Below are 69,010 nucleotides of genomic sequence, written 5' to 3' on the forward strand. Positions count from 1 at the left end.
CGAGCAAGGCATCCCTGCCCGCGCTCGAGGAGAGCATGGGAGATTGTGCGAGTGAGGCATCCCTGCCCGGGCTCCGGGAAAGCATGGGAGATTCTGCGAGCGAGGCAGCCTGGCCAAGGCTCCAGGAGAGCATGGAAGATTGTGTGAGCGAGGCATCCCTGCCTGGGCTCCAGGAGAGCATGCGAGAACCTGCGAGCGAGGCATCCCTACCCGGGCTCCGGGAAAGCATGGGAGATTCTGTGAGCGAGGCATCCCTGCCTGGGCTCCAGGAGAGCATGCGAGAACCTGCGAGTGAGGCATCCCTACCCGGGCTCCAGGAGAGCATGGAAGATTTTGCGAGCGAGGCATCCCTGCCCGAGCTCAAGGAGAGCATGGGAGATTGTGCGAGTGAGGCATCCCTGTTTGAGCTCCAGGAGAGAATGGCATATTCTGCGAGTGAGGCATCCTTGCCAGGGCTCCGAGAGAGCATGGGAGATTCTGCAAGCAAGGTGTCCCTGTTTGAGCTCCAGTAGTGCATGGGAGATTCTGTGAGCGAGGCGTTCCTTCCCGGGCTCCGGGAAAGCATTTGAGATTGTACGAGCAATGCAGCCTGGCCAGGGCTCCAGGAGTACATGGATGATTCTGCTAGCGAGGTATTCCGGCCAGACAGGGGATCTGCAACCTCCGGAAGTCCCGATGAGGTTTTGAAAATTGGCCCGATGCCAGGACGCAGTTCCAGGAGGTCGGGTAAAATCCGCCGGTGCCCCCGCAAAAAGTGGCATGCAGCAGCAATGCCGTGACGTCTGGGGGAATTCGTCGGGCGGATTCACAAATGGCAAAGAGGTGAGAGAGAGAGCCAGGAAGAGATCCGTGCGGGTGAGGTGTCCCAGCCAGAGCTCCAGGAGAGCATGGGAGATTCTGCGAGCGAGACATCCCTGTTTGAGCTCCAGGAGAGCATGGGAGATTCAGAGAGCGAGGCATCCCTTCTTGGACTCCAGGAGAGCATGGGAGATTGTGCGAGGGAGTCATCCCTGCCAGAGCTCCAGGAGAGCATGGGAGATTGTGCGAGCAAGGCAGCCTGACCAGTGTTCCATGAGAGCATGGGAGTTTATACTAGCAAAGCAGCCTGGCCAGGGCTCCAGGAGAGCATGGGAGATTGTGCGAGCGAGGCAGCCTGACCAGTGCTCCATGAGAGCATGGGAGTTTATGCGAGCAAAGCAGCCTGGCCAAGGCTCCAGGAGAGTATGGGAGATTGTTCGAGCGAAGCGTCCCTGCAAGGGCTCCGGAAAAGCATGGGAGATTGTGCGAGCGAGGCATCCCTCCCTGGCCTCCAGGAGAGCATGGGAGATTCTGCGAGCGAGGCATCCCTGTTTAAGCTCCATTTGAGCATTGAAGTTTCTGCGAGGGAGGCATCCCTGCCCGTGCTCCAGGAGAGCATGGGAGGTTGTGCGAGCAGCGCAGCCTGGCCAATGCTCCAGAAGAGCATGGGAGATTGTGCGAGCGAGGCATCCCTGCCTGAGCTCCAGGAGAGCATGGGAGAATCTGAGAGCGAGGCATCCCTGCCCGGGCTCCAGGAGAGCATGGGAGATTCTGTGAGCGAGGCATCCCTGTTTGAGCTCCAGGAGAGCATGGGAGATTCTGCGAGTGAGGCAGCCTGACCAGTCCTCCAGGAGAGCATGGGAGTTTAAGCGAGCAAAGCAGCCTGGCCAGGGCTCTGGGAAAGCATGGGAGATTAGGCGAGTGAGGCATCCCTGCCCGGGCGCCAGGAGAGCATGGGAGATTCTGCGAGCGAGGCATCCCTGTTTGAGCTCCAGGTTAGCATGGTAGATTCTGCGAGCAACGCAGTCTGGCCAATGCTCCAGGAGAGCATGGGAGATTGTGCGAGCGAGGCGTCCCTTTCCGGGCTCCGGGAAAGCATGGGAGATTGAGCTAGCGAGGCATCCCTGCCCGGGCTCCAGGAGAGCATGGTAGATTCTGCGAGCAATGCAGCCTGGCCAAGGCTCCAGGAGAGCATGGGAGATAGTGCGAGTGAGGCATCCCTGCCAAGGCTCCAGGAGATCATGGGAGATTGTGCGAGCGAGGCATCCCTGCCCGGGCTCCGGGAAAGTATGGGAGATTGTGCAAACGAGGCACCTTGCCAAGGCTCCAGGAGAGCATGGGAGAACCTGCGAGCAAGGCATCCCTGCCCCGGCTCCAGGAGAGCATGGAAGATTATTCGAGCGAGGCATTCCTGCCCGAGCTCCAGGAGAGCATGGTAGATTCTGCGAGCAATGCAGCCTGGCCCGGGCTCCAGGAGAGCATGGGAGATTCTGCGAGCGAGGCATCCCTGTCCGGGCTCCGGGAAATCATGGGAGATTGTGTGAGCGAGGCCTCCCTGCACGAGCTCCAGGAGAGCATGGGAGTTTATGCGAGCAAAGCAGCCTGGCGAAGGCTCCAGGAGAGCATGGGAGATTGTGCGAGCGAGGCATCCCTGCCAGGGCTCGAGGAGAGCATGGGAGATTCTGCGAGTGAGGCATCCCTGCCTGGGCTCCAGGAGACCATGGTAGATTCTGCGAGCAATGCAGCCTGGCCAAGGCTCCAGGAGAGCATGGAAGGTTGTGTGAGCGAGGCATCCCTGCCCGGGCACCAGGAGAGCATGAGAGAACCTGCAAGCGAGGCATCCCTGCCCGGGCTCCAGGAGAGCATGGAAGATTCTTCGAGCGAGGCATCCCTGCCCGAGCTCCAGGAGAGCATGGCAGATTCTGCGAGCAATGCAGCCTGGCCCAGGCTCCAGGAGAGCATGGGAGAACCTGCGAGCGAGGCATCCCTGCCAAGGCTCCAGGAGATCATGGGAGATTGTGCGAGCGAGGCATCCCTGCCCGGGCTCCGGGAAAGTATGGGAGATTGTGCAAACGAGGCACCTTGCCAAGGCTCCAGGAGAGCATGGGAGAACCTGCGAGCAAGGCATCCCTGCCCCGGCTCCAGGAGAGCATGGAAGATTATTCGAGCGAGGCATTCCTGCCCGAGCTCCAGGAGAGCATGGTAGATTCTGCGAGCAATGCAGCCTGGCCCGGGCTCCAGGAGAGCATGGGAGATTCTGCGAGCGAGGCATCCCTGTCCGGGCTCCGGGAAATCATGGGAGATTGTGTGAGCAAGGCCTCCCTGCACGAGCTCCAGGAGAGCATGGGAGTTTATGCGAGCAAAGCAGCCTGGCGAAGGCTCCAGGAGAGCATGGGAGATTGTGCGAGCGAGGCATCCCTGCCAGGGCTCGAGGAGAGCATGGGAGATTCTGCGAGTGAGGCATCCCTGCCTGGGCTCCAGGAGACCATGGTAGATTCTGCGAGCAATGCAGCCTGGCCAAGGCTCCAGGAGAGCATGGAAGGTTGTGTGAGCGAGGCATCCCTGCCCGGGCACCAGGAGAGCATGGGAGAACCTGCAAGCGAAGCATCCCTGCCCGGGCTCCAGGAGAGCATGGAAGATTCTTCGAGCGAGGCATCCCTGCCCGAGCTCCAGGAGAGCATGGCAGATTCTGCGAGCAATGCAGCCTGGCCCAGGCTCCAGGAGAGCATGGGAGAACCTGCGAGCGAGGCATCCCTGCCAAGTCTCCAGGAGATCATGGGAGATTGCGCGAGTGAGGCGTCCCTGTTTAAGCGCCAGGAGAGCATGGTGATTCTGCGAGTGAGACGTCCCTGTTTGAGCTCCAGGAGAGCATGGGAGATTCTGAGAGAGAGGCGTTCCTGCCCGGTCTCCAGGAGAGCATGGGAGAATCTGCGAGCGAGGCATCCCTGCCCAGGCTCCAGGAGAGCTTGGGAGATTCTGCGAGTGAGGCTTCCCTGCCCGGGCTTCAGGAGAGCATGGGAGATTGTGCGAGCGATGCGTCCCTGCCCGGGCTCCGTGAAAGCATGGGAGATTCTGCGAGCGAGGCATCCCTGCCCGGGCTCCAGGAGAGCATGGAAGATTCTGCAAGCAATGCAGCCTGGCCAAGGCTCCAGGAGAGCATGGAAGATTGTGTGAGCGAGGCATCCCTGCCCGGGCTCCAGGAGAGCATGGAAGATTCTTCGAGCGAGGCATCCCTGCCCGAGCTCCAGGAGAGCATGGGAGAACCTGTAAGCGAGGCATCCCTGCCCGGGCTCCAGGAGAGCATGGAAGATTCTTCGAGCGAGGCATCCCTGCCCGAGCTCCAGGAGAGCATGGTAGATTCTGCGAGCAATGCAGCCTGGCCCAAGCTCCAGGAGAGCATGGGAGATTGTGCGAGCGAGGCATCCCTGCCAAGTCTCCAGGAAATCATGGGAGATTGTGCAAGTGAGGCATCCCTGTTTAAGCTCCAGGAGAGCTTGGTGATTCTGCGAGCAATGCAGCCTGGCAAAGGCTCCAGGAGAGCATGGAAGATTGTGTGAGCGAGGCATCCCTACCCGGGCTCCAGGAGAGCATGGGAGAACCTGCAAGCGAGGCATCCCTGCCCGGGCTCCAGGAGAGCATGGAAGATTCTTCGAGCGAGGCATCCCTGCCCGAGCTCCAGGAGAGCATGGTAGATTCTATGAGCAATGCAGCCTGGCCCAGGCTCCAGGAGAGCATGGGAGATTGTGTGAGCAAGGCAACCCTGCCAAGTCTCCAGGAGATCATGGGAGATTGTGCGAGTGAGGCGTCCCTGTTTAAGCTCCAGGAGAGCATGGTGATTCTGCGTGCGAGATGTCCCTGTTTGAGCTCCAGGAGAGCATGGGAGATTCTGAGAGCGAGGCATCCCTGCCCAGGCTCCAGGAGAGCATGGGAGATTCTGCAAGTGAGGCATCCCTGCCCGGGCTCAAGGAGAGCATGGGAGATAGTGTGAGCGATGCGTCCCTGCCTGGGCTCCGTGAAAGCATGGGAGATTCTGCGAGCGAGGCATCCCTGCCCGCGCTCGAGGAGAGCATGGGAGATTGTGCGAGTGAGGCATCCCTGCCCGGGCTCCGGGAAAGCATGGGAGATTCTGCGAGCGAGGCAGCCTGGCCAAGGCTCCAGGAGAGCATGGAAGATTGTGTGAGCGAGGCATCCCTGCCTGGGCTCCAGGAGAGCATGCGAGAACCTGCGAGCGAGGCATCCCTACCCGGGCTCCGGGAAAGCATGGGAGATTCTGCGAGCGAGGCATCCCTGCCTGGGCTCCAGGAGAGCATGCGAGAACCTGCGAGTGAGGCATCCCTACCCGGGCTCCAGGAGAGCATGGAAGATTTTGCGAGCGAGGCATCCCTGCCCGAGCTCAAGGAGAGCATGGGAGATTGTGCGAGTGAGGCGTCCCTGTTTGAGCTCCAGGAGAGAATGGCATATTCTGCGAGTGAGGCATCCTTGCCAGGGCTCCGAGAGAGCATGGGAGATTCTGCAAGCGAGGTGTCCCTGTTTGAGCTCCAGTAGAGCATGGGAGATTCTGTGAGCGAGGCGTTCCTTCCCGGGCTCCGGGAAAGCATTTGAGATTGTACGAGCAATGCAGCCTGGCCAGGGCTCCAGGAGTACATGGATGATTCTGCTAGCGAGGTATTCCGGCCAGACAGGGGATCTGCAACCTCCGGAAGTCCCGATGAGGTTTTGAAAATTGGCCCGATGCCGGGACGCAGTTCCAGGAGGTCGGGTAAAATCCGCCGGTGCCCCCGCAAAAAGTGGCATGCAGCAGCAATGCCGTGACGTCTGGGGGAATTCGTCGGGCGGATTCACAAATGGCAAAGAGGTGAGAGAGAGAGCCAGGAAGAGATCCGTGCGGGTGAGGTGTCCCAGCCAGGGCTCCAGGAGAGCATGGGAGATTCTGCGAGCGAGACATCCCTGTTTGAGCTCCAGGAGAGCATGGGAGATTCAGAGAGCGAGGCATCCCTTCTTGGACTCCAGGAGAGCATGGGAGATTGTGCGAGCAAGGCAGCCTGACCAGTGTTCCATGAGAGCATGGGAGTTTATACTAGCAAAGCAGCCTGGCCAGGGCTCCAGGAGAGCATGGGAGATTGTGCGAGCGAGGCATCCCTACCCGGGCACCGGGAAAGCATGGGAGATTCTGCGAGCGAGGCATCCCTGTTTAAGCTCCTGGAGAGCATGGTAGATTCAGCGAGCAATGCAGCCTGGCCAAGGCTCCAGGAGAGCAAGGAAGATTGTGTGAGCGAGGCATCCCTGCCTGGCCTCCAGGAGAGCATGGGAGAACCTGCGAGCGAGGTATCCCTGCCCGGGCTCCAGGAGAGCATGGGAGAACCTGCGAGCGAGGCATCCCTGCCCCAGCTCCAGGAGAGCAAGGAAGATTCTTCGAGCGAGGCATTCCTGCCCGAGCTCCAGGAGAGCATGGTAGATTCTGCGAGCAATGCAGGCTGGCCTGGGCTCCAGGAGAGCATTGGAGATTCTGCGAGCGATGCATCCCTGTCCGGGCTCTGTGAAATCATGGGAGATTGTGCGAGCGAGGCCTCCCTGCATGAGCTCCAGGAGAGCATGGGAGTTTATGCGAGCAAAGCAGCCTGGCCAAGGCTCCAGGAGAGCAAGGGAGATTGTGCGAGCGAGGCATCCCTGCCCGGGCTTCAGGAGAGCATGGTAGATTCTGCGAGCGAGGCATCCCTGCCCGGGCTCCGGGAAAGTATGGGAGATTGTGCAAATGAGGCATCCCTGCCCGGGCTCCGGGAAAGCATGGGAGATTCTGCGAGCGAGGCATACCTGTTTAAGCTCCAGGAGAGCATGGTAGATTCTGCGAGCAATGCAGCCTGGCCAAGGCTCCAGGAGAGCATGGAAGATTGTGTGAGTGAGGCATCCCTGCCTGGGCTCCAGGAGAGCATGGGAGAACCTGCGAGTGAGGTATCCCTGCCCGGGCTCCAGGAGAGCATGGGAGAACCTGCGAGCAAGGCATCCCTGCCCCGGCTCCAGGAGAGCATGGAAGATTATTCGAGCGAGGCATTCCTGCCCGAGCTCCAGGAGAGCATGGTAGATTCTGCGAGCAATGCAGCCTGGCCCGCGCTCCAGGAGAGCATGGGAGATTGTGCTAGCGAGGCATCCCTGCCCGGGCTCCGGGAAAGCATGGGAGATTCTGCGAGCGAGGCATCCCTGTTTAAGCTCCAGGAGAGCATGGTAGATTCTGCGAGCAATGCAGCCTGGCCAAGGATCCAGGAGAGCATGGAAGATTGTGTGAGCGAGGCATCCCTGCCTGGGCTCCAGGAGAGCATGGGAGAACCTGTGAGCGAGGTATCCCTGCCCGGGCTCCAGGAGAGCATGGGAGAACCTGCGAGCAAGGCATCCCTGCCCCGGCTCCAGGAGAGCATGGAAGATTATTCGAGCGAGGCATTCCTGCCTGAGCTCCAGGAGAGCATGGTAGATTCTGCGAGCAATGCAGCCTGGCCCGGGCTCCAGGAGAGCATGGGAGATTCTGCGAGCGAGGCATCCCTGTCCGGGCTCCAGGAAATCATGGGAGATTGTGTGAGCGAGGCCTCCCTGCACGAGCTCCAGGAGAGCATGGGAGTTTATGCGAGCAAAGCAGCCTGGCGAAGGCTCCAGGAGAGCATGGGAGATTGTGCGAGCGAGGCATACCTGCCAGGGCTCGAGGAGAGCATGGGAGATTCTGCGAGTGAGGCATCCCTGCCCGGGCTCCAGGAGACCATGGTAGATTCTGCAAGCAATGCAGCCTGGCCAAGGCTCCAGGAGAGCATGGAAGGTTGTGTGAGCGAGGCATCCCTGCCCGGGCACCAGGAGAGCATGGGAGAACCTGCAAGCGAGGCATCCCTGCCCGGGCTCCAGGAGAGCATGGAAGATTCTTCGAGCGAGGCATCCCTGCCCGAGCTCCAGGAGAGCATGGTAGATTCTGTGAGCAATGCAGCCTGGCCAAGGCTCCAGAAGTGCATGGGAGATTCTGCGAGCGAGGCCTCCCTGCACGAGCTCCAGGAGAGCATGGGAGTTTATGCAAGCAAAGCAGCCTGGCCAAGGCTCCAGGAGAGCATGGGAGATTGTGGAAGCGAGGCATCCCTGCCCGGGCTCCGGGAAAGTATGGGAGTTTGTGTAAACGAGGCATCCCTGCCAGGGCTCCAGGAGAGCATGGGAGATTCTGCTAGTGAGGCATCCCTGCCCGGGCACCAGGAGACCATGGGAGATTGTGCGAGCGATGCGTCCCTGCCCAGGTTCCGGGAAAGCATGGGAGATTCTGCGAGTGAGGCATTCCTGCCCAGGCTCCAGTTGACCATGGGAGATTGTGCGAGCGATGCGTCCCTGCCCGGGCTCCAGGAGAGCATGGCAGATTCTGCGAGCAATGCAGCCTGGCCCAGGCTCCAGGAGAGCATGGGAGAACCTGCGAGCGAGGCATCCCTGCCAAGTCTCCAGGAGATCATGGGAGATTGCGCGAGTGAGGTGTCCCTGTTTAAGCTCCAGGAGAGCATGGTGATTCTGCGAGTGAGACGTCCCTGTTTGAGCTCCAGGAGAGCATGGGAGATTCTGAGAGAGAGGCGTTCCTGCCCGGTCTCCAGGAGAGCATGGGAGAATCTGCGAGCGAGGCATCCCTGCCCAGGCTCCAGGAGAGCATGGGAGATTCTGCGAGTGAGGCATCCCTGCCCGGGCTTCAGGAGAGCATGGGAGATTGTGCGAGCGATGCGTCCCTGCCCGGGCTCCGTGAAAACATGGGAGATTCTGCGAGCGAGGCATCCCTGCCCGGGCTCCAGGAGAGCATGGAAGATTCTGCAAGCAATGCAGCCTGGCCAAGGCTCCAGGAGAGCATGGAAGATTGTGTGAGCGAGGCATCCCTGCCCGGGCTCCAGGAGAGCATGGAAGATTCTTCGAGCGAGGCATCCCTGCCCGAGCTCCAGGAGAGCATGGGAGAACCTGCAAGCGAGGCATCCCTGCCCGGGCTCCAGGAGAGCATGGAAGATTCTTCGAGCGAGGCATCCCTGCCCGAGCTCCAGGAGAGCATGGTAGATTCTGCGAGCAATGCAGCCTGGCCCAGGCTCCAGGAGAGCATGGAAGGTTGTGTGAGCGAGGCATCCCTGCCCGGGCACCAGGAGAGCATGGGAGAACCTTCGAGCGAGGCCTCCCTGCACGAGCTCCAGGAGAGCATGGGAGTTTATGCGAGCAAAGCAGCCTGGCCAAGGCTCCAGAAGTGCATGGGAGATTCTGCGAGCGAGGCCTCCCTGCACGAGCTCCAGGAGAGCATGGGAGTTTATGCGAGCAAAGCAGCCTGGCCAAGGCTCCAGGAGAGCATGGGAGATTGTGTAAGCGAGGCATCCCTGCCCGGGCTCCGGGAAAGTATGGGAGATTGTGCAAATGAGGCATCCCTGCCAGGGCTCCAGGAGAGCATTGGAGATTCTGCTAGTGAGGCATCCCTGCCCGGGCTCGAGGAGACCATGGGAGATTGTGCGAGTGATGCGTCCCTGCCCAGGCTCCGTGAAAGCATGGGAGATTCTGCAAGCGAGGCATCCCTGCCCGCGCTCCTGGAGAGCATGGGAGATTGTGCGAGCGAGGCATCCCTGCCAGGGCTCCGGGAAAGCATGGGAGATTCTGCGAGCGAGGCATCCCTGCCCGGGCTCCAGGAGAGCATGGTAGATTCTGCAAGCAATGCGGCCTCGCCAAGGCTCCAGGAGAGCATGGAAGATTGTGTGAGCGAGCCATCCCTGCCCGGGCTCCAGGAGAGCATGGGAGAACCTGCAAGCGAGGCATCCCTGCCCGGGCTCCAGGAGAGCATGGAAGATTCTTCGAGCGAGGCATTCCTGCCTGAGCTCCAGGAGAGCATTTTATATTCTGCGAGCAATGCAGCCTGGCCCAGGCTCCAGGAGAGCATGGGAGATTGTGCGAGCGAGGCATCCCTGCCAAGTCTCCAGGAGATCATGTGAGATTGTGCGAGTGAGGCATCCCTGTTTAAGCTCCAGGAGTGATTCTGCGTGCGAGATGTCCCTGTTTGAGCTCCAGGAGAGCATGGATGATTCTGAGAGCGAGGCGTTCCTGCCCGCGCTCTAGGAGAGCATGGGAGATTGTGCGAGTGAGGCATCCCTGCCCGGGCTCCAGGAAAGCATGGGAGATTCTGCGAGCGAGGCATCCCTGTTTAAGCTCCAGGAGAGCATGGTAGATTCTGCAAGCAATGCAGCCTGGCCAAGGATCCAGGAGAGCATGGAAGATTGTGTGAGCGAGGCATCCCTGCCCGGGCTCCAGGAGAGCATGGGAGAACCTGCGAGTGAGGTATCCCTGTCGGGGCTCCAGGAGAGCATGGGAGAACCTGCGAGCGAGGCATCACTGCCCGAGCTCCAGGAGAGCATGGTAGATTCTGCGAGCAATGCAGCCAGGCCCGGGCTCAAGGAGAGCATGGGAGATTCTGCGAGCAAGGCCTCCCTGCACGAGCTCCAGGAGAGCATGGGAGATTATGCGAGCAAAGCAGCCTGGCCAAGGCTCCAGGAGAGCATGGGAGATTGTGTGAGCGAGGCCTCCCTGCCCGGGCTCCGGGAAAGTATGGGAGATTGTGCAAACGAGGCACCCTTGCCAAGGCTCCAGGAGAGCATGGGAGAACCTGCGAGCAAGGCATCCCTGCCCCGGCTCCAGGAGAGCATGGAAGATTATTCGAGCGAGGCATTCCTGCCCGAGCTCCAGGAGAGCATGGTAGATTCTGCGAGCAATGCAGCCTGGCCCGGGCTCCAGGAGAGCATGTTAGATTCTGCAAGTGAGGCATCCCTGTCCGGGCTCCGGGAAATCTTGGGAGATTGTGTGAGCGAGGCCTCCCTGCACGAGCTCCAGGAGAGCATGGGAGTTCATGCGAGCAAAGCAGCCTGGCGAAGGCTCCAGGAGAGCATGGGAGATTGTGCGAGTGAGGCATCCCTGCCAGGGCTCGAGGAGAGCATGGGAGATTCTGCGAGTGAGGCATCCCTGCCCGGGCTCCAGGAGACCATGGGTAGATTCTGCGAGCAATGCAGCCTGGCCATGGCTCCAGGAGAGCATGGAAGGTTGTGTGAGCGAGGCATCCCTGCCCGGGCACCAGGAGAGCATGGGAGAACCTGCAAGCGAGGCATCCCTGCCCGGGCTCCAGGAGAGCATGGAAGATTCTTCGAGCGAGGCATCCCTGCCCGAGCTCCAGGAGAGCATGGCAGATTCTGCGAGCAATGCAGCCTGGCCCAGGCTCCAGGAGAGCATGGGAGAACCTGCGAGCGAGGCATCCCTGCCAAGTCTCCAGGAGATCATGGGAGATTGCGCGAGTGAGGCGTCCCTGTTTAAGCGCCAGGAGAGCATGGTGATTCTGCGAGTGAGACATCCCTGTTTGAGCTCCAGGAGAGCATGGGAGATTCTGAGAGAGAGGCATTCCTGCCCGGTCTCCAGGAGAGCATGGGAGAATCTGCGAGCGAGGCATCCCTGCCCAGGCTCCAGGAGAGCATGGGAGATTCTGCGAGTGACGCATCCCTGCCCGGGCTCCGGGAAAGCATGGGAGATTCTTCGAGCGAGGCATCCCTGTTTAAGCTGCAGGAGAGCATGGTAGATTCTGCAAGCAATGCAGCCTGACCAAGGATCCAGGAGAGAATGGAAGATTGCGTGAGCGAGGCATACCTGCCCGGACTCCAGGAGAGCATGGGAGAACCTGCGAGCGAGGCATCACTGCCCGAGCTCCAGGAGAGCATGGTAGATTCTGCGAGCAATGCAGCCAGGCCCGGGCTCAAGGAGAGCATGGGAGATTCTGTGAGCAAGGCCTCCCTGCACGAGCTCCAGGAGAGCATGGGAGATTATGCGAGCAAAGCAGCCTGGCCAAGGCTCCAGGAGAGCATGGGAGATTGTGCGAGCGAGGCATCCCTGCCCGGGCTCCGGGAAAGTATGGGAGATTGTGCAAACGAGGCATCCCTGCCCCGGCTCCAGGAGAGCATGGAAGATTATTCGAGCGAGGCATTCCTGCCCGAGCTCCAGTAGAGCATGGTAGATTCTGCGAGCAATGCAGCCTGGCCCGGGCTCCAGGAGAGCATGGGAGATTCTGCGAGCGAGGCATCCCTGTCCGGGCTCCGGGAAATCATGGGAGATTGTGTGAGCGAGGCCTCCCTGCACAAGCTCCAGGAGAGCATGGGAGTTTATGCGAGCAAAGCAGCCTGGCGAAGGCTCCAGGAGAGCATGGGAGATTGTGCGAGCGAGGCATCCCTGCCAGGGCTCGAGGAGAGCATGGGAGATTCCGCGAGTGAGGCATCCCTGCCTGGGCTCCAGGAGACCATGGTAGATTCTGCGAGCAATGCAGCCTGGCCAAGGCTCCAGGAGAGCATGGAAGGTTGTGTGAGCGAGGCATCCCTGCCCGGGCACCAGGAGAGCATGGGAGAACCTGCAAGCGAGGCATCCCTGCCCGGGCTCCAGGAGAGCATGGAAGATTCTTCGAGCGAGGCATCCCTGCCCGAGCTCCAGGAGAGCATGGCAGATTCTGCGAGCAATGCAGCCTGGCCCAGGCTCCAGGAGAGCATGGGAGAACCTGCGAGCGAGGCATCCCTGCCAAGTCTCCAGGAGATCATGGGAGATTGCGCGAGTGAGGCGTCCCTGTTTAAGCGCCAGGAGAGCATGGTGATTCTGCGAGTGAGACGTCCCTGTTTGAGCTCCAGGAGAGCATGGGAGATTCTGAGAGAGAGGCGTTCCTGCCCGGTCTCCAGGAGAGCATGGGAGAATCTGCGAGCGAGGCATCCCTGCCCAGGCTCCAGGAGAGCATGGGAGATTCTGCGAGTGAGGCATCCCTGCCCGGGCTTCAGGAGAGCATGGGAGATTGTGTGAGCGATGCGTCCCTGCCCGGGCTCCGTGAAAGCATGGGAGATTCTGTGAGCGAGGCATCCCTGCCCGGGCTCCAGGAGAGCATGGAAGATTCTGCAAGCAATGCAGCCTGGCCAAGGCTCCAGGAGAGCATGGAAGATTGTGTGAGCGAGGCATCCCTGCCCAGGCTCCAGGAGAGCATGGAAGATTCTTCGAGCAAGGCATCCCTGCCCGAGCTCCAGGAGAGCATGGGAGAACCTGCAAGCGAGGCATCCCTGCCCGGGCTCCAGGAGAGCATGGAAGATTCTTTGAGCGAGGCATCCCTGCCCGAGCTCCAGGAGAGCATGGTAGATTCTGCGAGCAATGCAGCCTGGCCCAAGCTCCAGGAGAGCATGGGAGATTGTGCGAGCGAGGCATCCCTGCCAAGTCTCCAGGAAATCATGGGAGATTGTGCGAGTGAGGCATCCCTGTTTAAGCTCCAGGAGAGCTTGGTGATTCTGCGAGCAATGCAGCCTGGCCAAGGCTCCAGGAGAGCATGGAAGATTGTGTGAGCGAGGCATCCCTACCCGGGCTCCAGGAGAGCATGGGAGAACCTGCAAGCGAGGCATCCCTGCCCGGGCTCCAGGAGAGCATGGAAGATTCTTCGAGCGAGGCATCCCTGCCCGAGCTCCAGGAGAGCATGGTAGATTCTATGAGCAATGCAGCCTGGCCCAGGCTCCAGGAGAGCATGGGAGATTGTGTGAGCAAGGCTACCCTGCCAAGTCTCCAGGAGATCATGGGAGATTGTGCGAGTGAGGCGTCCCTGTTTAAGCTCCAGGAGAGCATGGTGATTCTGCGTGCGAGATGTCCCTGTATGAGCTCCAGGAGAGCATGGGAGATTCTGAGAGCGAGGCATCCCTGCCCAGGCTCCAGGAGAGCATGGGAGATTCTGCAAGTGAGGCATCCCTGCCCGGGCTCCAGGAGAGCATGGGAGATTGTGCGAGTGAGGCATCCCTGCCCGGGCTCCGGGAAAGCATGGGAGATTCTGCGAGCGAGGCAGCCTGGCCAAGGCTCCAGTAGAGCATGGAAGATTGTGTGAGCGAGGCATCCCTGCCTGGGCTTCAGGAGAGCATGCGAGAACCTGCGAGCGAGGCATCCCTACCCGGGCTCCGGGAAAGCATGGGAGATTCTGCGAGCGAGACATCCCTGCCTGGGCTCCAGGAGAGCATGCGAGAACCTGCGAGTGAGGCATCCCTACCCGGGCTCCAGGAGAGCATGGAAGATTTTGCGAGCGAGGCATCCCTGCCCGAGCTCAAGGAGAGCATGGGAGATTGTGCGAGTGAGGCGTCCCTGTTTGAGCTCCAGGAGAGAATGGCATATTCTGCGAGTGAGGCATCCTTGCCAGGGCTCCGAGAGAGCATGGGAGATTCTGCAAGCGAGGTGTCCCTGTTTGAGCTCCAGTAGAGCATGGGAGATTCTGTGAGCGAGGCGTTCCTTCCCGGGCTCCGGGAAAGCATTTGAGATTGTACGAGCAATGCAGCCTGGCCAGGGCTCCAGGAGTACATGGATGATTCTGCTAGCGAGGTATTCCGGCCAGACAGGGGATCTGCAACCTCCGGAAGTCCCGATGAGGTTTTGAAAATTGGCCCGATGCCGGGGACGCAGTTCCAGGAGGTCGGGTAAAATCCGCCGGTGCCCCCGCAAAAAGTGGCATGCAGCAGCAATGCCGTGACGTCTGGGGGAATTCGTCGGGCGGATTCACAAATGGCAAAGAGGTGAGAGAGAGAGCCAGGAAGAGATCCGTGCGGGTGAGGTGTCCCAGCCAGGGCTCCAGGAGAGCATGGGAGATTCTGCGAGCGAGACATCCCTGTTTGAGCTCCAGGAGAGCATGGGAGATTCAGAGAGCGAGGTATCCCTTCTTGGACTCCAGGAGAGCATGGGAGATTGTGCGAGGGAGTCATCCCTGCCAGAGCTCCAGGAGAGCATGGGAGATTGTGCGAGCAAGGCAGCCTGACCAGTGTTCCATGAGAGCATGGGAGTTTATACTAGCAAAGCAGCCTGGCCAGGGCTCCAGGAGAGCATGGGAGATTGTGCGAGCGAGGCAGCCTGACCAGTGCTCCATGAGAGCATGGGAGTTTATGCGAGCAAAGCAGCCTGGCCAAGGCTCCAGGAGAGTATGGGAGATTGTTCGAGCGAAGCGTCCCTGCAAGGGCTCCGGAAAAGCATGGGAGATTGTGCGAGCGAGGCATCCCTCCCTGGCCTCCAGGAGAGCATGGGAGATTCTGCGAGCGAGGCATCCCTGTTTAAGCTCCATTAGAGCATTGAAGATTCTGCGAGGGAGGCATCCCTGCCCGTGCTCCAGGAGAGCATGGGAGGTTGTGCGAGCAGCGCAGCCTGGCCAATGCTCCAGAAGAGCATGGGAGATTGTGCGAGCGAGGCATCCCTGCCTGAGCTCCAGGAGAGCATGGGAGAATCTGAGAGCGAGGCATCCCTGCCCGGGCTCCAGGAGAGCATGGGAGATTCTGTGAGCGAGCCATCCCTGTTTGAGATCCAGGAGAGCATGGGAGATTCTGCGAGTGAGGCAGCCTGACCAGTCCTCCAGGAGAGCATGGGAGTTTAAGCGAGCAAAGCAGCCTGGCCAGGGCTCTGGGAAAGCATGGGAGATTAGGCGAGTGAGGCATCCCTGCCCGGGCGCCAGGAGAGCATGGGAGATTCTGCGAGCGAGGCATCCCTGTTTGAGCTCCAGGTTAGCATGGTAGATTCTGCGAGCAACGCAGTCTGGCCAATGCTCCAGGAGAGCATGGGAGATTGTGCGAGCGAGGCGTCCCTTTCCGGGCTCCGGGAAAGCATGGGAGATTGAGCTAGCGAGGCATCCCTGCCCGGGCTCCAGGAGAGCATGGTAGATTCTGCGAGCAATGCAGCCTGGCCAAGGCTCCAGGAGAGCATGGGAGATAGTGCGAGCGAGGCATCCCTGCCAAGGCTCCAGGAGATCATGGGAGATTGTGCGAGCGAGTTGTCCCTGTTTAAGCCCCAGGAGAGCATGGGAGATTCTGAGAGCGAGGCATCCCTGCCCGGGCTCCAGGAGAGCATGGGAGAATCTGCAAGCGAGGCGTCCCTGCCCTGGCTCCGGGAAATCATGGGAGATTGTGCGAGCGTGGGAGTTTATGCGAGCAACGCAGCCTTTACAAGGCTCCAGGAGAGCATGTGAGATTCTGCGAGCGAGGCCTCCCTGCCCAAGCTCCAGGAGAGCATGGGAGATTCAGAGAGTGAGTCATCCCTGCCCGGGCTCCAGGAGAGCATGGGAGATTGTGCGAGCGAGGCAGCCTGACGAGTGTTCCTTGAGAGCATGGGAGTTTAAGCGAGCAAAGCAGCCTGGCCAAGGCTCCAGGAGAGCATGGGAGATTATGCGTGCGAGGCATCCCTTCCCAAGCTCCAGGAGAGCATGGGAGAATCTGAGAGCGAGGCATCCCTGCCCGGGCTCCGGGAAAGCATGGGAGATTCTGCGAGCGAGGCATCCCTGTTTGAGCTCCAGGAGAGCATGGGAGATTCTGCGAGTGAGGCAGCCTGACCAGTGCTCCAGGAGAGCATGGGAGATTCTGTGTGCGAAGCAGCCTGACCAGTCCTCCAGGAGAGCATGGGAGTTTAAGCGAGCAAAGCAGCCTGGCCAGGGCTCCGGGAAAGCATGGGAGATTATGCGAGTGAGGCATCCCTGCCCGGGCTCCAGGAGAGCATGGGAGATTGTGCGAGCGAGGCATCCCTGTTTGAGCTCCAGTAAAGCATGGGAGATTCTGCAAGTGAGGCATCCCTGCCATGGTTCCAAGAGAGCATGGGAGATTCTGTGAGCGAGGCATCCCTGTTTGAGCTCCAGGTGAGCATGGTAGGTTCTGCAAGCAACGCAGTCTGGCCAATGCTCCAGGAGAGCATGGGAGATTCTGCGACTGAGTACCTCCCTGCCCGAGCTCCAGGAGAGCATGGGAGTTTATTTGAGCAAAGCAGCCTGGCCAAGGCTCCAGGAGAGCATGGGAGATTGTGCGAGCGAGGCGTCCCTTCCCGGGCTCCAGGAAAGCATGGGAGATTGTGCTAGCGAGGCATCCCTGCCTGGGCTCCAAGAGAGCATGGGAGATTCTGCGAGCAACGCAGTCTGGCCAATGCTCCAGGAGTGCATGGGAGATTCTGCGAGTGAGGCATCCCTGTTTAAGCTCCAGGAGAGCATGGGAGACTCAGAGAGCGAGGCATCCCTTCTTGGACTCCAGGAGAGCATGGGAGATTGTGCGAGGGAGTCATCCCTGCCCAGGCTCCAGGAGAGCATGGGAGATTGTGCGAGCGAGGCAGCCTGACGAGTGTTCCTTGAGAGCATGGGAGTTTATGTGAGCAATGCAGCCTGGCCAAGGCTCCAGGAGAGCATGGGAGATTGTGCGAGCGAGGCGTCCCTTCCCGGGCCCAGGAAAGCATGGGAGATTGTGCTAGCGAGGCGTCCCTGCCCGGGCTCCAGGAGAGCATGGGAGATTGTGCGAGCGTGGGAGTTTATGCGAGCAATGCAGCCTTTACAGGGCTCCGGGAAAGCATGGGAGATTGTGCTAGCGAGGCATCCTTGCCCGGGCTCCAGGAGAGCATGGGAGATTGCGAGAGTGAGGCATCCCTGTTTGAGCTCCAGGAGATCATGGGAGATTGTGCGAGCGAGGTGTCCCTGTTTAAGCTCCAGGAGAGCATAGTGATTCTGCGAGCGAGGCATCCCTGTTTGAGCTCCAGGAGAGCATGGGAGATTCTGCGAGCGAGGCGTCCCTGCCCGGGCTCCTGGAAAGCATGGGAGATTCTGCGAGTGAGGCATCCCTGTTTAAGCTCCAGGAGAGCATGGTGATTCTGCGAGTGAGGCATCCCTGCCCAGGCTCCAGGAGAGCATGGTAGATTCTGCGAGCAAAGCAGACTGGCCAAGGCTCCAGGAGAGCATGGGAGATTGTGCGAGCGAGGCTTCCCACCTGGGCTCCAGGAGAGCATGGGAGATTATGCGAGCGAGGCATCGCTGTTTAAGCTCCAGGAGAGCATGCTAGATTCTGCGAGCAATGCAGCCTGGCCAAGGCTCCAGGAGAGCATGGGAGATTGTGCGAGCGAGGCATACCTGCCAAGGCTTCAGGAGAGCATGGGAGATTGTGTGAGCGATGCGTCCCTGCCCGGGCTCGGGGAAAGCATGGGAGATTCTGTGAGCGAGGCATCCCTGCCCACGCTCCAGGAGAGCATGGGAGATTGTGCGCGCGATGCGTCCCTGCCCGGGCTCCTGGAGAGCATGGTAGATTCTGTGAGCAATACAGCCTGGCCCAGGCTTCAGGAGAGCATGGGAGATTGTGCGAGCGAGGCATCCCTGCCAAGTCTCCAGGAGATCATGGGAGATTGCGCGAGTGAGGCATCCCTGTTTAAGCTCCAGGAGAGCATGGTGATTCTGCGAGCGAGACTTCCCTGTTTGAGCTCCAGGAGAGCATGGGAGAATCTGCGAGCGAGGCATCCCTGCCCGGGCTCTGTGAAAGCATGGGAGATTCTGCGAGCGAGGCATCCCTGCCCGTGCTCCAGGAGAGCATGGGAGATTGTGCGAGCGAGGCATCCCTGCCCGGGCTCAGGAAAGCATGGGAGATTCTGCGAGCGAGGCATCCCTGTTTAAGCTCCAGGAGAGCATGGTAGATTCTGCGAGCAATGCAGCCTGGCCAAGGCTCCAGGAGAGCATGGGAGATTCTGCGAGCGAGGCATCCCTACCCGGGCTCAGGGAAAGCATGGGAGATTCTGCAAGCGAGGCATCCCTGCCTGGGCTCCAGGAGAGCATGCGAGAACCTGCGAGCGAGGCATCCCTGCCCGGGCTCCAGGAGAGCATGGAAGATTCTGCGAGCGAGGCATCCCTGCCCGAGCTCACGGAGAGCATGGGAGATTGTGCGAGCGAGGTGTCCCTGTTTGAGCTCCAGGAGAGAATGGCATATTCTGCGAGTGAGGCATCCTTGCCAGGGCTCCGAGAGAGCATGGGAGATTCTGCAAGCGAGGTGTCCCTGTTTGAGCTCCAGTAGAGCATGGGAGATTCTGTGAGCAAAGCAGCCTGGCCAAAGCTCCAGGAGAGCATGGGAGATTGTGCAAGTGAGGTGTCCCTTCCCAGGCTCCGGGAAAGCATGGGAGATTGTGCTAGCGATGTATCCCTGCCCGGGCTCCAGGAGAGCATGGGAGATTGTGCGAGTGAGGCATCCCTGTTTGAGCACCAGGAGAGCATGGTAGATTCTGCGAGCAATGCAGCCTGTCCAAGGCTGCAGGAGATCATGGGAGATTGTGCATGTCATGCATCCCTGTTTAAGCTCCTGGAGAGCATGGTGATTCTGCGAGCGAGGCGTCCCTGTTTGAGCTCCAGGAGAGCAAGGGAGATTCTGAGAGCGAGGGGTCCCTGCCCGGGCTCCAAGAGAGCATGGGAGAATCTGCGAGTGAGGCATCCCTGTTTGAGCTCCAGTAGAGCATGGGAGATTGTGCAAGTGAGGCATCCCTGCCATGGCTCCAAGAGAGCATGGGAGATTCTGCGAGCGAGGTGTCCCTGTTTGAGCTCCAGGTTAGCATGGTAGATTCTGCGAGCAATGCAGTCTGGCCAATGCTCCAGGAGAGCATGGGAGATTCTGCGAGCGAGTACCTCCCTGCCCGAGCTCCAGGAGAGCATGGGAGTTTTTGTGAGCAAAGCAGTCTGGCCAAGGCTCCAGGAGAGCATGGGAGATTGTGCGATCGAGGCGTCCCTTTCCGGGCTCCGGGAAAGCATGGGAGATTGAGCTAGCGAGGCATCCCTGCCTGGGCTCCAGGAGAGCATGGGAGATTGCGAGAGTGAGGCATCCCTGTTTGAGCTCCAGGAGATCATGGGAGATTGTGCGAGCGAGTTGTCCCTGTTTAAGCTCCAGGAGAGCATGGGAGATTCTGAGAGCGAGGCATCCCTGCCAGGGCTCCAAGAGAGCATGGGAGATTCTGCGAGCGATGCGTCCCTGTTTGAGCTCCAGGAGAGCATGGTAGATTCTGCGAGCGAGGCGTCCCTGTTTGATCTCCAGGAGAGCAAGGGAGATTTTGAGAGCGAGGGGTCCCTGCCCGGGCTCCAAGAGAGCATGGGAGAATCTGCGAGTGAGGCATCCCTGTTTGAGCTCCAGTAGAGCATGGGAGATTGTGCAAGTGAGGCATCCCTGCCAGGGCTCCAGGTTAGCATGGTAGATTCTACGAGCAACGCAGTCTGGCCAATGCTCCAGGAGAGCATGGGAGATTCTGCGAGCGAGTACCTCCCTGCCCGAGCTCCAGGAGAGCATGGGAGTTTATGTGAGCAAAGCAGCCTGGCCAAGGCTCCAGGAGAGCATGGGAGATTGTGCGATCGAGGCGTCCCTTTCCGGGCTCCAGGAGAGCATGGGAGATTGTGAGAGTGAGGCATCCCTGTTTGAGCTCCAGGAGAGCATGGTAGATTCTGCGAGCAATGCAGCCTGGCCAAGGCTCCAGGAGAGCATGGGAGATTGTGCGAGCGAGTTGTCCCTGTTTAAGCCCCAGGAGAGCATGGGAGATTCTGAGAGTGAGGCGTCCCTGCCCGGGCTCCAGGAGAGCATGGGAGATTCTGCGAGCGAGGCGTCCCTGCCCGGGCTCCGGGAAATCATGGGAGATTGTGCGAGCGTGGGAGTTTATGCGAGCAAAGCAGCCTTTTCAAGGCTCCAGGAGAGCATGTGAGATTCTGAGAGCGAGGCCTCCCTGCCCGAGCTCCAGGAGAGCATGGGAGTTTATGCGAGCAAAGCATCCTGGCCAAGGCTCCAGGAGAGCATGGGAGATTCTGCGAGTGAGGCATCCCTGTTTAAGCTCCAGGAGAGCATGGGAGATTCAGAGAGCGAGGCATCCCTTCTTGGACTCCAGGAGAGCATGGGAGATTGTGCGAGGGAGTCATCCCTGCCCGGGCTCCAGGAGAGCATGGGAGATTCTCTGAGCGAGGCGTCCCTGCCCAGGCTCCAGGAAATAATGGGAGATTGTGCGAGCGTGGCATCCCTGCCCGAGCTCCAGGAGAGCATGGGAGTTTATGCAAGCAAAGCAGCCTGGCCAAGGCTCCAGGAGAGCATGGGAGATTTTGCGAGCGAGGCATCCCTGCACGGGCTCCGGGAAAGCATGGTAAATTGTGCGAACGAGGCATCCCTGCCAGGGCTCCATAAGAGCATGGGAGATTCTGCGAGTGAGGCATCCCTGCCCGGGCTCCGGGAAAGCATGGGAGATTCTGCGAGCGAGGCATCCCTGCCTGCACTCCAGGAGAGTATGGGAGATTGTGCGAGCGAGGCATCCCTGTTTAAGCTCCATTAGAGCATGGAAGATTCTGCGAGGGAGGCATCCCTGCCCAGGCTCCAGGAGAGCATGGGAGGTTGTGCGAGCAGCGCAGCCTGGCCAATGCTCCAGGAGAGCATGGAAGATTGTGTGAGCGAGGCATCCCTGCCTGGGCACCAGGAGAGCATGGGAGAACCTGCGAGCAATGCAGCCTGGCCAAGGCTCCAGGAGAGCATGGGAGATTCTGCGAGTGAGGCATCCCTGCCCGCGCTCCGGGAGAGCATGGGAGATTGTGCGAACGAGGCATCCCTACCCGGGCTCCGGGAAAGCATGGGAGATTCTGCGAGCGAGGCATCCCTGCCCGAGCTCAAGGAGAGCAAGGGAGATTGTGCGAGCGAGGCGTCCCTGTTTGAGCTCCAGGAGAGAATGGCATATTCTGCGAGTGAGGCATCCTTGCCAGGGCTCCGAGGGAGCATGGGAGATTCTGCAAGCGAGGTGTCCCTGTTTGAGCTCCAGTAGAGCATGGGAGATTCTGTGAGCGAGCCGTTCCTTCCCGGGCTCCGGGAAAGCATTTGAGATTGTACGAGCAATGCAGCCTGGCCAGGGCTCCTGGAGTGCATGGATGATTCTGCTAGCGAGGTATTCCGGCCAGACAGGGGATCTGCAACCTCCGGAAGTCCCGATGAGGTTTTGAAAATTGGCCCGATGCTGGGACGCAGTTCCAGGAGGTCGGGTAAAATCCGCCGGTGCCCACGCAAAAAGTGGCGCGCAGCAGCAATGCCGTGACATCTGGGGGAATTCCTCGGGCAGATTCACAAATGGCAAAGAGGTGAGAGAGAGAGCCAGGAAGAGATCCGTGCAGGCGAGGTGTCCCAGCCAGGGCTCCAGGAGAGCATGGGAGATTCTGCGAGTGAGGCATCCCTGTTTGAGCTCCAGGAGAGCATGGGAGATTCAGAGAGTGAGGCATCCCTTCTTGGACTCCAGGAGAGCATGGGAGATTGTGCGAGGGAGTCATCCCTGCCCGGGCTCCAGGAGAGCATGGGAGATTGTGCGAGCGAGGCAGCCTGACCAGTGTTCCATGAGAGCATGGGAGTTTATACTAGCAAAGCAGCCTGGCCAAGGCTCAAGGAGAGCATGGGAGATTGTGCGAGCGAAGCGTCCCTGCAAGGGCTCCGGAAAAGCATGGGAGATTGTGCGAGCGAGGCATCCCTGCCTGGCCTCCAGAAGAGCATGGGAGATTCTGCGAGCGAGGCATCCCTGTTTAAGCTCCATTAGAGCATTGAAGATTCTGCGAGGGAGGCATCCCTGCCCGGGCTCCAGGAGAGCATGGTAGGTTGTGCGAGCAGCGCAGCCTGGCCAATGCTCCAGAAGAGCATGGGAGATTCTGCGAGCAATGCAGCCTGGCCCAGGCTCCAGGAGAGCATGGGAGATTGTGAGAGCGAGGCATCCCTGCCAAGTCTCCAGGAGATCATGGGAGATTGAGCGAGTGAGACGTCCCTGTTTAAGCTCCAGGAGAGCATGGTGATTCTGCGTGCGAGATGTCCCTGTTTGAGCTCCAGGAGAGCATGGGAGATTCTGAGAGCGAGGCGTTCCTGCCCGGGCTCCAGGAGAGCATAGGAGAACCTGCAAGCGAGGCATCCCTGCCCGGGCTCCAGGAGAGAATGGAAGATTCTTCAAGCGAGGCATCCCTGCCCGAGCTCCAGGAGAGCATGATAGATTCTGCGAGCAATGCAGCCTGGCCCAGGCTCCTGGAGAGCATGGGAGATTGTGCGAGCGAGGCATCCCTGCCAAGTCTCCAGGAGATCATGGGAGATTGTGCGAGTGAGGCGTCCCTGTTTAAGCTCCAGGAGAGCATGGTGATTCTGCATGCGAGATGTCCCTGTTTGAGCTCCAGGAGAGCATGGGAGATTCTGAGAGCGAGGCGTTCCTGCCCGGGCTCCAGGAGAGCATGGGAGAATCTGCAAGTGAGGCATCCCTGCCCGGGCTCCAGGAGAGCATGGGAGATAGTGCGAGCGATGCATCCCTGCCTGGACTCCGTGAAAGCATGGGAGATTGTGCGAGCGAGGCATCCCTGCCCGGGCTCCGGGAAAGCATGGGAGATTCTGCGAGCAATGCAGCCTGGCCAAGGCTCCAGGAGAGCATGGTAGATTCTGCGAGCAATGCAGCCTGGCCAAGGCTCCAGGAGAGCATGGTAGATTCTGCGAGCAATGCAGCCTGGCCAAGGCTCCAGGAGAGCATGGAAGATTGTGTGAGCGAGGCATCCCTGCCGGGGCTCCAGGAGAGTATGGGAGAACCTGCGAGTGAGGCATCCCTGCCTGGGCTCCAGGAGAGCATGGGAGATTGTGCGAGCGATGCGTCACTGCCCGGGCTCCGTGAAAGCATGGGAGATTCTGCGAGCGAGGCATCCCTGCCCGCGCTCCAGGAGAGCATGGGAGATTGTGCGAGCGAGGCATCCCTGCCCGGGCTCCAGGAGAGCATGGTAGATTCTGCGAGCAATGCAGCCTGACCCAGGCTCCAGGAGAGCATGGGAGATTGTGCGAGCGAGGCATCCCTGCCAAGTCTCCAGGAGATCATGGGAGATTGTGCGAGTGAGGCGTCCCTGTTTAAGCTCCAGGAGAGCACGGTGATTCTGCATGCGATATGTCCCTGTTTGAGCTCCAGGAGAGCATGGGAGATTCTGAGTGCGAGGCATCCCTGCCCGAGCTCCAGGAGAGCATGGTAGATTCTGCGAGCAATGCAGCCTGGCCCGGGCTCCAGGAGAGCATGGGAGATTCTGCGAGCGAGGCATCCCTGTTTAAGCTCCAGGAGAGCATGGTAGATTCTGCGAGCAATGCAGCCTGGCCAAGGCTCCAGGAGAGCATGGGAGATTCTGCGAGCGAGGCATCCCTGCCCGCGCTCCAGGAGAGCATGGGAGATTGTGCGAGCGAGGCATCCCTGCCCGGGCTCCGGGAAAGCATGGGAGATTCTGCGAGCGAGGCATCCCTGTTTAAGCTCCTGGAGAGCATGGTAGATTCTGCGAGCAATGCAGCCTGGCCAAGGCTCCAGGAGATCATGGAAGATTGTGTGAGCGAGGCATCCCTGCCTGGGCTCCAGGAGAGCATGGGAGAACCTGCGAGCGAGGTATCCCTGCCCGGGCTCCAGGAGAGCATGGGAGAACCTGCGAGCGAGGCATCCCTGCCCCGGCTCCAGGAGAGCATGGAAGATTCTTTGAGCGAGGCATTCCTGCCCGAGCTCCAGGAGAGCATGGTAGATTCTGCGAGCAATGCAGCCTGGCCTGGGCTCCAGGAGAGCATGGGAGATTCTGCGAGCGAGGCATCCCTGTCTGGGCTCTGGGAAATCATGGGAGATTGTGCGAGTGAGGCCTCCCTGCATGAGCTCCAGGAGAGCATGGGAGATTGTGCGAGCGAGGCATCCCTGCCCGGGCATCAGGAGAGCATGGTAGATTCTGCGAGCAATGCAGCCTGGCCCAGGCTCCAGGAGAGCATGGGAGATTGTGCGAGCGAGGCATCCCTGCCAAGTCTCCAGGAGATCATGGGAGATTGTGCGAGTGAGGCGTCCCTGTTTAAGCTCCAGGAGAGCACGATGATTCTGCATGCGAGATGTCCCTGTTTGAGCTCCAGGAGAGCATGGGAGATTCTGAGAGTGAGGCGTTCCTGCCCGGGCTCCAGGAGAGCATGGGAGATTCTGCAAGTGAGACATCCCTGCCCGGGCTCCAGGAGAGCATGGGAGATAGTGCGAGCGATGCGTCCCTGCCTGGGCTCCGTGAAAGCATGGGAGATTGTGCGAGCGATTCATCCCTGCCCGGGCTCCGGGAAAGTATGGGAGATTGTGCAAACGAGGCATCCCTGTTTAAGCTCCAGGAGAGCATGGTAGATTCTGCGAGCAATGCAGCCTGGCCAAGGCTCCAGGAGAGCATGGAAGATTCTGCGAGCGAGGCATCCCTGCCCGCGCTCCAGGAGAGCATGGGAGATTGTGCAAGCGAGGCATCCCTACCCGGGCTCCGGGAAAGCATGGGAGATTCTGTGAGCGAGGCATCCCTGTTTAAGCTCCAGGAGAGCATGGTAGATTCTGCGAGCAATGCAGCCTGGCCAAGGCTCCAGGAGAGCATGGGAGATTGTGCGAACGAGGCATCCCTACCCGGGCTCCGGGAAAGCATGGGAGATTCTGCGAGCGAGGCATCCCTGCCCGAGCTCAAGGAGAGCAAGGGAGATTGTGCGAGCGAGGCGTCCCTGTTTGAGCTCCAGGAGAGAATGGCATATTCTGCGAGTGAGGCATCCTTGCCAGGGCTCCGAGAGAGCATGGGAGATTCTGCAAGCGAGGTGTCCCTGTTTGAGCTCCAGTAGAGCATGGGAGATTCTGTGAGCAAAGCAGCCTGGCCAAAGCTCCAGGAGAGCATGGGAGATTGTGCAAGTGAGGTGTCCCTTCCCAGGCTCCGGGAAAGCATGGGAGATTGTGCTAGCGATGTATCCCTGCCCGGGCTCCAGGAGAGCATGGGAGATTGTGCGAGTGAGGCATCCCTGTTTGAGCACCAGGAGAGCGTGGTAGATTCTGCGAGCAATGCAGCCTGTCCAAGGCTGCAGGAGATCATGGGAGATTGTGCATGTCATGCATCCCTGTTTAAGCTCCTGGAGAGCATGGTGATTCTGCGAGCGAGGCGTCCCTGTTTGAGCTCCAGGAGAGCAAGGGAGATTCTGAGAGCGAGGGGTCCCTGCCCGGGCTCCAAGAGAGCATGGGAGAATCTGCGAGTGAGGCATCCCTGTTTGAGCTCCAGTAGAGCATGGGAGATTGTGCAAGTGAGGCATCCCTGCCAGGGCTCCAAGAGAGCATGGGAGATTCTGCGAGCGAGGTGTCCCTGTTTGAGCTCCAGGTTAGCATGGTAGATTCTGCGAGCAATGCAGTCTGGCCAATGCTCCAGGAGAGCATGGGAGATTCTGCGAGCGAGTACCTCCCTGCCCGAGCTCCAGGAGAGCATGGGAGTTTTTGTGAGCAAAGCAGTCTGGCCAAGGCTCCAGGAGAGCATGGGAGATTGTGCGATCGAGGCGTCCCTTTCCGGGCTCCGGGAAAGCATGGGAGATTGAGCTAGCGAGGCATCCCTGCCTGGGCTCCAGGAGAGCATGGGAGATTGTGAGAGTGAGGCATCCCTGTTTGAGCTCCAGGAGATCATGGGAGATTGTGCGAGCGAGTTGTCCCTGTTTAAGCTCCAGGAGAGCATGGGAGATTCTGAGAGCGAGGCATCCCTGCCAGGGCTCCAAGAGAGCATGGGAGATTCTGCGAGCGATGCGTCCCTGTTTGAGCTCCAGGAGAGCATGGTAGATTCTGCGAGCGAGGCGTCCCTGTTTGATCTCCAGGAGAGCAAGGGAGATTTTGAGAGCGAGGGGTCCCTGCCCGGGCTCCAAGAGAGCATGGGAGAATCTGCGAGTGAGGCATCCCTGTTTGAGCTCCAGTAGAGCATGGGAGATTGTGCAAGTGAGGCATCCCTGCCAGGGCTCCAGGTTAGCATGGTAGATTCTACGAGCAACGCAGTCTGGCCAATGCTCCAGGAGAGCATGGGAGATTCTGCGAGCGAGTACCTCCCTGCCCGAGCTCCAGGAGAGCATGGGAGTTTATGTGAGCAAAGCAGCCTGGCCAAGGCTCCAGGAGAGCATGGGAGATTGTGCGATCGAGGCGTCCCTTTCCGGGCTCCAGGAGAGCATGGGAGATTGTGAGAGTGAGGCATCCCTGTTTGAGCTCCAGGAGAGCATGGTAGATTCTGCGAGCAATGCAGCCTGGCCAAGGCTCCAGGAGAGCATGGGAGATTGTGCGAGCGAGTTGTCCCTGTTTAAGCCCCAGGAGAGCATGGGAGATTCTGAGAGTGAGGCGTCCCTGCCCGGGCTCCAGGAGAGCATGGGAGATTCTGCGAGCGAGGCGTCCCTGCCCGGGCTCCGGGAAATCATGGGAGATTGTGCGAGCGTGGGAGTTTATGCGAGCAACGCAGCCTTTTCAAGGCTCCAGGAGAGCATGTGAGATTCTGAGAGCGAGGCCTCCCTGCCCGAGCTCCAGGAGAGCATGGGAGTTTATGCGAGCAAAGCATCCTGGCCAAGGCTCCAGGAGAGCATGGGAGATTCTGCGAGTGAGGCATCCCTGTTTAAGCTCCAGGAGAGCATGGGAGATTCAGAGAGCGAGGCATCCCTTCTTGGACTCCAGGAGAGCATGGGAGATTGTGCGAGGGAGTCATCCCTGCCCGGGCTCCAGGAGAGCATGGGAGATTCTCTGAGCGAGGCGTCCCTGCCCAGGCTCCAGGAAATAATGGGAGATTGTGCGAGCGTGGCATCCCTGCCCGAGCTCCAGGAGAGCATGGGAGTTTATGCAAGCAAAGCAGCCTGGCCAAGGCTCCAGGAGAGCATGGGAGATTTTGCGAGCGAGGCATCCCTGCACGGGCTCCGGGAAAGCATGGTAAATTGTGCGAACGAGGCATCCCTGCCAGGGCTCCATAAGAGCATGGGAGATTCTGCGAGTGAGGCATCCCTGCCCGGGCTCCGGGAAAGCATGGGAGATTCTGCGAGCGAGGCATCCCTGCCTGCACTCCAGGAGAGTATGGGAGATTGTGCGAGCGAGGCATCCCTGTTTAAGCTCCATTAGAGCATTGAAGATTCTGCGAGGGAGGCATCCCTGCCCAGGCTCCAGGAGAGCATGGGAGGTTGTGCGAGCAGCGCAGCCTGGCCAATGCTCCAGGAGAGCATGGAAGATTGTGTGAGCGAGGCATCCCTGCCTGGGCACCAGGAGAGCATGGGAGAACCTGCGAGCAATGCAGCCTGGCCAAGGCTCCAGGAGAGCATGGGAGATTCTGCGAGTGAGGCATCCCTGCCCGCGCTCCGGGAGAGCATGGGAGATTGTGCGAACGAGGCATCCCTACCCGGGCTCCGGGAAAGCATGGGAGATTCTGCGAGCGAGGCATCCCTGCCCGAGCTCAAGGAGAGCAAGGGAGATTGTGCGAGCGAGGCGTCCCTGTTTGAGCTCCAGGAGAGAATGGCATATTCTGCGAGTGAGGCATCCTTGCCAGGGCTCCGAGAGAGCATGGGAGATTCTGCAAGCGAGGTGTCCCTGTTTGAGCTCCAGTAGAGCATGGGAGATTCTGTGAGCGAGCCGTTCCTTCCCGGGCTCCGGGAAAGCATTTGAGATTGTACGAGCAATGCAGCCTGGCCAGGGCTCCTGGAGTGCATGGATGATTCTGCTAGCGAGGTATTCCGGCCAGACAGGGGATCTGCAACCTCCGGAAGTCCCGATGAGGTTTTGAAAATTGGCCCGATGCCGGGACGCAGTTCCAGGAGGTCGGGTAAAATCCGCCGGTGCCCACGCAAAAAGTGGCGCGCAGCAGCAATGCCGTGACATCTGGGGGAATTCCTCGGGCAGATTCACAAATGGCAAAGAGGTGAGAGAGAGAGCCAGGAAGAGATCCGTGCAGGCGAGGTGTCCCAGCCAGGGCTCCAGGAGAGCATGGGAGATTCTGCGAGTGAGGCATCCCTGTTTGAGCTCCAGGAGAGCATGGGAGATTCAGAGAGTGAGGCATCCCTTCTTGGACTCCAGGAGAGCATGGGAGATTGTGCGAGGGAGTCATCCCTGCCCGGGCTCCAGGAGAGCATGGGAGATTGTGCGAGCGAGGCAGCCTGACCAGTGTTCCATGAGAGCATGGGAGTTTATACTAGCAAAGCAGCCTGGCCAAGGCTCAAGGAGAGCATGGGAGATTGTGCGAGCGAAGCGTCCCTGCAAGGGCTCCGGAAAAGCATGGGAGATTGTGCGAGCGAGGCATCCCTGCCTGGCCTCCAGAAGAGCATGGGAGATTCTGCGAGCGAGGCATCCCTGTTTAAGCTCCATTAGAGCATTGAAGATTCTGCGAGGGAGGCATCCCTGCCCGGGCTCCAGGAGAGCATGGTAGGTTGTGCGAGCAGCGCAGCCTGGCCAATGCTCCAGAAGAGCATGGGAGATTCTGCGAGCAATGCAGCCTGGCCCAGGCTCCAGGAGAGCATGGGAGATTGTGAGAGCGAGGCATCCCTGCCAAGTCTCCAGGAGATCATGGGAGATTGAGCGAGTGAGACGTCCCTGTTTAAGCTCCAGGAGAGCATGGTGATTCTGCGTGCGAGATGTCCCTGTTTGAGCTCCAGGAGAGCATGGGAGATTCTGAGAGCGAGGCGTTCCTGCCCGGGCTCCAGGAGAGCATAGGAGAACCTGCAAGCGAGGCATCCCTGCCCGGGCTCCAGGAGAGAATGGAAGATTCTTCAAGCGAGGCATCCCTGCCTGAGCTCCAGGAGAGCATGATAGATTCTGCGAGCAATGCAGCCTGGCCCAGGCTCCTGGAGAGCATGGGAGATTGTGCGAGCGAGGCATCCCTGCCAAGTCTCCAGGAGATCATGGGAGATTGTGCGAGTGAGGCGTCCCTGTTTAAGCTCCAGGAGAGCATGGTGATTCTGCATGCGAGATGTCCCTGTTTGAGCTCCAGGAGAGCATGGGAGATTCTGAGAGCGAGGCGTTCCTGCCCGGGCTCCAGGAGAGCATGGGAGAATCTGCAAGTGAGGCATCCCTGCCCGGGCTCCAGGAGAGCATGGGAGATAGTGCGAGCGATGCATCCCTGCCTGGACTCCGTGAAAGCATGGGAGATTGTGCGAGCGAGGCATCCCTGCCCGGGCTCCGGGAAAGCATGGGAGATTCTGCGAGCAATGCAGCCTGGCCAAGGCTCCAGGAGAGCATGGTAGATTCTGCGAGCAATGCAGCCTGGCCAAGGCTCCAGGAGAGCATGGTAGATTCTGCGAGCAATGCAGCCTGGCCAAGGCTCCAGGAGAGCATGGAAGATTGTGTGAGCGAGGCATCCCTGCCGGGGCTCCAGGAGAGTATGGGAGAACCTGCGAGTGAGGCATCCCTGCCTGGGCTCCAGGAGAGCATGGGAGATTGTGCGAGCGATGCATCCCTGCCCGGGCTCCGTGAAAGCATGGGAGATTCTGCGAGCGAGGCATCCCTGCCCGCGCTCCAGGAGAGCATGGGAGATTGTGCGAGCGAGGCATCCCTGCCCGGGCTCCAGGAGAGCATGGTAGATTCTGCGAGCAATGCAGCCTGACCCAGGCTCCAGGAGAGCATGGGAGATTGTGCGAGCGAGGCATCCCTGCCAAGTCTCCAGGAGATCATGGGAGATTGTGCGAGTGAGGCGTCCCTGTTTAAGCTCCAGGAGAGCACGGTGATTCTGCATGCGATATGTCCCTGTTTGAGCTCCAGGAGAGCATGGGAGATTCTGAGTGCGAGGCATCCCTGCCCGAGCTCCAGGAGAGCATGGTAGATTCTGCGAGCAATGCAGCCTGGCCCGGGCTCCAGGAGAGCATGGGAGATTCTGCGAGCGAGGCATCCCTGTTTAAGCTCCAGGAGAGCATGGTAGATTCTGCGAGCAATGCAGCCTGGCCAAGGCTCCAGGAGAGCATGGGAGATTCTGCGAGCGAGGCATCCCTGCCCGCGCTCCAGGAGAGCATGGGAGATTGTGCGAGCGAGGCATCCCTGCCCGGGCTCCGGGAAAGCATGGGAGATTCTGCGAGCGAGGCATCCCTGTTTAAGCTCCTGGAGAGCATGGTAGATTCTGCGAGCAATGCAGCCTGGCCAAGGCTCCAGGAGATCATGGAAGATTGTGTGAGCGAGGCATCCCTGCCTGGGCTCCAGGAGAGCATGGGAGAACCTGCGAGCGAGGTATCCCTGCCCGGGCTCCAGGAGAGCATGGGAGAACCTGCGAGCGAGGCATCCCTGCCCGGGCTCCAGGAGAGCATGGAAGATTCTTTGAGCGAGGCATTCCTGCCCGAGCTCCAGGAGAGCATGGTAGATTCTGCGAGCAATGCAGCCTGGCCTGGGCTCCAGGAGAGCATGGGAGATTCTGCGAGCGAGGCATCCCTGTCTGGGCTCTGGGAAATCATGGGAGATTGTGCGAGTGAGGCCTCCCTGCATGAGCTCCAGGAGAGCATGGGAGATTGTGCGAGCGAGGCATCCCTGCCCGGGCATCAGGAGAGCATGGTAGATTCTGCGAGCAATGCAGCCTGGCCCAGGCTCCTGGAGAGCATGGGAGATTGTGCGAGCGAGGCATCCCTGCCAAGTCTCCAGGAGATCATGGGAGATTGTGCGAGTGAGGCGTCCCTGTTTAAGCTCCAGGAGAGCATGGTGATTCTGCATGCGAGATGTCCCTGTTTGAGCTCCAGGAGAGCATGGGAGATTCTGAGAGCGAGGCGTTCCTGCCCGGGCTCCAGGAGAGCATGGGAGAATCTGCAAGTGAGGCATCCCTGCCCGGGCTCCAGGAGAGCATGGGAGATAGTGCGAGCGATGCATCCCTGCCTGGACTCCGTGAAAGCATGGGAGATTGTGCGAGCGAGGCATCCCTGCCCGGGCTCCGGGAAAGCATGGGAGATTCTGCGAGCAATGCAGCCTGGCCAAGGCTCCAGGAGAGCATGGTAGATTCTGCGAGCAATGCAGCCTGGCCAAGGCTCCAGGAGAGCATGGTAGATTCTGCGAGCAATGCAGCCTGGCCAAGGCTCCAGGAGAGCATGGAAGATTGTGTGAGCGAGGCATCCCTGCCGGGGCTCCAGGAGAGTATGGGAGAACCTGCGAGTGAGGCATCCCTGCCTGGGCTCCAGGAGAGCATGGGAGATTGTGCGAGCGATGCATCCCTGCCCGGGCTCCGTGAAAGCATGGGAGATTCTGCGAGCGAGGCATCCCTGCCCGCGCTCCAGGAGAGCATGGGAGATTGTGCGAGCGAGGCATCCCTGCCCGGGCTCCAGGAGAGCATGGTAGATTCTGCGAGCAATGCAGCCTGACCCAGGCTCCAGGAGAGCATGGGAGATTGTGCGAGCGAGGCATCCCTGCCAAGTCTCCAGGAGATCATGGGAGATTGTGCGAGTGAGGCGTCCCTGTTTAAGCTCCAGGAGAGCACGGTGATTCTGCATGCGATATGTCCCTGTTTGAGCTCCAGGAGAGCATGGGAGATTCTGAGTGCGAGGCATCCCTGCCCGAGCTCCAGGAGAGCATGGTAGATTCTGCGAGCAATGCAGCCTGGCCCGGGCTCCAGGAGAGCATGGGAGATTCTGCGAGCGAGGCATCCCTGTTTAAGCTCCAGGAGAGCATGGTAGATTCTGCGAGCAATGCAGCCTGGCCAAGGCTCCAGGAGAGCATGGGAGATTCTGCGAGCGAGGCATCCCTGCCCGCGCTCCAGGAGAGCATGGGAGATTGTGCGAGCGAGGCATCCCTGCCCGGGCTCCGGGAAAGCATGGGAGATTCTGCGAGCGAGGCATCCCTGTTTAAGCTCCTGGAGAGCATGGTAGATTCTGCGAGCAATGCAGCCTGGCCAAGGCTCCAGGAGATCATGGAAGATTGTGTGAGCGAGGCATCCCTGCCTGGGCTCCAGGAGAGCATGGGAGAACCTGCGAGCGAGGTATCCCTGCCCGGGCTCCAGGAGAGCATGGGAGAACCTGCGAGCGAGGCATCCCTGCCCGGGCTCCAGGAGAGCATGGAAGATTCTTTGAGCGAGGCATTCCTGCCCGAGCTCCAGGAGAGCATGGTAGATTCTGCGAGCAATGCAGCCTGGCCTGGGCTCCAGGAGAGCATGGGAGATTCTGCGAGCGAGGCATCCCTGTCTGGGCTCTGGGAAATCATGGGAGATTGTGCGAGTGAGGCCTCCCTGCATGAGCTCCAGGAGAGCATGGGAGATTGTGCGAGCGAGGCATCCCTGCCCGGGCATCAGGAGAGCATGGTAGATTCTGCGAGCAATGCAGCCTGGCCCAGGCTCCAGGAGAGCATGGGAGATTGTGCGAGCGAGGCATCCCTGCCAAGTCTCCAGGAGATCATGGGAGATTGTGCGAGTGAGGCGTCCCTGTTTAAGCTCCAGGAGAGCACGATGATTCTGCATGCGAGATGTCCCTGTTTGAGCTCCAGGAGAGCATGGGAGATTCTGAGAGCGAGGCGTTCCTGCCCGGGCTCCAGGAGAGCATGGGAGATTCTGCAAGTGAGACATCCCTGCCCGGGCTCCAGGAGAGCATGGGAGATAGTGCGAGCGATGCGTCCCTGCCTGGGCTCCGTGAAAGCATGGGAGATTGTGCGAGCGATTCATCCCTGCCCGGGCTCCGGGAAAGTATGGGAGATTGTGCAAACGAGGCATCCCTGTTTAAGCTCCAGGAGAGCATGGTAGATTCTGCGAGCAATGCAGCCTGGCCAAGGCTCCAGGAGAGCATGGAAGATTCTGCGAGTGAGGCATCCCTGCCCGCGCTCCAGGAGAGCATGGGAGATTGTGCAAGCGAGGCATCCCTACCCGGGCTCCGGGAAAGCATGGGAGATTCTGTGAGCGAGGCATCCCTGTTTAAGCTCCAGGAGAGCATGGTAGATTCTGCGAGCAATGCAGCCTGGCCAAGGCTCCAGGAGAGCATGGGAGATTGTGCGAACGAGGCATCCCTACCCGGGCTCCGGGAAAGCATGGGAGATTCTGCGAGCGAGGCATCCCTGCCCGAGCTCAAGGAGAGCAAGGGAGATTGTGCGAGCGAGGCGTCCCTGTTTGAGCTCCAGGAGAGAATGGCATATTCTGCGAGTGAGGCATCCTTGCCAGGGCTCCGAGAGAGCATGGGAGATTCTGCAAGCGAGGTGTCCCTGTTTGAGCTCCAGTAGAGCATGGGAGATTCTGTGAGCGAGCCGTTCCTTCCCGGGCTCCGGGAAAGCATTTGAGATTGTATGAGCAATGCAGCCTGGCCAGGGCTCCTGGAGTGCATGGATGATTCTGCTAGCGAGGTATTCCGGCCAGACAGGGGATCTGCAACCTCCGGAAGTCCCGATGAGGTTTTGAAAATTGGCCCGATGCCGGGACGCAGTTCCAGGAGGTCGGGTAAAATCCGCCGGTGCCCACGCAAAAAGTGGCGCGCAGCAGCAATGCCGTGACATCTGGGGGAATTCCTCGGGCAGATTCACAAATGGCAAAGAGGTGAGAGAGAGAGCCAGGAAGAGATCCGTGCAGGCGAGGTGTCCCAGCCAGGGCTCCAGGAGAGCATGGGAGATTCTGCGAGTGAGGCATCCCTGTTTGAGCTCCAGGAGAGCATGGGAGATTCAGAGAGTGAGGCATCCCTTCTTGGACTCCAGGAGAGCATGGGAGATTGTGCGAGGGAGTCATCCCTGCCCGGGCTCCAGGAGAGCATGGGAGATTGTGCGAGCGAGGCAGCCTGACCAGTGTTCCATGAGAGCATAGGAGTTTATACTAGAAAAGCAGCCTGGCCAAGGCTCAAGGAGAGCATGGGAGATTGTGCGAGCGAAGCGTCCCTGCAAGGGCTCCGGAAAAGCATGGGAGATTGTGCGAGCGAGGCATCCCTGCCTGGCCTCCAGGAGAGCATGGGAGATTCTGCGAGCGAGGCATCCCTGTTTAAGCTCCATTAGAGCATTGAAGATTCTGCGAGGGAGGCATCCCTGCCCGGGCTCCAGGAGAGCATGGTAGGTTGTGCGAGCAGCGCAGCCTGGCCAATGCTCCAGAAGAGCATGGGAGATTCTGCGAGCAATGCAGCCTGGCCCAGGCTCCAGGAGAGCATGGGAGATTGTGAGAGCGAGGCATCCCTGCCAAGTCTCCAGGAGATCATGGGAGATTGAGCGAGTGAGACGTCCCTGTTTAAGCTCCAGGAGAGCATGGTGATTCTGCGTGCGAGATGTCCCTGTTTGAGCTCCAGGAGAGCATGGGAGATTCTGAGAGCGAGGCGTTCCTGCCCGGGCTCCAGGAGAGCATAGGAGAACCTGCAAGCGAGGCATCCCTGCCCGGGCTCCAGGAGAGAATGGAAGATTCTTCAAGCGAGGCATCCCTGCCCGAGCTCCAGGAGAGCATGATAGATTCTGCGAGCAATGCAGCCTGGCCCAGGCTCCTGGAGAGCATGGGAGATTGTGCGAGCGAGGCATCCCTGCCAAGTCTCCAGGAGATCATGGGAGATTGTGCGAGTGAGGCGTCCCTGTTTAAGCTCCAGGAGAGCATGGTGATTCTGCATGCGAGATGTCCCTGTTTGAGCTCCAGGAGAGCATGGGAGATTCTGAGAGCGAGGCGTTCCTGCCCGGGCTCCACGAGAGCATGGGAGAATCTGCAAGTGAGGCATCCCTGCCCGGGCTCCAGGAGAGCATGGGAGATAGTGCGAGCGATGCATCCCTGCCTGGACTCCGTGAAAGCATGGGAGATTGTGCGAGCGAGGCATCCCTGCCCGGGCTCCGGGAAAGCATGGGAGATTCTGCGAGCAATGCAGCCTGGCCAAGGCTCCAGGAGAGCATGGTAGATTCTGCGAGCAATGCAGCCTGGCCAAGGCTCCAGGAGAGCATGGTAGATTCTGCGAGCAATGCAGCCTGGCCAAGGCTCCAGGAGAGCATGGAAGATTGTGTGAGCGAGGCATCCCTGCCGGGGCTCCAGGAGAGTATGGGAGAACCTGCGAGTGAGGCATCCCTGCCTGGGCTCCAGGAGAGCATGGGAGATTGTGCGAGCGATGCGTCCCTGCCCGGGCTCCGTGAAAGCATGGGAGATTCTGCGAGCGAGGCATCCCTGCCCGCGCTCCAGGAGAGCATGGGAGATTGTGCGAGCGAGGCATCCCTGCCCGGGCTCCAGGAGAGCATGGTAGATTCTGCGAGCAATGCAGCCTGACCCAGGCTCCAGGAGAGCATGGGAGATTGTGCGAGCGAGGCATCCCTGCCAAGTCTCCAGGAGATCATGGGAGATTGTGCGAGTGAGGCATCCCTGTTTAAGCTCCAGGAGAGCACGGTGATTCTGCATGCGATATGTCCCTGTTTGAGCTCCAGGAGAGCATGGGAGATTCTGAGTGCGAGGCATCCCTGCCCGAGCTCCAGGAGAGCATGGTAGATTCTGCGAGCAATGCAGCCTGGCCCGGGCTCCAGGAGAGCATGGGAGATTCTGCGAGCGAGGCATCCCTGTTTAAGCTCCAGGAGAGCATGGTAGATTCTGCGAGCAATGCAGCCTGGCCAAGGCTCCAGGAGAGCATGGGAGATTCTGCGAGCGAGGCATCCCTGCCCGCGCTCCAGGAGAGCATGGGAGATTGTGCGAGCGAGGCATCCCTGCCCGGGCTCCGGGAAAGCATGGGAGATTCTGCGAGCGAGGCATCCCTGTTTAAGCTCCTGGAGAGCATGGTAGATTCTGCGAGCAATGCAGCCTGGCCAAGGCTCCAGGAGATCATGGAAGATTGTGTGAGCGAGGCATCCCTGCCTGGGCTCCAGGAGAGCATGGGAGAACCTGCGAGCGAGGCATCCCTGCCCCGGCTCCAGGAGAGCATGGAAGATTCTTTGAGCGAGGCATTCCTGCCCGAGCTCCAGGAGAGCATGGTAGATTCTGCGAGCAATGCAGCCTGGCCTGGGCTCCAGGAGAGCATGGGAGATTCTGCGAGCGAGGCATCCCTGTCTGGGCTCTGGGAAATCATGGGAGATTGTGCGAGTGAGGCCTCCCTGCATGAGCTCCAGGAGAGCATGGGAGATTGTGCGAGCGAGGCATCCCTGCCCGGGCATCAGGAGAGCATGGTAGATTCTGCGAGCAATGCAGCCTGGCCCAGGCTCCAAGAGAGCATGGGAGATTGTGCGAGCGAGGCATCCCTGCCAAGTCTCCAGGAGATCATGGGAGATTGTGCGAGTGAGGCGTCCCTGTTTAAGCTCCAGGAGAGCACGATGATTCTGCATGCGAGATGTCCCTGTTTGAGCTCCAGGAGAGCATGGGAGATTCTGAGAGCGAGGCGTTCCTGCCCGGGCTCCAGGAGAGCATGGGAGATTCTGCAAGTGAGACATCCCTGCCCGGGCTCCAGGAGAGCATGGGAGATAGTGCGAGCGATGCGTCCCTGCCTGGGCTCCGTGAAAGCATGGGAGATTGTGCGAGCGATTCATCCCTGCCCGGGCTCCGGGAAAGTATGGGAGATTGTGCAAACGAGGCATCCCTGTTTAAGCTCCAGGAGAGCATGGTAGATTCTGCGAGCAATGCAGCCTGGCCAAGGCTCCAGGAGAGCATGGAAGATTCTGCGAGCGAGGCATCCCTGCCCGCGCTCCAGGAGAGCATGGGAGATTGTGCAAGCGAGGCATCCCTACCCGGGCTCCGGGAAAGCATGGGAGATTCTGTGAGCGAGGCATCCCTGTTTAAGCTCCAGGAGAGCATGGTAGATTCTGTGAGCAATGCAGCCTGGCCAAGGCTCCAGGAGAGCATGGGAGATTGTGCGAGCGAGTACCTCCCTGCCCGAGCTCCAGGAGAGCATGGGAGTTTTTGTGAGCAAAGCAGTCTGGCCAAGGCTCCAGGAGAGCATGGGAGATTGTGCGATCGAGGCGTCCCTTTCCGGGCTCCGGGAAAGCATGGGAGATTGAGCTAGCGAGGCATCCCTGCCTGGGCTCCAGGAGAGCATGGGAGATTGCGAGAGTGAGGCATCCCTGTTTGAGCTCCAGGAGATCATGGGAGATTGTGCGAGCGAGTTGTCCCTGTTTAAGCTCCAGGAGAGCATGGGAGATTCTGAGAGCGAGGCATCCCTGCCAGGGCTCCAAGAGAGCATGGGAGATTCTGCGAGCGATGCGTCCCTGTTTGAGCTCCAGGAGAGCATGGTAGATTCTGCGAGCGAGGCGTCCCTGTTTGATCTCCAGGAGAGCAAGGGAGATTTTGAGAGCGAGGGGTCCCTGCCCGGGCTCCAAGAGAGCATGGGAGAATCTGCGAGTGAGGCATCCCTGTTTGAGCTCCAGTAGAGCATGGGAGATTGTGCAAGTGAGGCATCCCTGCCAGGGCTCCAGGTTAGCATGGTAGATTCTACGAGCAACGCAGTCTGGCCAATGCTCCAGGAGAGCATGGGAGATTCTGCGAGCGAGTACCTCCCTGCCCGAGCTCCAGGAGAGCATGGGAGTTTATGTGAGCAAAGCAGCCTGGCCAAGGCTCCAGGAGAGCATGGGAGATTGTGCGATCGAGGCGTCCCTTTCCGGGCTCCAGGAGAGCATGGGAGATTGTGAGAGTGAGGCATCCCTGTTTGAGCTCCAGGAGAGCATGGTAGATTCTGCGAGCAATGCAGCCTGGCCAAGGCTCCAGGAGAGCATGGGAGATTGTGCGAGCGAGTTGTCCCTGTTTAAGCCCCAGGAGAGCATGGGAGATTCTGAGAGTGAGGCGTCCCTGCCCGGGCTCCAGGAGAGCATGGGAGATTCTGCGAGCGAGGCGTCCCTGCCCGGGCTCCGGGAAATCATGGGAGATTGTGCGAGCGTGGGAGTTTATGCGAGCAACGCAGCCTTTTCAAGGCTCCAGGAGAGCATGTGAGATTCTGAGAGCGAGGCCTCCCTGCCCGAGCTCCAGGAGAGCATGGGAGTTTATGCGAGCAAAGCATCCTGGCCAAGGCTCCAGGAGAGCATGGGAGATTCTGCGAGTGAGGCATCCCTGTTTAAGCTCCAGGAGAGCATGGGAGATTCAGAGAGCGAGGCATCCCTTCTTGGACTCCAGGAGAGCATGGGAGATTGTGCGAGGGAGTCATCCCTGCCCGGGCTCCAGGAGAGCATGGGAGATTCTCTGAGCGAGGCGTCCCTGCCCAGGCTCCAGGAAATAATGGGAGATTGTGCGAGCGTGGCATCCCTGCCCGAGCTCCAGGAGAGCATGGGAGTTTATGCAAGCAAAGCAGCCTGGCCAAGGCTCCAGGAGAGCATGGGAGATTTTGCGAGCGAGGCATCCCTGCACGGGCTCCGGGAAAGCATGGTAAATTGTGCGAACGAGGCATCCCTGCCAGGGCTCCATAAGAGCATGGGAGATTCTGCGAGTGAGGCATCCCTGCCCGGGCTCCGGGAAAGCATGGGAGATTCTGTGAGCGAGGCATCCCTGCCTGCACTCCAGGAGAGTATGGGAGATTGTGCGAGCGAGGCATCCCTGTTTAAGCTCCATTAGAGCATGGAAGATTCTGCGAGGGAGGCATCCCTGCCCAGGCTCCAGGAGAGCATGGGAGGTTGTGCGAGCAGCGCAGCCTGGCCAATGCTCCAGGAGAGCATGGAAGATTGTGTGAGCGAGGCATCCCTGCCTGGGCACCAGGAGAGCATGGGAGAACCTGCGAGCAATGCAGCCTGGCCAAGGCTCCAGGAGAGCATGGGAGATTCTGCGAGTGAGGCATCCCTGCCCGCGCTCCGGGAGAGCATGGGAGATTGTGCGAACGAGGCATCCCTACCCGGGCTCCGGGAAAGCATGGGAGATTCTGCGAGCGAGGCATCCCTGCCCGAGCTCAAGGAGAGCAAGGGAGATTGTGCGAGCGAGGCGTCCCTGTTTGAGCTCCAGGAGAGAATGGCATATTCTGCGAGTGAGGCATCCTTGCCAGGGCTCCGAGAGAGCATGGGAGATTCTGCAAGCGAGGTGTCCCTGTTTGAGCTCCAGTAGAGCATGGGAGATTCTGTGAGCGAGCCGTTCCTTCCCGGGCTCCGGGAAAGCATTTGAGATTGTACGAGCAATGCAGCCTGGCCAGGGCTCCTGGAGTGCATGGATGATTCTGCTAGCGAGGTATTCCGGCCAGACAGGGGATCTGCAACCTCCGGAAGTCCCGATGAGGTTTTGAAAATTGGCCCGATGCCGGGACGCAGTTCCAGGAGGTCGGGTAAAATCCGCCGGTGCCCACGCAAAAAGTGGCGCGCAGCAGCAATGCCGTGACATCTGGGGGAATTCCTCGGGCAGATTCACAAATGGCAAAGAGGTGAGAGAGAGAGCCAGGAAGAGATCCGTGCAGGCGAGGTGTCCCAGCCAGGGCTCCAGGAGAGCATGGGAGATTCTGCGAGTGAGGCATCCCTGTTTGAGCTCCAGGAGAGCATGGGAGATTCAGAGAGTGAGGCATCCCTTCTTGGACTCCAGGAGAGCATGGGAGATTGTGCGAGGGAGTCATCCCTGCCCGGGCTCCAGGAGAGCATGGGAGATTGTGCGAGCGAGGCAGCCTGACCAGTGTTCCATGAGAGCATGGGAGTTTATACTAGCAAAGCAGCCTGGCCAAGGCTCAAGGAGAGCATGGGAGATTGTGCGAGCGAAGCGTCCCTGCAAGGGCTCCGGAAAAGCATGGGAGATTGTGCGAGCGAGGCATCCCTGCCTGGCCTCCAGAAGAGCATGGGAGATTCTGCGAGCGAGGCATCCCTGTTTAAGCTCCATTAGAGCATTGAAGATTCTGCGAGGGAGGCATCCCTGCCCGGGCTCCAGGAGAGCATGGTAGGTTGTGCGAGCAGCGCAGCCTGGCCAATGCTCCAGAAGAGCATGGGAGATTCTGCGAGCAATGCAGCCTGGCCCAGGCTCCAGGAGAGCATGGGAGATTGTGAGAGCGAGGCATCCCTGCCAAGTCTCCAGGAGATCATGGGAGATTGAGCGAGTGAGACGTCCCTGTTTAAGCTCCAGGAGAGCATGGTGATTCTGCGTGCGAGATGTCCCTGTTTGAGCTCCAGGAGAGCATGGGAGATTCTGAGAGCGAGGCGTTCCTGCCCGGGCTCCAGGAGAGCATAGGAGAACATGCAAGCGAGGCATCCCTGCCCGGGCTCCAGGAGAGAATGGAAGATTCTTCAAGCGAGGCATCCCTGCCCGAGCTCCAGGAGAGCATGATAGATTCTGCGAGCAATGCAGCCTGGCCCAGGCTCCTGGAGAGCATGGGAGATTGTGCGAGCGAGGCATCCCTGCCAAGTCTCCAGGAGATCATGGGAGATTGTGCGAGTGAGGCGTCCCTGTTTAAGCTCCAGGAGAGCATGGTGATTCTGCATGCGAGATGTCCCTGTTTGAGCTCCAGGAGAGCATGGGAGATTCTGAGAGCGAGGCGTTCCTGCCCGGGCTCCAGGAGAGCATGGGAGAATCTGCAAGTGAGGCATCCCTGCCCGGGCTCCAGGAGAGCATGGGAGATAGTGCGAGCGATGCATCCCTGCCTGGACTCCGTGAAAGCATGGGAGATTGTGCGAGCGAGGCATCCCTGCCCGGGCTCCGGGAAAGCATGGGAGATTCTGCGAGCAATGCAGCCTGGCCAAGGCTCCAGGAGAGCATGGTAGATTCTGCGAGCAATGCAGCCTGGCCAAGGCTCCAGGAGAGCATGGTAGATTCTGCGAGCAATGCAGCCTGGCCAAGGCTCCAGGAGAGCATGGAAGATTGTGTGAGCGAGGCATCCCTGCCGGGGCTCCAGGAGAGTATGGGAGAACCTGCGAGTGAGGCATCCCTGCCTGGGCTCCAGGAGAGCATGGGAGATTGTGCGAGCGATGCGTCCCTGCCCGGGCTCCGTGAAAGCATGGGAGATTCTGCGAGCGAGGCATCCCTGCCCGCGCTCCAGGAGAGCATGGGAGATTGTGCGAGCGAGGCATCCCTGCCCGGGCTCCAGGAGAGCATGGTAGATTCTGCGAGCAATGCAGCCTGACCCAGGCTCCAGGAGAGCATGGGAGATTGTGCGAGCGAGGCATCCCTGCCAAGTCTCCAGGAGATCATGGGAGATTGTGCGAGTGAGGCGTCCCTGTTTAAGCTCCAGGAGAGCACGGTGATTCTGCATGCGATATGTCCCTGTTTGAGCTCCAGGAGAGCATGGGAGATTCTGAGTGCGAGGCATCCCTGCCCGAGCTCCAGGAGAGCATGGTAGATTCTGCGAGCAATGCAGCCTGGCCCGGGCTCCAGGAGAGCATGGGAGATTCTGCGAGCGAGGCATCCCTGTTTAAGCTCCAGGAGAGCATGGTAGATTCTGCGAGCAATGCAGCCTGGCCAAGGCTCCAGGAGAGCATGGGAGATTCTGCGAGCGAGGCATCCCTGCCCGCGCTCCAGGAGAGCATGGGAGATTGTGCGAGCGAGGCATCCCTGCCCGGGCTCCGGGAAAGCATGGGAGATTCTGCGAGCGAGGCATCCCTGTTTAAGCTCCTGGAGAGCATGGTAGATTCTGCGAGCAATGCAGCCTGGCCAAGGCTCCAGGAGATCATGGAAGATTGTGTGAGCGAGGCATCCCTGCCTGGGCTCCAGGAGAGCATGGGAGAACCTGCGAGCGAGGTATCCCTGCCCGGGCTCCAGGAGAGCATGGGAGAACCTGCGAGCGAGGCATCCCTGCCCCGGCTCCAGGAGAGCATGGAAGATTCTTTGAGCGAGGCATTCCTGCCCGAGCTCCAGGAGAGCATGGTAGATTCTGCGAGCAATGCAGCCTGGCCTGGGCTCCAGGAGAGCATGGGAGATTCTGCGAGCGAGGCATCCCTGTCTGGGCTCTGGGAAATCATGGGAGATTGTGCGAGTGAGGCCTCCCTGCATGAGCTCCAGGAGAGCATGGGAGATTGTGCGAGCAAGGCATCCCTGCCCGGGCATCAGGAGAGCATGGTAGATTCTGCGAGCAATGCAGCCTGGCCCAGGCTCCAGGAGAGCATGGGAGATTGTGCGAGCGAGGCATCCCTGCCAAGTCTCCAGGAGATCATGGGAGATTGTGCGAGTGAGGCGTCCCTGTTTAAGCTCCAGGAGAGCACGATGATTCTGCATGCGAGATGTCCCTGTTTGAGCTCCAGGAGAGCATGGGAGATTCTGAGAGCGAGGCGTTCCTGCCCGGGCTCCAGGAGAGCATGGGAGATTCTGCAAGTGAGACATCCCTGCCCGGGCTCCAGGAGAGCATGGGAGATAGTGCGAGCGATGCGTCCCTGCCTGGGCTCCGTGAAAGCATGGGAGATTGTGCGAGCGATTCATCCCTGCCCGGGCTCCGGGAAAGTATGGGAGATTGTGCAAACGAGGCATCCCTGTTTAAGCTCCAGGAGAGCATGGTAGATTCTGCGAGCAATGCAGCCTGGCCAAGGCTCCAGGAGAGCATGGAAGATTCTGCGAGCGAGGCATCCCTGCCCGCGCTCCAGGAGAGCATGGGAGATTGTGCAAGCGAGGCATCCCTACCCGGGCTCCGGGAAAGCATGGGAGATTCTGTGAGCGAGGCATCCCTGTTTAAGCTCCAGGAGAGCATGGTAGATTCTGCGAGCAATGCAGCCTGGCCAAGGCTCCAGGAGAGCATGGGAGATTGTGCGAACGAGGCATCCCTACCCGGGCTCCGGGAAAGCATGGGAGATTCTGCGAGCGAGGCATCCCTGCCCGAGCTCAAGGAGAGCAAGGGAGATTGTGCGAGCAAGGCGTCCCTGTTTGAGCTCCAGGAGAGAATGGCATATTCTGCGAGTGAGGCATCCTTGCCAGGGCTCCGAGAGAGCATGGGAGATTCTGCAAGCGAGGTGTCCCTGTTTGAGCTCCAGTAGAGCATGGGAGATTCTGTGAGCGAGCCGTTCCTTCCCGGGCTCCGGGAAAGCATTTGAGATTGTACGAGCAATGCAGCCTGGCCAGGGCTCCTGGAGTGCATGGATGATTCTGCTAGCGAGGTATTCCGGCCAGACAGGGGATCTGCAACCTCCGGAAGTCCCGATGAGGTTTTGAAAATTGGCCCGATGCCGGGACGCAGTTCCAGGAGGTCGGGTAAAATCCGCCGGTGCCCACGCAAAAAGTGGCGCGCAGCAGCAATGCCGTGACATCTGGGGGAATTCCTCGGGCAGATTCACAAATGGCAAAGAGGTGAGAGAGAGAGCCAGGAAGAGATCCGTGCAGGCGAGGTGTCCCAGCCAGGGCTCCAGGAGAGCATGGGAGATTCTGCGAGTGAGGCATCCCTGTTTGAGCTCCAGGAGAGCATGGGAGATTCAGAGAGTGAGGCATCCCTTCTTGGACTCCAGGAGAGCATGGGAGATTGTGCGAGGGAGTCATCCCTGCCCGGGCTCCAGGAGAGCATGGGAGATTGTGCGAGCGAGGCAGCCTGACCAGTGTTCCATGAGAGCATGGGAGTTTATACTAGCAAAGCAGCCTGGCCAAGGCTCAAGGAGAGCATGGGAGATTGTGCGAGCGAAGCGTCCCTGCAAGGGCTCCGGAAAAGCATGGGAGATTGTGCGAGCGAGGCATCCCTGCCTGGCCTCCAGGAGAGCATGGGAGATTCTGCGAGCGAGGCATCCCTGTTTAAGCTCCATTAGAGCATTGAAGATTCTGCGAGGGAGGCATCCCTGCCCGGGCTCCAGGAGAGCATGGTAGGTTGTGCGAGCAGCGCAGCCTGGCCAATGCTCCAGAAGAGCATGGGAGATTCTGCGAGCAATGCAGCCTGGCCCAGGCTCCAGGAGAGCATGGGAGATTGTGAGAGCGAGGCATCCCTGCCAAGTCTCCAGGAGATCATGGGAGATTGAGCGAGTGAGACGTCCCTGTTTAAGCTCCAGGAGAGCATGGTGATTCTGCGTGCGAGATGTCCCTGTTTGAGCTCCAGGAGAGCATGGGAGATTCTGAGAGCGAGGCGTTCCTGCCCGGGCTCCAGGAGAGCATAGGAGAACCTGCAAGCGAGGCATCCCTGCCCGGGCTCCAGGAGAGAATGGAAGATTCTTCAAGCGAGGCATCCCTGCCCGAGCTCCAGGAGAGCATGATAGATTCTGCGAGCAATGCAGCCTGGCCCAGGCTCCTGGAGAGCATGGGAGATTGTGCGAGCGAGGCATCCCTGCCAAGTCTCCAGGAGATCATGGGAGATTGTGCGAGTGAGGCGTCCCTGTTTAAGCTCCAGGAGAGCATGGTGATTCTGCATGCGAGATGTCCCTGTTTGAGCTCCAGGAGAGCATGGGAGATTCTGAGAGCGAGGCGTTCCTGCCCGGGCTCCACGAGAGCATGGGAGAATCTGCAAGTGAGGCATCCCTGCCCGGGCTCCAGGAGACCATGGGAGATTGTGCGAGCGATGCGTCCCTGCCCAGGTTCCGGGAAAGCATGGGAGATTCTGCGAGTGAGGCATTCCTGCCCGGGCTCCAGTTGACCATGGGAGATTGTGCGAGCGATGCGTCCCTGCCCGGGCTCCGTGAAAGCATGGGAGATTCTGCGAGCGAGGCATCCCTGCCCGGGCTCCAGGAGAGCATGGAAGATTCTGCAAGCAATGCAGCCTGGCCAAGGCTCCAGGAGAGCGTGGAAGATTGTGTGAGCGAGGCATCCCTGCCCGGGCTCCAGGAGAGCATGGAAGATTCTTCGAGCGAGGCATCCCTGCCCGAGCTCCAGGAGAGCATGGGAGAACCTGCAAGCGAGGCATCCCTGCCCGGGCTCCAGGAGAGAATGGAAGATTCTTCGAGCGAGGCATCCCTGCCCGAGCTCCAGGAGAGCATGGTAGATTCTGCGAGCAATGCAGCCTGGCCCAGGCTCCAGGAGAGCATGGAAGGTTGTGTGAGCGAGGCATCCCTGCCCAGGCACCAGGAGAGCATGGGAGAACCTTCGAGCGAGGCCTCCCTGCACGAGCTCCAGGAGAGCATGGGAGTTTATGCGAGCAAAGCAGCCTGGCCAAGGCTCCAGAAGTGCATGGGAGATTCTGCGAGCGAGGCCTCCCTGCACGAGCTCCAGGAGAGCATGGGAGTTTATGCGAGCAAAGCAGCCTGGCCAAGGCTCCAGGAGAGCATGGGAGATTGTGTAAGCGAGGCATCCCTGCCCGGGCTCCGGGAAAGTATGGGAGATTGTGCAAACGAGGCATCCCTGCCAGGGCTCCAGGAGAGCATTGGAGATTCTGCTAGTGAGGCATCCCTGCCCAGGCTCCAGGAGACCATGGGAGATTGTGCGAGCGATGCGTCCCTGCCCGGGCTCCGTGAAAGCATGGGAGATTCTGCAAGCGAGGCATCCCTGCCCGCGCTCCTGGAGAGCATGGGAGATTGTGCGAGCGAGGCATCCCTGCCAGGGCTCCGGGAAAGCATGGGAGATTCTGCGAGCGAGGCATCCCTGCCCGGGCTCCAGGAGAGCATGGGAGAACCTGCAAGCGAGGCATCCCTGCCCGGGCTCCAGGAGAGCATGGAAGATTCTTCGAGCGAGGCATCCCTGCCCGAGCTCCAGGAGAGCATTTTATATTCTGCGAGCAATGCAGCCTGGCCCAGGCTCCAGGAGAGCATGGGAGATTGTGCGAGCGAGGCATCCCTGCCAAGTCTCCAGGAGATCATGTGAGATTGTGCGAGTGAGGCATCCCTGTTTAAGCTCCAGGAGTGATTCTGCGTGCGAGATGTCCCTGTTTGAGCTCCAGGAGAGCATGGATGATTCTGAGAGCGAGGCGTTCCTGCCCGCGCTCCAGGAGAGCATGGGAGATTGTGCGAGTGAGGCATCCCTGCCCGGGCTCCGGGAAAGCATGGGAGATTCTGCGAGCGAGGCATCCCTGTTTAAGCTCCAGGAGAGCATGGTAGATTCTGCAAGCAATGCAGCCTGGCCAAGGATCCAGGAGAGCATGGAAGATTGTGTGAGCGAGGCATCCCTGCCCGGGCTCCAGGAGAGCATGGGAGAACCTGCGAGTGAGGTATCCCTGTCGGGGCTCCAGGAGAGCATGGGAGAACCTGCGAGCGAGGCATCACTGCCCGAGCTCCAGGAGAGCATGGTAGATTCTGCGAGCAATGCAGCCAGGCCCGGGCTCAAGGAGAGCATGGGAGATTCTGCGAGCAAGGCCTCCCTGCACAAGCTCCAGGAGAGCATGGGAGATTATGCGAGCAAAGCAGACTGGCCAAGGCTCCAGGAGAGCATGGTAGATTGTGCGAGCGAGGCATCCCTGCCCGGGCTCCGGGAAAGTATGGGAGATTGTGCAAACGAGGCACCCTTGCCAAGGCTCCAGGAGAGCATGGAAGATTATTCGAGCGAGGCATTCCTGCCCGAGCTCCAGGAGAGCATGGTAGATTCTGCGAGCAATGCAGCCTGGCCCGGGCTCCAGGAGAGCATGGGAGATTCTGCGAGTGAGGCATCCCTGTCCGGGCTCCGGGAAATCATGGGAGATTGTGTGAGCGAGGCCTCCCTGCACGAGCTCCAGGAGAGCATGGGAGTTCATGCGAGCAAAGCAGCCTGGCGAAGGCTCCAGGAGAGCATGGGAGATTGTGCGAGCGAGGCATCCCTGCCCGGGCACCAGGAGAGCATGGGAGAACCTGCAAGCGAGGCATCCCTGCCCGGGCTCCAGGAGAGCATGGAAGATTCTTCGAGCGAGGCATCCCTGCCCGAGCTCCAGGAGAGCATGGTAGATTCTGCGAGCAATGCAGCCTGGCCAAGGCTCCAGGAGAGCATGGGAGATTCTGCGAGCGAGGCATCCCTGCCCACGCTCCAGGAGAGCATGGAAGATTGTGTGAGCGAGGCATCCCTGCCTGGGCTCCAGGAGAGCATGGGAGAACCTGCGAGTGAGGTATCCCTGCCCGGGCTCCAGGAGAGCATGGGAGAACCTGCGAGCAAGGCATCCCTGCCCCGGCTCCAGGAGAGCATGGAAGATTATTCGAGCGAGGCATTCCTGCCCGAGCTCCAGGAGAGCATGGTAGATTCTGCGAGCAATGCAGCCTGGCCCACGCTCCAGGAGAGCATGGGAGATTGTGCTAGCGAGGCATCCCTGCCCGGGCTTCGGGAAAGCATGGGAGATTTTGCGAGCGAGGCATCCCTGTTTAAGCTCCAGGAGAGCATGGTAGATTCTGCGAGCAATGCAGCCTGGCCAAGGCTCCAGGAGAGCATGGAAGATTGTGTGAGCGAGGCATCCCTGCCTGGGCTCCAGTAGAGCATGGGAGAACCTGTGAGCGAGGTATCCCTGCCCGGGCTCCAGGAGAGCATGGGAGAACCTGCGAGCAAGGCATCCCTGCCCCGGCTCCAGGAGAGCATGGAAGATTATTCAAGCGAGGCATTCCTGCCTGAGCTCCAGGAGAGCATGGTAGATTCTGCGAGCAATGCAGCCTGGCCCGGGCTCCAGGAGAGCATGGGAGATTCTGCGAGTGAGGCATCCCTGTCCGGGCTCCGGGAAATCATGGGAGATTGTGTGAGCGAGGCCTCCCTGCACAAGCTCCAGGAGAGCATGGGAGTTTATGCGAGCAAAGCAGCCTGGCGAAGGCTCCAGGAGAGCATGGGAGATTGTGCGAGCGAGGCATCCCTGCCCGGGCACCAGGAGAGCATGGGAGATTCTGCGAGTGAGGCATCCCTGCCCGGGCTCCAGGAGAGCATGGAAGATTCTTCGAGCGAGGCATCCCTGCCCGAGCTCCAGGAGAGCATGGTAGATTCTGCGAGCAATGCAGCCTGGCCAAGGCTCCAGGAGAGCATGGGAGATTCTGCAAGCGAGGCATCCCTGCCCACGCTCCAGGAGAGCATGGAAGATTGTGTGAGCGAGGCATCCCTGCCTGGGCTCCAGGAGAGCATGGGAGAACCTGCGAGTGAGGTATCCCTGCCCGGGCTCCAGGAGAGCATGGGAGAACCTGCGAGCAAGGCATCCCTGCCCCGGCTCCAGGAGAGCATGGAAGATTATTCGAGCGAGGCATTCCTGCCCGAGCTCCAGGAGAGCATGGTAGATTCTGCGAGCAATGCAGCCTGGCCCACGCTCCAGGAGAGCATGGGAGATTGTGCTAGCGAGGCATCCCTGCCCGGGCTTCGGGAAAGCATGGGAGATTTTGCGAGCGAGGCATCCCTGTTTAAGCTCCAGGAGAGCATGGTAGATTCTGCGAGCAATGCAGCCTGGCCAAGGCTCCAGGAGAGCATGGAAGATTGTGTGAGCGAGGCATCCCTGCCTGGGCTCCAGTAGAGCATGGGAGAACCTGTGAGCGAGGTATCCCTGCCCGGGCTCCAGGAGAGCATGGGAGAACCTGCGAGCAAGGCATCCCTGCCCCGGCTCCAGGAGAGCATGGAAGATTATTCAAGCGAGGCATTCCTGCCTGAGCTCCAGGAGAGCATGGTAGATTCTGCGAGCAATGCAGCCTGGCCCGGGCTCCAGGAGAGCATGGGAGATTCTGCGAGCGAGGCATCCCTGTCCGGGCTCCGGGAAATCATGGGAGATTGTGTGAGCGAGGCCTCCCTGCACAAGCTCCAGGAGAGCATGGGAGTTTATGCGAGCAAAGCAGCCTGGCGAAGGCTCCAGGAGAGCATGGGAGATTGTGCGAGCGAGGCATACCTGCCAGGGCTCGAGGAGAGCATGGGAGATTCTGCGAGTGAGGCATCCCTGCCCGGGCTCCAGGAGACCATGGTAGATTCTGCAAGCAATGCAGCCTGGCCAAGGCTCCAGGAGAGCATGGAAGGTTATGTGAACGAGGCATCCCTGCCCGGGCACCAGGAGAGCATGGGAGAACCTGCAAGCGAGGCATCCCTGCCCGGGCTCCAGGAGAGCATGGAAGATTCTTCGAGCGAGGCATCCCTGCCCGAGCTCCAGGAGAGCATGGTAGATTCTGCGAGCAATGCAGCCTGGCCAAGGCTCCAGAAGTGCATGGGAGATTCTGCGAGCGAGGCCTCCCTGCACGAGCTCCAGGAGAGCATGGGAGTTTATGCGAGCAAAGCAGCCTGGCCAAGGCTCCAGGAGAGCATGGGAGATTGTGGAAGCGAGGCATCCCTGCCCGGGCTCCGGGAAAGTATGGGAGATTGTGCAAACGAGGCATCCCTGCCAGGGCTCCAGGAGAGCATGGGAGATTCTGCTAGTGAGGCATCCCTGCCCGGGCTCCAGGAGACCATGGGAGATTGTGCGAGCGATGCGTCCCTGCCCAGGTTCCGGGAAAGCATGGGAGATTCTGCGAGTGAGGCATTCCTGCCCGGGCTCCAGTTGACCATGGGAGATTGTGCGAGCGATGCGTCCCTGCCCGGGCTCCGTGAAAGCATGGGAGATTCTGCGAGCGAGGCATCCCTGCCCGGGCTCCAGGAGAGCATGGAAGATTCTGCAAGCAATGCAGCCTGGCCAAGGCTCCAGGAGAGCGTGGAAGATTGTGTGAGCGAGGCATCCCTGCCTGGGCTCCAGGAGAGCATGGAAGATTCTTCGAGCGAGGCATCCCTGCCCGAGCTCCAGGAGAGCATGGGAGAACCTGCAAGCGAGGCATCCCTGCCCGGGCTCCAGGAGAGAATGGAAGATTCTTCGAGCGAGGCATCCCTGCCCGAGCTCCAGGAGAGCATGGTAGATTCTGCGAGCAATGCAGCCTGGCCCAGGCTCCAGGAGAGCATGGAAGGTTGTGTGAGCGAGGCATCCCTGCCCAGGCACCAGGAGAGCATGGGAGAACCTTCGAGCGAGGCCTCCCTGCACGAGCTCCAGGAGAGCATGGGAGTTTATGCGAGCAAAGCAGCCTGGCCAAGGCTCCAGAAGTGCATGGGAGATTCTGCGAGCGAGGCCTCCCTGCATGAGCTCCAGGAGAGCATGGGAGTTTATGCGAGCAAAGCAGCCTGGCCAAGGCTCCAGGAGAGCATGGGAGATTGTGTAAGCGAGGCATCCCTGCCCGGGCTCCGGGAAAGTATGGGAGATTGTGCAAACGAGGCATCCCTGCCAGGGCTCCAGGAGAGCATTGGAGATTCTGCTAGTGAGGCATCCCTGCCCAGGCTCCAGGAGACCATGGGAGATTGTGCGAGCGATGCGTCCCTGCCCGGGCTCCGTGAAAGCATGGGAGATTCTGCAAGCGAGGCATCCCTGCCCGCGCTCCTGGAGAGCATGGGAGATTGTGCGAGCGAGGCATCCCTGCCAGGGCTCCGGGAAAGCATGGGAGATTCTGCGAGCGAGGCATCCCTGCCCGGGCTCCAGGAGAGCATGGTAGATTCTGCAAGCAATGCAGCCTCGTCAAGGCTCCAGGAGAGCATGGAAGATTGTGTGAGCGAGGCATCCCTGCCCGGGCTCCAGGAGAGCATGGGAGAACCTGCAAGCGAGGCATCCCTGCCCGGGCTCCAGGAGAGCATGGAAGATTCTTCGAGCGAGGCATCCCTGCCCGAGCTCCAGGAGAGCATTTTATATTCTGCGAGCAATGCAGCCTGGCCCAGGCTCCAGGAGAGCATGGGAGATTGTGCGAGCGAGGCATCCCTGCCAAGTCTCCAGGAGATCATGTGAGATTGTGCGAGTGAGGCATCCCTGTTTAAGCTCCAGGAGTGATTCTGCGTGCGAGATGTCCCTGTTTGAGCTCCAGGAGAGCATGGATGATTCTGAGAACGAGGCGTTCCTGCCCGTGCTCCAGGAGAGCATGGGAGATTGTGCGAGTGAGGCATCCCTGCCCGGGCTCCGGGAAAGCATGGGAGATTCTGCGAGCGAGGCATCCCTGTTTAAGCTCCAGGAGAGCATGGTAGATTCTGCAAGCAATGCAGCCTGGCCAAGGATCCAGGAGAGCATGGATGATTGTGTGAGCGAGGCATCCCTGCCCGGGCTCCAGGAGAGCATGGGAGAACCTGCGAGTGAGGTATCCCTGTCGGGGCTCCAGGAGAGCATGGGAGAACCTGCGAGCGAGGCATCACTGCCCGAGCTCCAGGAGAGCATGGTAGATTCTGCGAGCAATGCAGCCAGGCCCGGGCTCAAGGAGAGCATGGGAGATTCTGCGAGCAAGGCCTCCCTGCACAAGCTCCAGGAGAGCATGGGAGATTATGCGAGCAAAGCAGCCTGGCCAAGGCTCCAGGAGAGCATGGGAGATTGTGCGAGCGAGGCATCCCTGCCCGGGCTCCGGGAAAGTATGGGAGATTGTGCAAACGAGGCACCCTTGCCAAGGCTCCAGGAGAGCATGGAAGATTATTCGAGCGAGGCATTCCTGCCCGAGCTCCAGGAGAGCATGGTAGATTCTGCGAGCAATGCAGCCTGGCCCGGGCTCCAGGAGAGCATGGGAGATTCTGCGAGTGAGGCATCCCTGTCCGGGCTCCGGGAAATCATGGGAGATTGTGTGAGCGAGGCCTCCCTGCACGAGCTCCAGGAGAGCATGGGAGTTCATGCGAGCAAAGCAGCCTGGCGAAGGCTCCAGGAGAGCATGGGAGATTGTGCGAGCGAGGCATCCCTGCCCGGGCACCAGGAGAGCATGGGAGAACCTGCAAGCGAGGCATCCCTGCCCGGGCTCCAGGAGAGCATGGAAGATTCTTCGAGCGAGGCATCCCTGCCCGAGCTCCAGGAGAGCATGGTAGATTCTGCGAGCAATGCAGCCTGGCCAAGGCTCCAGGAGAGCATGGGAGATTCTGCGAGCGAGGCATCCCTGCCCACGCTCCAGGAGAGCATGGGAGATTGTGCGAGCGAGGCATCCCTACCCGGGCACCGGGAAAGCATGGGAGATTCTGCGAGCGAGGCATCCCTGTTTAAGCTCCTGGAGAGCATGGTAGATTCAGCGAGCAATGCAGCCTGACAAAGGCTCCAGGAGAGCAAGGAAGATTGTGTGAGCGAGGCATCCCTGCCTGGGCTCCAGGAGAGCATGGGAGAACCTGCAAGCGAGGTATCCCTGCCCGGGCTCCAGGAGAGCATGGGAGAACCTGCGAGCGAGGCATCCCTGCCCCGGCTCCAGGAGAGCATGGAAGATTCTTCGAGCGAGGCATTCCTGCCCGAGCTCCAGGAGAGCATGGTAGATTCTGCGAGCAATGCAGGCTGGCCTGGGCTCCAGGAGAGCATTGGAGATTCTGCGAGCGATGCATCCCTGTCCGGGCTCTGTGAAATCATGGGAGATTGTGCGAGCGAGGCCTCCCTGCATGAGCTCCAGGAGAGCATGGGAGTTTATGCGAGCAAAGCAGCCTGTCCAAGGCTCCAGGAGAGCAAGGGAGATTGTGCGAGCGAGGCATCCCTGCCCGGGCTTCAGGAGAGCATGGTAGATTCTGCGAGCAATGCAGCCTGGCCCAGGCTCCAGGAGAGCATGGGAGATTGTGCGAGCAAGGCATCCCTGCCAAGTCTCCAGGAGATCATAGGAGATTGTGCGAGCGAGGCATCCCTGCCCGGGCTCCGGGAAAGTATGGGAGATTGTGCAAATGAGACACCCCTGCCAGGGCTCCAGGAGAGCATGGGAGATTCTGCAAGCGAGGCATCCCTGCCCACGCTCCAGGAGAGCATGGGAGATTGTGCTAGCGAGGCATCCCTGCCCGGGCTCCGGGAAAGCATGGGAGATTCTGCGAGTGAGGCATCCCTGTTTAAGCTCCAGGAGAGCATGGTAGATTCTGCGAGCAATGCACCCTGGCCAAGGCTCCAGGAGAGCATGGAAGATTGTGTGAGCGAGGCATCCCTGCCTGGGCTCCAGGAGAGCATGGGAGAACCTGCGAGTGAGGTATCCCTGCCCGGGCTCCAGGAGAGCATGGGAGAACCTGCGAGCAAGGCATCCCTGCCCCGGCTCCAGGAGAGCATGGAAGATTATTCGAGCGAGGCATTCCTGCCCGAGCTCCAGGAGAGCATGGTAGATTCTGCGAGCAATGCAGCCTGGCCCGCGCTCCAGGAGAGCATGGGAGATTGTGCTAGCGAGGCATCCCTGCCCGGGCTCCGGGAAAGCATGGGAGATTCTGCGAGCGAGGCATCCCTGTTTAAGCTTCAGGAGAGCATGGTAGATTCTGCGAGCAATGCAGCCTGGCCAAGGATCCAGGAGAGCATGGAAGATTGTGTGAGCGAGGCATCCCTGCCTGGGCTCCAGGAGAGCATGGGAGAACCTGTGAGCGAGGTATCCCTGCCCGGGCTCCAGGAGTGCATGGGAGAACCTGCGAGCAAGGCATCCCTGCCCCGGCTCCAGGAGAGCATGGAAGATTATTCGAGCGAGGCATTCCTGCCTGAGCTCCAGGAGAGCATGGTAGATTCTGCGAGCAATGCAGCCTGGCCCGGGCTCCAGGAGAGCATGGGAGATTCTGCGAGCGAGGCATCCCTGTCCGGGCTCCGGAAATCATGGGAGATTGTGTGAGCGAGGCCTCCCTGCACGAGCTCCAGGAGAGCATGGGAGTTTATGCGAGCAAAGCAGCCTGGCGAAGGCTCCAGGAGAGCATGGGAGATTGTGCGAGCGAGGCATACCTGCCAGGGCTCGAGGAGAGCATGGGAGATTCTGTGAGTGAGGCATCCCTGCCTGGGCTCCAGGAGACCATGGTAGATTCTGCAAGCAATGCAGCCTGGCCAAGGCTCCAGGAGAGCATGGAAGGTTGTGTGAGCGAGGCATCCCTGCCCGGGCACCAGGAGAACATGGGAGAACCTGCAAGCGAGGCATCCCTGCCCGAGCTCCAGGAGAGCATGGTAGATTCTGCGAGCAATGCAGCCTGGCCAAGGCTCCAGAAGTGCATTGGAGATTCTGCGAGCGAGGCCTCCCTGCACGAGCTCCAGGAGAGCATGGGAGTTTATGCAAGCAAAGCAGCCTGGCCAAGGCTCCAGGAGAGCATGGGAGATTGTGGAAGCGAGGCATCCCTGCCCGGGCTCCGGGAAAGTATGGGAGTTTGTGTAAACGAGGCATCCCTGCCAGGGCTCCAGGAGAGCATGGGAGATTCTGCTAGTGAGGCATCCCTGCCCGGGCTCCAGGAGACCATGGGAGATTGTGCGAGCGATGCGTCCCTGCCCAGGTTCCGGGAAAGCATGGGAGATTCTGCGAGTGAGGCATTCCTGCCCGGGCTCCAGTTGACCATGGGAGATTGTGCGAGCGATGCGTCCCTGCCCGGGCTCCAGGAGAGCATGGCAGATTCTGCGAGCAATGCAGCCTGGCCCAGGCTCCAGGAGAGCATGGGAGAACCTGCGAGCGAGGCATCCCTGCCAAGTCTCCAGGAGATCATGGGAGATTGCGTGAGTGAGGTGTCCCTGTTTAAGCTCCATTAGAGCATGGTGATTCTGCGAGTGAGACGTCCCTGTTTGAGCTCCAGGAGAGCATGGGAGATTCTGAGAGAGAGGCGTTCCTGCCCGGTCTCCAGGAGAGCATGGGAGAATCTGCGAGCGAGGCATCCCTGCCCAGGCTCCAGGAGAGCATGGGAGATTCTGCGAGTGAGGCATCCCTGCCCGGGCTTCAGGAGAGCATGGGAGATTGTGCGAGCGATGCGTCCCTGCCCGGGCTCCTTGAAAGCATGGGAGATTCTGCGAGCGAGGCATCCCTGCCCGGGCTCCAGGAGAGCATGGAAGATTCTGCAAGCAATGCAGCCTGGCCAAGGCTCCAGGAGAGCATGGAAGATTGTGTGAGCGAGGCATCCCTGCCCGGGCTCCAGGAGAGCATGGAAGATTCTTCGAGCGAGGCATCCCTGCCCGAGCTCCAGGAGAGCATGGGAGAACCTGCAAGCGAGGCATCCCTGCCCGGGCTCCAGGAGAGCATGGAAGATTCTTCGAGCGAGGCATCCCTGCCCGAGCTCCAGGAGAGCATGGTAGATTCTGCGAGCAATGCAGCCTGGCCCAGGCTCCAGGAGAGCATGGAAGGTTGTGTGAGCGAGGCATCCCTGCCCGGGCACCAGGAGAGCATGGGAGAACCTTCGAGCGAGGCCTCCCTGCACGAGCTCCAGGAGAGCATGGGAGTTTATGCGAGCAAAGCAGCCTGGCCAAGGCTCCAGAAGTGCATGGGAGATTCTGCGAACGAGGCCTCCCTGCATGAGCTCCAGGAGAGCATGGGAGTTTATGCGAGCAAAGCAGCCTGGCCAAGGCTCCAGGAGAGCATGGGAGATTGTGTAAGCGAGGCATCCCTGCCCGGGCTCCGGGAAAGTATGGGAGATTGTGCAAACGAGGCATCCCTGCCAGGGCTCCAGGAGAGCATTGGAGATTCTGCTAGTGAGGCATCCCTGCCCGGGCTCCAGGAGACCATGGGAGATTGTGCGAGCGATGCGTCCCTGCCCAGGCTCCGTGAAAGCATGGGAGATTCTGCAAGCGAGGCATCCCTGCCCGCGCTCCTGGAGAGCATGGGAGATTGTGCGAGCGAGGCATCCCTGCCAGGGCTCCGGGAAAGCATGGGAGATTCTGTGGGCGAGGCATCCCTGCCCGGGCTCCAGGAGAGCATGGTAGATTCTGCAAGCAATGCAGCCTCGCCAAGGCTCCAGGAGAGCATGGAAGATTGTGTGAGCGAGGCATCCCTGCCCGGGCTCCAGGAGAGCATGGGAGAACCTGCAAGCGAGGCATCCCTGCCCGGGCTCCAGGAGAGCATGGAAGATTCTTCGAGTGAGGCATCCCTGCCCGAGCTCCAGGAGAGCATTTTATATTCTGCGAGCAATGCAGCCTGGCCCAGGCTCCAGGAGAGCATGGGAGATTGTGCGAGCGAGGCATCCCTGCCAAGTCTCCAGGAGATCATGTGAGATTGTGCGAGTGAGGCATCCCTGTTTAAGCTCCAGGAGTGATTCTGCGTGCGAGATGTCCCTGTTTGAGCTCCAGGAGAGCATGGATGATTCTGAGAGCGAGGCGTTCCTGCCCGCGCTCTAGGAGAGCATGGGAGATTCTGAGAGAGAGGCATTCCTGCCCGGTCTCCAGGAGAGCATGGGAGAATCTGCGAGCGAGGCATCCCTGCCCAGGCTCCAGGAGAGCATGGGAGATTCTGCGAGTGACGCATCCCTGCCCGGGCTCCAGGAAAGCATGGGAGATTCTTCGAGCGAGGCATCCCTGTTTAAGCTGCAGGAGAGCATGGTAGATTCTGCAAGCAATGCAGCCTGACCAAGGATCCAGGAGAGCATGGAAGATTGTGTGAGCGAGGCATACCTGCCCGGACTCCAGGAGAGCATGGGAGAACCTGCGAGCGAGGCATCACTGCCCGAGCTCCAGGAGAGCATGGTAGATTCTGCGAGCAATGCAGCCAGGCCCGGGCTCAAGGAGAGCATGGGAGATTCTGTGAGCAAGGCCTCCCTGCACGAGCTCCAGGAGAGCATGGGAGATTATGCGAGCAAAGCAGCCTGGCCAAGGCTCCAGGAGAGCATGGGAGATTGTGTGAGCGAGGCATCCCTGCCCGGGCTCCGGGAAAGTATGGGAGATTGTGCAAACGAGGCACCTTGCCAAGGCTCCAGGAGAGCATGGGAGAACCTGCGAGCAAGGCATCCCTGCCCCGGCTCCAGGAGAGCATGGAAGATTATTCGAGCGAGGCATTCCTGCCCGAGCTCCAGGATAGCATGGTAGATTCTGCGAGCAATGCAGCCTGGCCCGGGCTCCAGGAGAGCATGGGAGATTCTGCGAGCGAGGCATCCCTGTCCGGGCTCCGGGAAATCATGGGAGATTGTGTGAGCGAGGCCTCCCTGCATGAGCTCCAGGAGAGCATGGGAGTTTATGCGAGCAAAGCAGCCTGGCGAAGGCTCCAGGAGAGCATGGGAGATTGTGCGAGCGAGGCATCCCTGCCAGGGCTCGAGGAGAGCATGGGAGATTCTGCGAGTGAGGCATCCCTGCCTGGGCTCCAGGAGACCATGGTAGATTCTGCGAGCAATGCAGCCTGGCCAAGGCTCCAGGAGAGCATGGAAGGTTGTGTGAGCGAGGCATCCCTGCCCGGGCACCAGGAGAGCATGGGAGAACCTGCAAGCGAGACATCCCTGCCCGGGCTCCAGGAGAGCATGGAAGATTCTTCGAGCGAGGCATCCCTGCCCGAGCTACAGGAGAGCATGGCAGATTCTGCGAGCAATGCAGCCTGGCCCAGGCTCCAGGAGAGCATGGGAGAACCTGCGAGCGAGGCATCCCTGCCAAGTCTCCAGGAGATCATGGGAGATTGCGCGAGTGAGGCGTCCCTGTTTAAGCGCCAGGAGAGCATGGTGATTCTGCGAGTGAGACGTCCCTGTTTGAGCTCCAGGAGAGCATGGGAGATTCTGAGAGAGAGGCGTTCCTGCCCGGTCTCCAGGAGAGCATGGGAGAATCTGCGAGCGAGGCATCCCTGCCCAGGCTCCAGGAGAGCATGGGAGATTCTGCGAGTGAGGCATCCCTGCCCGGGCTTCAGGAGAGCATGGGAGATTGTGCGAGCGATGCGTCCCTGCCCGGGCTCCGTGAGAGCATGGGAGATTCTGCGAGCGAGGCATCCCTGCCCGGGCTCCAGGAGAGCATGGAAGATTCTGCAAGCAATGCAGCCTGGCCAAGGCTCCAGGAGAGCATGGAAGATTGTGTGAGCGAGGTATCCCTGCCCGGGCTCCAGGAGAGCATGGAAGATTCTTCGAGCGAGGCATCCCTGCCCGAGCTCCAGGAGAGCATGGGAGAACCTGCAAGCGAGGCATCCCTGCCCGGGCTCCAGGAGAGCATGGAAGATTCTTCGAGCGAGGCATCCCTGCCCGAGCTCCAGGAGAGCATGGTAGATTCTGCGAGCAATGCAGCCTGGCCCAGGCTCCAGGAGAGCATGGGAGATTGTGCGAGTGAGGCATCCCTGCCAAGTCTCCAGGAGATCATGGGAGATTGTGCGAGTGAGGCATCCCTGTTTAAGCTCCAGGAGAGCTTGGTGATTCTGCGTGCGAGATGTCCCTGTTTGAGCTCCAGGAGAGCATGGGAGATTCTGAGAGCGAGGCGTTCCTGCCCGGGCTCCAGGAGAGCATGGGAGATTCTGCGAGCTAGGCATCCCTGTTTAAGCTCCAGGAGAGCATGGTAGATTCTGCAAGCAATGCAGCCTGGCCAAGGCTCCAGGAGAGCATGGAAGATTGTGTGAGCGAGGCATCCCTGCCCGGACTCCAGGAGAGCATGGGAGAACCTGCAAGTGAGGTATCCCTGCCGGGGCTCCAGGAGAGCATGGGAGAACCTGCGAGCGAGGCATCCCTGCCCGAGCTCCAGGAGAGCATGGTAGATTCTGCGAGCAATGCAGCCTGGCCCGAGCTCAAGGAGAGCATGGGAGATTCTGCGAGCAAGGCCTCCCTGCACGAGCTCCAGGAGAGCATGGGAGATTATGCGAGCAAAGCAGCCTGGCCAAGCCTCCAGGAGAGCATGGGAGATTGTGCAAGCGAGGCATCCCTGCCCGGGCTCCGGGAAAGTATGGGAGATTGTGTAAACGAGGCATCCCTGCCAGGGCTCCAGGAGATCATGGGAGATTGCGCGAGTGAGGCGTCCCTGTTTAAGCGCCAGGAGAGCATGGTGATTCTGCGAGTGAGACGTCCCTGTTTGAGCTCCAGGAGAGCATGGGAGATTCTGAGAGAGAGGCATTCCTGCCCGGTCTCCAGGAGAGCATGGGAGAATCTGCGAGCGAGGCATCCCTGCCCAGGCTCCAGGAGAGCATGGGAGATTCTGCGAGTGAGGCATCCCTGCCCGGGCTTCAGGAGAGCATGGGAGATTGTGCGAGCGATGCGTCCCTGCCCGGGCTCCGTGAAAGCATGGGAGATTCTGCGAGCGAGGCGTCCCTGCCCGGGCTCCAGGAGAGCATGGAAGATTCTGCAAGCAATGCAGCCTGGCCAAGGCTCCAGGAGAGCATGGAAGATTGTGTGAGCGAGGTATCCCTGCCCGGGCTCCAGGAGAGCATGGAAGATTCTTCGAGCGAGGCATCCCTGCCCGAGCTCCAGGAGAGCATGGGAGAACCTGCAAGCGAGGCATCCCTGCCCGGGCTCCAGGAGAGCATGGAAGATTCTTCGAGCGAGGCATCCCTGCCCGAGCTCCAGGAGAGCATGGTAGATTCTGCGAGCAATGCAGCCTGGCCCAGGCTCCAGGAGAGCATGGGAAATTGTGCGAGTGAGGCATCCCTGCCAAGTCTCCAGGAGATCATGGGAGATTGTGCGAGTGAGGCATCCCTGTTTAAGCTCCAGGAGAGCTTGGTGATTCTGCGTGCGAGATGTCCCTGTTTGAGCTCCAGGAGAGCATGGGAGATTCTGAGAGCGAGGCGATCCTGCCCGGGCTCCAGGAGAGCATGGGAGATTCTGCGAGCCGGGCATCCCTGTTTAAGCTCCAGGAGAGCATGGTAGATTCTGCAAGCAATGCAGCCTGGCCAAGGCTCCAGGAGAGCATGGAAGATTGTGTGAGCGAGGCATCCCTGCCCGGACTCCAGGAGAGCATGGGAGAACCTGCAAGTGAGGTATCCCTGCCGAGGCTCCAGGAGAGCATGGGAGAACCTGCGAGCGAGGCATCCCTGCCCGAGCTCCAGGAGAGCATGGTAGATTCTGCGAGCAATGCAGCCTGGCCCGGGCTCAAGGAGAGCATGGGAGATTCTGCGAGCAAGGCCTCCCTGCACGAGCTCCAGGAGAGCATGGGAGATTATGCGAGCAAAGCAGCCTGGCCAAGCCTCCAGGAGAGCATGGGAGATTGTGCAAGCGAGGCATCCCTGCCCGGGCTCCGGGAAAGTATGGGAGATTGTGTAAACGAGGCATCCCTGCCAGGGCTCCAGGAGAGCATGGGAGATTCTGCTAGTGAGGCATCCCTGCACGGGCTCCAGGAGACCATGGGAGATTGTGCGAGCGATGCGTTCCTGTCCGGGCTCCGGGAAAGCATGGGAGATTCTGCGAGTGAGGCATTCCTGGCCGGGCTCCAGTTGACCATGGGAGATTGTGCGAGCGATGCGTCCCTGCCCGGGCTCCAGGAGAGCATGGCAGATTCTGCGAGCAATGCAGCCTGGCCCAGGCTCCAGCAGAGCATGGGAGAACCTGCGAGCGAGGCATCCCTGCCAAGTCTCCAGGAGATCATGGGAGATTGAGCGAGTGAGGCATCCCTGTTTAAGCTCCAGGAGAGCATGGTGATTCTGCGAGTGAGACGTCCCTGTTTGAGCTCCAGGAGAGCATGGGAGATTCTGAGAGAGAGGCGTTCCTGCCCGGTCTCCAGGAGAGCATGGGAGAATCTGCGAGTGAGGCATCCCTGCCCAGGCTCCAGGAGAGCATGGGAGATTCTGCGAGTGAGGCATCCCTGCCCGGGCTTCAGGAGAGCATGGGAGATTGTGCGAGCGATGCGTCCCTGCCCGGGCTCCGTGAAAGCATGGGAGATTCTGCAAGCGAGGCATCCCTGCACGGGCTCCAGGAGAGCATGGAAGATTCTGCAAGCAATGCAGCCTGGCCAAGGCTCCAGGAGAGCATGGGAGAACATGCAAGCAAGGCATCCCTGCCCGGGCTCCAGGAGAGCATGGGAGAACCTGCAAGCGAGGCATCCCTGCCCGGGCTCCAGGAGAGCATGGGAGAACCTGCAAGTGAGGCATCCCTGCCCGGGCTCCAGGAGAGCATGGGAGAACCTGCAAGCGAGGCATCCCTGCCCGGGCTCCAGGAGAGCATGGAAGATTCTTCGAGTGAGGCATCCCTGCCCGAGCTCCAGGAGAGCATGGGAGAACCTGCAAGCGAGGCATCCCTGCCCGGGCTCCAGGAGAGCATGGAAGATTCTTCGAGCGAGGCATTCCTGCCCGAGCTCCAGGAGAGCATGGTAGATTCTGCGAGCAATGCAGCCTGGCCCAGGCTCCAGGAGAGCATGGAAGGTTGTGTGAGCGAGGCATCCCTGCCCGGGCACCAGGAGAGCATGGGAGAACCTGCGAGCGAGGCATCCCTGCCCGGGTTCCAGGAGAGCATGGAAGATTCTTCGAGCGAGGCTCCCTGCACGAGCTCCAGGAGAGCATGGGAGATTATGCGAGCAAAGCAGCCTGGCCAAGGCTCCAGGAGAGCATGGGAGATTGTGCGAGCGAGGCATCCCTGCCCGGGCTCCGGGAAAGTATGGGAGATTGTGCAAACGAGGCACCCCTGCCAGGGCTCCAGGAGAGCATGGGAGATTCTGCGAGTGAGGCATCCCTGCCCGGGCTCCAGGAGACCATGGGAGATTGTGCGAGCGATGCGTCCCTGCCCGGGCTCCGGGAAAGCATGGGAGATTCTGCGAGTGAGGCATCCCTGTTTAAGCTCCAGGAGAGCATGGTAGATTCTGCGAGCAATGCAGCCTGGCCCAGGCTCCAGGAGAGCATGGGAGATTGTGCGAGCGAGGCATCCCTGCCAAGTCTCCAGGAGATCATGGGAGATTGTGCGAGTGAGGCGTCCCTGTTTAAGCTCCAGGAGAGCTTGGTGATTCTGCGTGCGAGATGTCCCTGTTTGAGCTCCAGGAGAGCATGGGAGATTCTGAGAGTGAGGCGTTCCTGCCCGGGCTCCAGGAGAGCATGGGAGATTCTGCGATCTAGGCATCCCTGCCCGCGCTCCAGGAGAGCATGGGAGATTGTGCGAGTGAGGCATCCCTGCCCGGGCTCCGGGAAAGCATGGGAGATTCTGTGAGCGAGGCATCCCTGTTTAAGCTCCAGGAGAGCATGGTAGATTCTGCAAGCAATGCAGCCTGGCCAAGGCTCCAGGAGAGCATGGAAGATTGTGTGAGTGAGGCATCCCTGCCCGGGATCCAGGAGAGCATGGGAGAACCTGCGAGCGAGGTATCCCTGCCCAGGCTCCAGGAGAGCATGGGAGAACCTGCGAGAGAGGCATCCCTGCCCGGGCTCCAGGAGAGCATGGAAGATTCTTCGAGCGAGGCATTCCTGCCCGAGCTCCAGGAGAGCATGGTAGATTCTGCGAGCAATGCAGCCTGGCCCGGGCTCCAGGAGAGCATGGGAGATTCTGCGAGCGAGGCATCCCTGTCCGGGCTCCGGGAAATCATGGGAGATTGTGCGAGCGTGGCATCCCTGCCCGAGCTCCAGGAGAGCATGGGAGTTTATGCGAGCAAAGCAGCCTGGCCAAGGCTCCAGAAGTGCATGGGAGATTCTGCGAGCGAGGCCTCCCTGCACGAGCTCCAGGAGAGCATGGGAGTTTATGCGAGCAAAGCAGCCTGGCCAAGGCTCCAGGAGAGCATGGGAGATTGTGCAAGTGAGGCATCCCTGCCCGGGCTCCGGGAAAGTATGGGAGATTGTGCAAACGAGGCATCCCTGCCAGGGCTCCAGGAGAGCATTGGAGATTCTGCTAGTGAGGCATCCCTGCCCGGGCTCCAGGAGACCATGGGAGATTGTGCGAGCGATGCGTCCCTGCCCGGGCTCCGGGAAAGCATGGGAGATTCTGTGAGTGAGGCATCCCTGCCCGGGCTCCAGGAGAACATGGGTGATTGTGCGAGCGATGCATCCCTGCCCGGGCTCCGTGAAAGCATGGGAGATTCTGCAAGCGAGGCATCCCTGCCCGCGCTCCTGGAGAGCATGGGAGATTGTGCGAGCGAGGCATCCCTGCCCAGGCTCCGGGAAAGCATGGGATATTCTGCGACCGAGGCATCCCTGCCCGGGCTCCAGGAGAGCATGGTAGATTCTGCAAGCAATGCAGCCTGGCCAAGGCTCCAGGAAAGCATGGAATATTGTGTGAGCGAGGCATCCCTGCCCTGGCTCCAGGAGAGCATGGGAGAACCTGCGAGTGAGGTATCCCTGCCGGGGCTCCAGGAGAGCATGGGAGAACCTGCGAGCGAGGCATCCCTGCCCGAGCTCCAGGAGAGCATGGTAGATTCTGCGAGCAATGCAGCCTGGCCCGGGCTCAAGGAGAGCATGGGAGATTCTGCGAGCAAGGCCTCCCTGCACGAGCTCCAGGAGAGCATGGGAGATTATGCGAGCAAAGCAGCTTGGCCAAGGCTCCAGGAGAGCATGGGAGATTGTGCGAGCGAGGCATCCCTGCCAAGTCTCCAGGAGATCATGGGAGATTGTGCGAGTGAGGCGTCCCTGTTTAAGCTCCAGGAGAGCTTGGTGATTCTGCGTGCGAGATGTCCCTGTTTGAGCTCCAGGAGAGCATGGGAGATTCTGAGAGCGAGGTGTTCCTGCCCGAGCTCCAGGAGAGCATGGGAGATTCTGCGAGCTAGGCATCCCTGTTTAAGCTCCAGTAGAGCATGGTAGATTCTGCAAGCAATGCAGCCTGGCCAAGGCTCCAGGAGAGCATGGAAGATTGTGTGAGCGAGGCATCCCTGCCCGGACTCCAGGAGAGCATGGGAGAACCTGCGAGTGAGGTATCCCTGCCCGAGCTCCAGGAGAGCATGGGAGATTATGCGAGCAAAGCAGCCTGGCCAAGGCTCCAGGAGAGCATGGGAGATTGTGCGAGTGAGGCATCCCTGCCCGGGCTCCGGGAAAGTATGGGAGATTGTGCAAACAAGGCACCCTTGCCAAGGCTCCAGGAGAGCATGGGAGATTGTGCGAGCGAGGCATCCCTGCCTGGGCTCCGGGAAAGCATGGGAGATTCTGCGAGCGAGGCATCCCTGTTTAAGCTCCAGGAGAGCATGGTAGATTCTGCGAGCAATGCAGCCTGGCCAAGGCTCCAGGAGAGCATGGAAGATTGTGTGAGCGAGGCATCCCTGCCTGGGCTCCAGGAGAGCATGGGAGAACCTGGGAGTGAGGTATCCCTGCCAGGGCTCCAGGAGACCATGGGAGATTGTGCGAGCGATGCGTCCCTGCCCGGGCTCCAGGAGAGCATGGGAGATTCTGAAAGCGAGGCATTCCTGCCGGGGCTCCAGGAGAGCATGGGAGAACCTGCGAGCGAGGCATCCCTGCCCGAGCTCCAGGAGAGCAAGGTAGATTTTGCAAGCAATGCAGCCTGGCCCGGGCTCAAGGAGAGAATGGGAAATTCTGCGAGCAAGGCCTCCCTGCACGAGCTCCAGGAGAGCATGGGAGATTATGCGAGCAAAGCAGCCTGGCCAAGCCTCCAGGAGAGCATGGGAGATTGTGCAAGCGAGGCATCCCTGCCCTGGCTCCGGGAAAGTATGGGAGATTGTGTAAACGAGGCATCCCTGCCAGGGCTCCAGGAGAGCATGGGAGATTCTGCGAGCTAGGCATCCCTGTTTAAGCTCCAGGAGAGCAAGGTAGATTCTGCAAGCAATGCAGCCTGGCCAAGGCTCCAGGAGAGCATGGAAGATTGTGTGAGCGAGGCATCCCTGCCTGGACTCCAGGAGAGCATGGGAGAACCTGCAAGTGAGGTATCCCTGCCGGGGCTCCAGGAGAGCATTGGAGAACCTGCGAGCGAGGCATCCCTGCCCGAGCTCCAGGAGAGCATGGTAGATTCTGCGAGCAATGCAGCCTGGCCCGGGCTCAAGGAGAGCATGGGAGATTCTGCGAGCAAGGCCTCCCTGCACGAGCTCCAGGAGAGCATGGGAGATTATGCGAGCAAAGCAGCCTGGCCAAGGCTCCAGGAGAGCATGGGAGATTGTGTGAGCGAGGCATCCCTGCCAAGTCTCCAGGAGATCATGGGAGATTGTGCGAGTGAGGCGTCCCTGTTTAAGCTCCAGGAGAGCTTGGTGATTCTGCGTGCGAGATGTCCCTGTTTGAGCTCCAGGAGAGCATGGGAGATTCTGAGAGCAAGGCGTTCCTGCCCCGGCTCCAGGAGAGCATGGGAGATTCTGCGAGCTAGGCATCCCTGTTTAAGCTCCAGGAGAGCATGGTAGATTCTGCAAGCAATGCAGCCTGGCCAAGGCTCCAGGAGAGCATGGAAGATTGTGTGAGCGAGGCATCCCTGCCCGGACTCCAGGAGAGCATGGGAGAACCTGCGAGTGAGGTATCCCTGCCGGGGCTCCAGGAGAGCATGGGAGAACCTGCAAGCGAGGCATCCCTGCCCGAGCTCCAGGAGAGCATGGTAGATTCTGCGAGCAATGCAGCCTGGCCCGGGCTCAAGGAGAGCATGGGAGATTCTGCGAGCAAGGCCTCCCTGCACGAGCTCCAGGAGAGCATGGGAGATTATGCGAGCAAAGCAGCCTGGCCAAGCCTCCAGGAGAGCATGGGAGATTGTGCAAGCGAGGCATCCCTGCCCGGGCTCCGGGAAAGTATGGGAGATTGTGTAAACGAGGCATCCCTGCCAGGGCTCCAGGAGAGCATGGGAGATTCTGCTAGTGAGGCATCCCTGCCCGGGCTCCAGGAGACCATGGGAGATTGTGCGAGCGATGCGTCCCTGCCCGGGCTCCAGGAGAGCATGGCAGATTCTGCGAGCAATGCAGCCTGGCCCAGGCTCCAGGAGAGTATGGGAGAACCTGCGAGCGAGGCATCCCTGCCAAGTCTCCAGAAGATCATGGGAGATTGAGCGAGTGAGGCGTCCCTGTTTAAGCTCCAGGAGAGCATGGTGATTCTGCGAGTGAGACGTCCCTGTTTGAGCTCCAGGAGAGCATGGGAGATTCTGAGAGAGAGGCGTTCCTGCCCGGTCTCCAGGAGAGCATGGGAGAATCTGCGAGTGAGGCATCCCTGCCCAGGCTACAGGAGAGCATGGGAGATTCTGCGAGTGAGGCATCCCTGCCCGGGCTTCAGGAGAGCATGGGAGATTGTGCAAGCGATGCGTCCCTGCCCGGTCTCCGTGAAAGCATGGGAGATTCTGCAAGCGAGGCATCCCTGCCCGGGCTCCAGTAGAGCATGGAAGATTCTGCAAGCAATGCAGCCTGGCCAAGGCTCCAGGAGAGCATGGGAGAACCTGCAAGCAAGGCATCCCTGCCCGGGCTCCAGGAGAGCATGGGAGAACCTGCAAGCGAGGCATCCCTGCCCGGGCTCCAGGAGAGCATGGGAGAACCTGCAAGCGAGGCATCCCTGCCCGGGCTCCAGGAGAGCATGGGAGAACCTGCAAGCGAGGCATCCCTGCCCGGGCTCCAGGAGAGCATGGAAGATTCTTCGAGTGAGGCATCCCTGCCCGAGCTCCAGGAGAGCATGGGAGAACCTGCAAGCGAGGCATCCCTGCCCGGGCTCCAGGAGAGCATGGAAGATTCTTCGAGCGAGGCATTCCTGCCCGAGCTCCAGGAGAGCATGGTAGATTCTGCGAGCAATGCAGCCTGGCCCAGGCTCCAGGAGAGCATGGAAGGTTGTGTGAGCGAGGCATCCCTGCCCGGGCAACAGGAGAGCATGGGAGAACCTGCGAGCGAGGCATCCCTGCCCGGGTTCCAGGAGAGCATGGAAGATTCTTCGAGCGAGGCTCCCTGCACGAGCTCCAGGAGAGCATGGGAGATTGTGCAAACGAGGCACCCCTGCCAGGGCTCCAGGAGAGCATGGGAGATTCTGCGAGTGAGGCATCCCTGCCCGGGCTCCAGGAGACCATGGGAGATTGTGCGAGCGATGCGTCCCTGCCCGGGCTCCGGGAAAGCATGGGAGATTCTGCGAGTGAGGCATCCCTGTTTAAGCTCCAGGAGAGCATGGTAGATTCTGAGAGCAATGCAGCCTGGCCCAGGCTCCAGGAGAGCATGGGAGATTGTGCGAGCGAGGCATCCCTGCCAAGTCTCCAGGAGATCATGGGAGATTGTGCGAGTGAGGCGTCCCTGTTTAAGCTCCAGGAGAGCTTGGTGATTCTGCGTGCGAGATGTCCCTGTTTGAGCTCCAGGAGAGCATGGGAGATTCTGAGAGTGAGGCGTTCCTGCCCGGGCTCCAGGAGAGCATGGGAGATTCTGCGATCTAGGCATCCCTGCCCGCGCTCCAGGAGAGCATGGGAGATTGTGTGAGTGAGGCATCCCTGCCCGGGCTCCGGGAAAGCATGGGAGATTCTGTGAGCGAGGCATCCCTGTTTAAGCTCCAGGAGAGCATGGTAGATTCTGCAAGCAATGCAGCCTGGCCAAGGCTCCAGGAGAGCATGGAAGATTGTGTGAGCGAGGCATCCCTGCCCGGGCTCCAGGAGAGCATGGGAGAACCTGCGAGCGAGGTATCCCTGCCCAGGCTCCAGGAGAGCATGGGAGAACCTGCGAGCGAGGCATCCCTGCCCGGGCTCCAGGAGAGCATGGAAGATTCTTCGAGCGAGGCATTCCTGCCCGAGCTCCAGGAGAGCATGGTAGATTCTGCGAGCAATGCAGCCTGGCCCGGGCTCCAGGAGAGCATGGGAGAACCTGCGAGCGAGGCATCCCTGCCCGAGCTCCAGGAGAGCAAGGTAGATTCTGCGAGCAATGCAGCCTGGCCCGGGCTCAAGGAGAGCATGGGAGATTCTGCGAGCAAGGCCTCCCTGCACGAGCTCCAGGAGAGCATGGGAGATTATGCGAGCAAAGCAGCCTGGCCAAGCCTCCAGGAGAGCATGGGAGATTGTGCAAGCGAGGCATCCCTGCCCTGGCTCCGGGAAAGTATGGGAGATTGTGTAAACGAGGCATCCCTGCCAGGGCTCCAGGAGAGCATGGGAGATTCTGCGAGCTAGGCATCCCTGTTTAAGCTCCAGGAGAGCAAGGTAGATTCTGCAAGCAATGCAGCCTGGCCAAGGCTCCAGGAGAGCATGGAAGATTGTGTGAGCGAGGCATCCCTGCCTGGACTCCAGGAGAGCATGGGAGAACCTGCAAGTGAGGTATCCCTGCCGGGGCTCCAGGAGAGCATTGGAGAACCTGCGAGCGAGGCATCCCTGCCCGAGCTCCAGGAGAGCATGGTAGATTCTGCGAGCAATGCAGCCTGGCCCGGGCTCAAGGAGAGCATGGGAGATTCTGCGAGCAAGGCCTCCCTGCACGAGCTCCAGGAGAGCATGGGAGATTATGCGAGCAAAGCAGCCTGGCCAAGGCTCCAGGAGAGCATGGGAGATTGTGTGAGCGAGGCATCCCTGCCAAGTCTCCAGGAGATCATGGGAGATTGTGCGAGTGAGGCGTCCCTGTTTAAGCTCCAGGAGAGCTTGGTGATTCTGCGTGCGAGATGTCCCTGTTTGAGCTCCAGGAGAGCATGGGAGATTCTGAGAGCAAGGCGTTCCTGCCCCGGCTCCAGGAGAGCATGGGAGATTCTGCGAGCTAGGCATCCCTGTTTAAGCTCCAGGAGAGCATGGTAGATTCTGCAAGCAATGCAGCCTGGCCAAGGCTCCAGGAGAGCATGGAAGATTGTGTGAGCGAGGCATCCCTGCCCGGACTCCAGGAGAGCATGGGAGAACCTGCGAGTGAGGTATCCCTGCCGGGGCTCCAGGAGAGCATGGGAGAACCTGCAAGCGAGGCATCCCTGCCCGAGCTCCAGGAGAGCATGGTAGATTCTGCGAGCAATGCAGCCTGGCCCGGGCTCAAGGAGAGCATGGGAGATTCTGCGAGCAAGGCCTCCCTGCACGAGCTCCAGGAGAGCATGGGAGATTATGCGAGCAAAGCAGCCTGGCCAAGCCTCCAGGAGAGCATGGGAGATTGTGCAAGCGAGGCATCCCTGCCCGGGCTCCGGGAAAGTATGGGAGATTGTGTAAACGAGGCATCCCTGCCAGGGCTCCAGGAGAGCATGGGAGATTCTGCTAGTGAGGCATCCCTGCCCGGGCTCCAGGAGACCATGGGAGATTGTGCGAGCGATGCGTCCCTGCCCGGGCTCCAGGAGAGCATGGCAGATTCTGCGAGCAATGCAGCCTGGCCCAGGCTCCAGGAGAGTATGGGAGAACCTGCGAGCGAGGCATCCCTGCCAAGTCTCCAGAAGATCATGGGAGATTGAGCGAGTGAGGCGTCCCTGTTTAAGCTCCAGGAGAGCATGGTGATTCTGCGAGTGAGACGTCCCTGTTTGAGCTCCAGGAGAGCATGGGAGATTCTGAGAGAGAGGCGTTCCTGCCCGGTCTCCAGGAGAGCATGGGAGAATCTGCGAGTGAGGCATCCCTGCCCAGGCTACAGGAGAGCATGGGAGATTCTGCGAGTGAGGCATCCCTGCCCGGGCTTCAGGAGAGCATGGGAGATTGTGCAAGCGATGCGTCCCTGCCCGGTCTCCGTGAAAGCATGGGAGATTCTGCAAGCGAGGCATCCCTGCCCGGGCTCCAGTAGAGCATGGAAGATTCTGCAAGCAATGCAGCCTGGCCAAGGCTCCAGGAGAGCATGGGAGAACCTGCAAGCAAGGCATCCCTGCCCGG

The sequence above is a fragment of the Taudactylus pleione genome, unplaced genomic scaffold (genome assembly GCF_031769625.1).
Source record: "Taudactylus pleione unplaced genomic scaffold, aTauple2 ptg000595l, whole genome shotgun sequence".
In the NCBI taxonomy this organism is placed as follows: Eukaryota; Metazoa; Chordata; class Amphibia; order Anura; family Myobatrachidae; genus Taudactylus; species Taudactylus pleione.